The 56,954-nt window shown below is 41.3% G+C and overlaps 6 protein-coding genes across 11 annotated transcripts; 1 reads left to right on the forward strand and 5 right to left on the reverse strand.

The window, feature by feature from the left end:
* Positions 1-674: 674 nt before the first annotated feature.
* Positions 675-3,897, reverse strand: polr2f (RNA polymerase II, I and III subunit F). Its single transcript, XM_006797948.3, has 5 exons — positions 3,757-3,897; positions 3,494-3,563; positions 3,229-3,359; positions 1,387-1,458; positions 675-1,269 (listed from the first exon to the last, which is right to left on the reverse strand). The coding sequence occupies exons 1-5, from the start codon at positions 3,774-3,776 to the stop codon at positions 1,179-1,181; spliced, it is 384 nt and encodes a 127-aa protein (XP_006798011.1). The 5' UTR covers positions 3,777-3,897; the 3' UTR covers positions 675-1,178.
* Positions 3,898-4,700: 803 nt separating this feature from the next.
* Positions 4,701-12,937, reverse strand: LOC102776607 (MICAL-like protein 1). Of its 3 annotated transcripts, XM_087840246.1 has the most exons (16): positions 12,597-12,937; positions 12,321-12,369; positions 11,873-11,921; positions 11,636-11,777; positions 11,302-11,390; positions 11,075-11,217; positions 9,533-9,957; positions 9,342-9,387; positions 8,036-8,651; positions 7,787-7,909; positions 7,429-7,555; positions 7,235-7,325; positions 7,076-7,149; positions 5,200-5,314; positions 5,080-5,123; positions 4,701-4,961 (listed from the first exon to the last, which is right to left on the reverse strand). In XM_087840246.1, exons 4-16 carry the CDS (start codon positions 11,718-11,720, stop codon positions 4,837-4,839), a joined length of 2,103 nt encoding a protein of 700 aa, XP_087696372.1. In that variant the 5' UTR covers positions 11,721-11,777; positions 11,873-11,921; positions 12,321-12,369; positions 12,597-12,937; the 3' UTR covers positions 4,701-4,836. The 3 variants fall into 3 exon arrangements, with proteins under 3 accessions (XP_087696372.1, XP_087696373.1, XP_087696371.1); XM_087840247.1 differs by lacking the exon at positions 12,597-12,937 and having other exon boundaries at positions 9,860-9,957; positions 12,321-12,588; XM_087840245.1 differs by lacking the exon at positions 12,597-12,937 and having other exon boundaries at positions 12,321-12,588.
* Positions 12,938-13,775: 838 nt separating this feature from the next.
* LOC102777093 (ADP-ribosylation factor-binding protein GGA1-like) lies at positions 13,776-21,963 on the forward strand. Of its 2 annotated transcripts, none has more exons than XM_006797950.2 (17): positions 13,776-13,837; positions 14,699-14,783; positions 15,131-15,206; positions 15,308-15,406; positions 15,520-15,643; positions 15,879-15,979; positions 16,082-16,162; positions 16,571-16,708; positions 16,816-16,897; positions 17,645-17,758; positions 17,871-18,026; positions 18,148-18,221; positions 18,319-18,506; positions 18,721-18,950; positions 19,059-19,228; positions 19,387-19,497; positions 20,674-21,963. In XM_006797950.2, the coding sequence occupies exons 1-17, from the start codon at positions 13,795-13,797 to the stop codon at positions 20,782-20,784; spliced, it is 1,983 nt and encodes a 660-aa protein (XP_006798013.1). In that variant the 5' UTR covers positions 13,776-13,794; the 3' UTR covers positions 20,785-21,963. The 2 variants fall into 2 exon arrangements, with proteins under 2 accessions (XP_006798013.1, XP_006798014.1); XM_006797951.2 differs by having other exon boundaries at positions 21,180-21,963.
* A 38-nt stretch (positions 21,964-22,001) lies between these two features.
* On the reverse strand, positions 22,002-29,340 carry LOC102777580 (putative ATP-dependent RNA helicase DDX17). Of its 2 annotated transcripts, none has more exons than XM_006797952.3 (13): positions 28,995-29,340; positions 28,712-28,871; positions 28,519-28,615; positions 28,282-28,415; positions 28,123-28,188; positions 27,840-27,981; positions 27,545-27,705; positions 27,223-27,395; positions 26,982-27,092; positions 26,585-26,646; positions 26,362-26,421; positions 23,367-23,597; positions 22,002-23,146 (listed from the first exon to the last, which is right to left on the reverse strand). In XM_006797952.3, the coding sequence occupies exons 1-13, from the start codon at positions 29,042-29,044 to the stop codon at positions 22,716-22,718; spliced, it is 1,878 nt and encodes a 625-aa protein (XP_006798015.1). In that variant the 5' UTR covers positions 29,045-29,340; the 3' UTR covers positions 22,002-22,715. The 2 variants fall into 2 exon arrangements, with proteins under 2 accessions (XP_006798015.1, XP_035766719.1); XM_035910826.2 differs by having other exon boundaries at positions 28,712-28,889.
* A 544-nt stretch (positions 29,341-29,884) lies between these two features.
* LOC102777864 (transmembrane protein 184B-like) lies at positions 29,885-44,358 on the reverse strand. Of its 2 annotated transcripts, XM_006797953.3 has the most exons (10): positions 43,883-44,358; positions 41,301-41,534; positions 37,476-37,641; positions 34,902-34,992; positions 34,719-34,794; positions 34,405-34,496; positions 34,123-34,292; positions 33,103-33,297; positions 32,758-32,784; positions 29,885-32,244 (listed from the first exon to the last, which is right to left on the reverse strand). In XM_006797953.3, exons 2-10 carry the CDS (start codon positions 41,532-41,534, stop codon positions 32,015-32,017), a joined length of 1,281 nt encoding a protein of 426 aa, XP_006798016.1. In that variant the 5' UTR covers positions 43,883-44,358; the 3' UTR covers positions 29,885-32,014. The 2 variants fall into 2 exon arrangements, with proteins under 2 accessions (XP_006798016.1, XP_006798017.1); XM_006797954.3 differs by lacking the exon at positions 32,758-32,784.
* A 121-nt stretch (positions 44,359-44,479) lies between these two features.
* On the reverse strand, positions 44,480-54,882 carry LOC102778522 (casein kinase I). Its single transcript, XM_006797956.3, has 11 exons — positions 54,675-54,882; positions 52,139-52,229; positions 51,754-51,864; positions 51,403-51,551; positions 50,397-50,625; positions 48,436-48,606; positions 48,113-48,261; positions 47,806-48,001; positions 47,539-47,678; positions 46,799-46,866; positions 44,480-46,713 (listed from the first exon to the last, which is right to left on the reverse strand). Exons 2-10 carry the CDS (start codon positions 52,212-52,214, stop codon positions 46,834-46,836), a joined length of 1,254 nt encoding a protein of 417 aa, XP_006798019.1. The 5' UTR covers positions 52,215-52,229; positions 54,675-54,882; the 3' UTR covers positions 44,480-46,713; positions 46,799-46,833.
* Between the last annotated feature and the right edge of the window lie 2,072 nt (positions 54,883-56,954).

A 56,954-nucleotide genomic window follows, 5' to 3' on the forward strand; every position in this document is an offset into this window, starting at 1 on the left:
TAAAGCAGTTTTTCACACATTTTACACATAATTACTAATGCCAGCGCCATCTGGCTCCTGCCTGCTGATGCTCAGAGGTCACAGTGACCGACACGCCTTTGCTATAAGTCGACTACAGAAAAAAAAAGACGAGTTTCTTCATCAGTTTTGTTACCAGCTGCATTTTTTTTCTTTTAAATCAGTTGTTTTTACATACATGTCACGGAGTTCCCACAAACACACACACAAGCAACATATAATCCACTCGCCTATTTACTAGAGTATCATCACACACCATCTCCTACAAGAAATCCTTTAATCTGCTTTCTCACAAACTTTCTCACTCTGTCTTCCCGCATTCACTCGCCGCCTCTCTGCCCAGGCAACAACCCATTTCTCCTAAAACAATACACTGACTGTTTGGCTGCTTTCTGTTTATGGAGTGGGGCGGGGGGAGCCACACACACCATGCATCATGACTGTGACAATACTTCTCCGTGCAAACATCAACATCCACTGTCGGAAGTGAGGATTCTTTCTGTTATCTATCGATCTACTACAGTAATGTGTGCATTTAGTGCGTGTTGCACTAGGATTCCTAAGTCTTTATGACTTATGAACCCAGAGAGTAACTTCACCCTCATTGTAAACCTCTGTTTACATTTCATAGTGTAAGTAACATAAATCAGAAACTCTTTATACAAAAATCTTTATTTATAACAATAAAACTGTAATTTCACTACAATCGCCTCTTTTCAAAAACACAAATACTTCATAATACAGGATTCCTTTATAAAACTTAAAGTGTTTGACTGGGATATATCTCCCCCTTGTGGCTCTTAGAAGCATTGCAGCTGCTAAAACAATTGAGTTCAGTAGGTACGAGATAAAAGAAAGAAGAAATGAGCTGGGTTGTGATGAAAACTAAACAAATCATTAGCGGGGAAAACAATAAGTAAGTTTACAGGATTATGAACTATGAACAGCATACTAAATTGTTTTGCATTATTTTGAGTCTTTAAGTAGTCTTATGCAGTACACCTCATGTTTACAGTCACCGGAGAATTACGGCGACTAGATCTGGGAGTGGGCGTGAAGGAGACTCCTCCACTGGGTTTGTGTAGCTGTAAAACCAGTTAGGTTGGTGGCTGTGAAGCAGCTTAAGCTGATCTGTCAGCATAGACTGCTTCATAAGATGTTTAATCAGTTATGATGAGCTCGTCGCAACCCCAGTCCTCGTAACTCCCATCGGGAAGGTACCTGCGGATGATGATGGGGATCTTTCTGCTCCTGTCGGTGAGGACAAAAAGACAGAGATACTGTTACAGTCACCTGCTCTTTAAATAATGTCACTCACACATGAAAAAGAGAAATGACAAAATGTCATCAAAGAAAGTTATGGCTTACTTTAGTTCTTTCATAGCTATCTGCAGCGGGTCTGTTTCTCCCTCCAGCTCCACCATAACTGGAGCACACATCCTATTGGAGACAAGTCAGCAGGTAAACCACATCAGTACAGTGTTAGAGCCTTTTTTCAATGCTCAGTCTACAAACACCATGTCTTCTTCTTTTAGATAATTGAGGGTTAGTATTTAAGGAAGTCTGGGTTAATCACTGACAGGTGGAAGTGCCTTAAGAGGAAGAAAGTCATTTTTGATTGTGCTTTAATTTGTGCCGCAGAGTTTCCTTTCTCTTTTTTAAAAATTGAAATGGTTTGTAGAAGGTAAATGAGAGGCATATACTACAAATGAAGTTCAACATAGCTACGTTTTCCCTACACTATCTGGCTTGACAAAACCTAAAACCCCAGTCAAAGATGACAGGTGTCATCACAGAACTGTTTTTGTTAACTCGGGCTCTTTGTGTGTTCACATATAAGAAAGGGGGCGTCTGACACGATGTTTGACTCTCCTTTAGCGCAGAATTGGTCGAGTGAGCATTAGAGACATTTGTAAGTTCTACAGGTAGCATTTACAAAACATCTCACTTCAGCAGAGAATCTATATCACATTTACAGGCTACTGGAAATAAAAATAAAAATCACGTGAAAATGTGGCACTTCTGAATGATTTTAAACTAAAACTTTAACCACAACATGTTGCTGACCAGGCTGTGTATTTAGCATAAGTTACTGTGGTGATCTGGCCAGGTCAAAGGAAAGCCATCTTTGTGACACTGAAAACGCTGGCTTTAGCCTCGTCTCACCTTGCTAACCCATTAATCTCACTTTGTAGTGCACACCTAAGGTTAAAATCAGAAGGTGCTCATGTGAATCCAACTATCATCTGTAAAACATAAACTCTAATCACAGGTAAACTGATATTTCTGGTGCTAATTAACTTTATATTAACATGACATTAAATGCACCAGCTTCACTCAAGTATTCATGGTCCTTAACTTTGCTCCTACAAAAGACAAAGTAACACAATGTACCATACCAGAAAGTCAGATGCACTCAAATACTGCAGTACTCTTTTACATTACTCTTCAGCATAGTTCTATATTCAATGACAAAACTTGACAAAAGTACCAAAGAAGTGTGGACGAATATTTTCAACATCTCACTCTCACCGACTGTGGTGCCTTACGACTCATTCTGATAGTTATGAAATGCTTTGCTCTCATAAACACAAAAGTGGAAACTCCTATGTCAGGTTTTCAGGAATAGCGGCAGACTGGTGTGGGAAACATAACCTCTGTATCAGTTGGACGTGGAACATTAACACCTCCAGCATGATTAACCTTAAACCTAACCGTGAGGCAGCCCTGCCTTAACACCTCAGTGCCGGCAGCAGGTGTGTGGTGGAGAGTACAATTACTTTCTTTATCACCACCTTGTACAGCAACTGCTCTACTGCTGACAGGAAGTTACTGAAGAAAGTAATGAAAGCTGTGCAGCTACCTCCTCTCCTTCCCCTTCCATTGAGGACATTTATCTCAGCAGGTGGGAGTAGTAGTGCCTTGGATCATGAGGGAACCCACCAACCCAGCAGAGTACCAAGGCCATAAGTCACAAGGCTCAAAGGCAGCTTCTTCCCAGAGGCTGGAGGACTGGTGAACTCCATATGTCAGTGGTTGCACTTGCACTGTTTTGTCCTGCTCAGTTATTAATATGTCTTGTTTTGATCATATTCTCTATTAATTATTTTTAAGACTTATTCTTAATGATAGGTTTTTGTCTTGTATGTTGAGGGAGGACAAATTTCATTTTCATGTGGAAGCCGTAAATGACGATGAAGAAACACTCACGCTATCTGGAGGGCTCGTGTCCCCAGCACTCTGGCCCTCTCGTATTTGGTCATGTACGGAGTTGTGATCCTTTTCTGGTTTGCCTGCTGGCCCTCCCCCGCGGGCAGGATCTGCACGTTCTCCTGGTCATCCTGTTCACCAGAAAACAACCGACAATAAACACGATACAAAGGCAGCGATCAGTAGTGCTAAAAATAAAACTGACGACAAACAACAAAAGCAAAGCAGTGTCTGTGCTGTCCAGTTAAGAGAGTCATCAACTTACGTCTTCCACGTTTTCGAGATCATCTAATCCCTCATCCTCCTCGGCATCATCAAAATCTCCATCATCGAAGCTGCAAATATGACACAAAGTTTTGTTTTTAAAGACAATAAATAGATTCTAAAGACAGCAAATTGTCAATAAGTTTATACAGAGCACTTAGCAGTGTGGCTAACCGTGTTAGCTATAATGCTTGTTCGCGGCAAGTTATAATAAAGAAACAAGCATTTTAATATGAATTTAATCAAAGTGGCATCATTACTTACTTATCTTCGTTGTCGGACATGTTTTAACCTAAAGTTTACGTACAATATTACTCAAACAGTAGAAGAAAGTCAACACACTTTGTTGTTAACACGGACCCACATGAACGCTACGAAGCTTAAACTTCCGGTGGTTTGGTGCGCTGGAAAATATTCCGGATGAAAAACAGGAAAAGGAACTTTCTTTCCACTTGTACTCCAGTACAATTACATTTATTTATTGTTTTTAAATCCCAAAAAACAAACAACAACAAAACGTTGATTGTTGTAATTAAAATAAATAAATACAATTCGCCATTTGTCGTACGAGCGGTATTTCTGTCTTTTTCTCTCTTTATTTTTTACAGCCCTGTCAATGAGCCTGTAGCTTTTTATGACCCCTAATTTTACTGCAAAATAAAATACAACAGTATTAATACAGGAAAACATTCTTTTTGAAACTATGAGAAATAGATAATTTTCTTTGTTAACATAAATGCAGCTGCTTAAATGCAATTTAGCCTGGGTTTCGTTTAGACTTGACATCCAACACGTTTTTCTCCCTTTTTCATTAATGTTCAGATGTCAAACAAACTTTCAGAATAAGATCTTCTAGAACCGCAAATTAAGACTCATATTTTGAGTCACCAAGTATTTTCAGCCTCTGCTCTTTATTATTTTCCTTTTACTTAAAATCATATTGGAAAAAAACACTGCAAAATTGAGAATGAACATAATCCTACATTACTGGTGTGTTAACAGGTACATTGTGCGTGTATATTAAATATTTTTTTGTCTGTTGTTTTGAATTCAAATGCACTACAGACAGTACTTAACATATGAGAAGATTTACTGCACACTTTAAAAAAAAAAAAAACCACAAGCATGTAATACAATACCATAAAAAATAAGATATTGATAATTTTAGAGTAAAAAAAGCACATTAATAATAATGTATACATCGTATGACATGTACTGAGAACAATACATTTTGTTTGGTGATGTTACTGAGCTGGGCTTTAACACATAATTAGTAAGCATGTACTTAATAAGTGCATATTTCATACTGTTCACACATGAACAATGAGAGCTTCTGACACTTCTTCAACTCTTTTTGTCCACAGAGTTCTTCGTGCTTTCTTCTTTGTGGTTCAGGATTTTTAGTACTTTTGTAGGCTTGAAATCTTTTTTGGGCTTCCTTAGCTCTTTTAATCCTTCTTTCTGGAAGTCTGAGAAGAGATGAAGGAGCAGCAAAACAAACATTAAGCAGTAAGCAAACATTGACATAGAGCATTATTTGTGAGATACAAAACAGTACCAAAGAGCTTTTATTGCTCATTATCTTACCTTTGTTCATTACATCTTCCCAAAGCACGTTATTTTCTCTCTCCCTAATCAGAAAAACAAAGTTACACTCAGATAAAATGTACAAATGTAAAAGCACAATTTATTTTTTTCCTTAAGTACCTCTGTCTGTCCTGATCCAGGCAGCTGATGATGTGGTTCCTCTGTTCAATGATGGTGACCAGCTCATCCATCAGCTTCTTCTCTTTATCTCGATCCTCCTGATTCCAGTTCTTGTCTGTGTGTGCAGATGATGACAATGAAAGTTCAACACAATAAGATTTCATTTAACAAATCAGCGATCTCCATTGGATTCCACTGATAGGATAGCAACAATATTCTTATAGAAAAATTAATTCATCTCAGTGCCTTTTAAGAGCCAACTCAGAGCCTTCTTGTAGTGTTTCTTGTTCTTGTTGCACTATTTAGCCTCAAAATGTCAGGATCCAGTATTACTTACCCGTCTGTGAATGGCAAAAGTATGTGACCCTCTAAGATTAACTGGTAATTCAAATATGTGATTAGAAACAAGTGTTTTCAGTGACAGACGTAACAATCAAGTGTGAGCTGGTGTTTCTGTTTCTCATCAGGCTTGAAAAGTTCACAAAACCAGCTCTAAACTGTTTGGACTTCCACCAGTCTAGACTTACAGTAGCAAGTTTTCAAATGGAGGAAATGCTGGAGCATTGTTACCCTGCACAGCAGTGGGTGTGTTGTAGCGCAGGAGGCCACAGAGGAACAAAGGTTAGTGAAATCTCAGACTCTGTCCCTTCACAGTGGCCAAAATTAGATCACTTTCCCAAACAAATAAATGACCAAGTCTATTACTATGTCACATTTGTTTAACTGGGTCTTCTTTCCTTCTTTTAGGATCATCATCTATTCTTCTTTCCAGCTGCTCCCTTTAGCACCACAGTGTCTCATCTGCCTCATTAACACTCTGCATTTCTTCCTTCACTACACCCATGAATTTTGTCTGTGGTCTTCTTCTTAGACCATCAGTCTTTGTCCTCTCTGTGGAAAAACAAAGTGCTCCTCAACACCACAAAAACTAAGGAAATAATGGACTTCTGGAGAAACAGACCCTTAGCCTATCACACCAGCAGGGCCTGTGTAGTGACTGAAGTTTCTGCGCCTGCATCTGGATGATGATTTAACCTGGAAAACCTACACAACTGTGCTGATCAAGACGGCACAGTGGCGACTTCACTCCCTGAGGTTTCCTGAAAAACAATTCCCTAGCCAAGGAGCTCAAAGTGTACAGGTGGAACTGTTTCCCAGTGTGGTTTGTAAGCTGCGCTGCTCAGGAAACACTCCAGAGGGTCATCAGCGCAGCACGGAAAATCATCGACTGTGCTCCTCTCTCTTTAGAGGACCTCTACAGGTCCTGGTGCCACAGTAAAGCCCACAGTATCCTGATGGGCACATCACACATCCCAGCTGTTACCCTCAGGGAGGCGGTGCAGTTGGAACAAGACAAACAAACTGGAAAAACAGCACATCTCCCAGAACTAATAAATGAACACTGAAGAGTTTGCCTCCTTTCACTAACCCGTGCAACCAGTATTCACAGCTGTGAACAACAGTGCAATAATAATGACACACATACACATTCACACACACACTGATTAAGATCGTTAGATTGCCTTCTGTGCACTAAATAGGACTGCATACATGTTCACTGTACTTTTCTTACATGATCATAAAGATTCTACACGTCTAACCCCTCTAACTATGTCTCTGAACCATGTCACGGCAGGTCTCGGCTTGTAAACATTCCTTGTCACCCTTTCAGCCATGCTGTCACAAATCACCCCTGACACGCAAAAATCTGATGGCAGTTATGTCAACTTTCTGCTAAAGACTTTTCAACCCGCCTACAGAACCTTGGATAAAAGAATATTGATCCCTGAATTATTTACAGATCAGTAATTCCCATTAATGTCAAATACAGTGGGTGATAAAAGTGACTGAACAATGCACAGAGCGACATACTAACCAGGTTTATTAAAGAGACACCGGAGGTCGTACTCCACGTCGGTCTGCCTGTCCTCCAGCTTTTTCTGCTTTGTCCTGAGAAATAAAAATTACACACGTGTTTACGATGCTCAGGAAACACGAAAAAAAAGAAAAGCCGCACAAGTGAAAAAACGCTTACAGATAAACCAGCTCCGTGTCGTGGCACATCAGAACATGCCGCTCGTGGATAAGACAGAACCACTCCATTAGCATTTGTTCCTCCTGTTTATCTGAAATAAAAAAGCAGGGAGCCTCAATGTAATGGTATTTACACAAAGCGGCTTCACAATATTGAGAATTTTGTGCCAATAAATTATTTTATTTAGTACGAACCATTTTTGCAGCCTCTCAGGTTCCTCTCCAGTTCCACTCCTTTTCCCTCCAGTGTCTCCAGATGTTGATCCACTTCTCTCATCTGCACCTGCAGCTCTTCTGGGGAAGCGCACTGATCTGTCTGCACCTGTCAAGCAACAAATATCACCAAAACTCAAGACTTCAAAAAAATAAATAATTTCTTAAATAAATCACACACAAAAAAAGTGACTTGTTATTCTGGGTAAACTACTCAGTTTGCTCAAAACGTCTCGTCTTAATGATGAGTCTGCATCTACATGACACAAAGGCACATCTAGAAATGACTCAGAATTAGATTTTGTGGCCTTTGAGTTTGTTTTAAATCCAGCTGCTGTACCTTTCTCTTGATGAGTGGGAATCCATGGCCGGGTGCGGGGCCCCGACAAGGCGAGAGGTCCTGAACGGTATTTGATTTGGATAATGTGGGTCTTTGAGCCTTAGGATCTTTTTCACAGGAAGGCTGAAAATAAAAAATATATATAATATGGAAAACTGTAAGAAACGCCATATGAGATGTCCTCTGGTAGAACGTGAAACGTGCATTAATGTTTGGCTTTTATTGGTTAACTCTGATCTCTTGTCGTACCTTACTTTGCCACGATGTGGCAGCTTCATCCGTCTGTGTTTCACCGACAGGTGCAGAACGAGGGTCAGACGCAATGGCTGGCACAGAAAGACTTCTGGGTAAAATGCGACTCTGTCTTGATGCAGGAATGGGACACGGACCTGCTGCTTCTGTCACATCTGACGGAGCAATCTGACCACCATCTCCACCTCTTTCACCACAAGGTCTCTCTGTGTTAGTATCTGCAGTCAATTCTTTTACTTGGTCAGGTTCTGCGACGTCAACACGCCCTCTGAGATCCGGGCTCTTCTGTGGGAGAGCTTTTTTTTCTTCAGCCTCCTGCGATCCCAAGGTGCTGCCCTCTGATTGGGTAGCTCCCAGAAAAGGCTTATTTTGGTCTTCAGACTCAGATTTAGCAGCCTCGCTTTGAGAGTCCTCCTCCAGCACATCTTCAAAAGGATTTGGAGCAGGAACTTTGGGTCTTTTGGACGACCCATCTAAGTTAGAAGCAGATTTGGATCGAAAAGTGGGAAGTGGAGGTGGAGCTGGAGGCAGCTGTGTCCAAGGTCCCGGATGCACGAGGGCCATCCATGGATGGCTGCTTTTCATTTTAGATCTAGCGCTGACTGGGCTGGTGCTATAGAGTATTGGAATATAAAAACACATTGAAGAAAGTCAGTTATTAAGACCTTTTCTCTTGTTCCATTTTATGAATGGGCATTTTCTTTTACTTCTTTCAATTCCACCACAGAAACTTTGCACCTATATTTCTAAACACACGATGTGCTGTTAAACCTGTTGACTTTGGCCACAAAAGGAAGAAAACATCCAATTTAAATTTGGCCCATCTCCCCTCCAAGGTCATCTGTTCAAGCCTCTCTATTGTAGTTGTTTTTAGATCGTAAGCCAAGAGTGTCTGCGATGTCAGAACATACCTCAAACCTGCATAGAGCCAGAACATCAACGTTTTTGTGAGACTGACACGTTTCAGACGGATTTGTGCATTGTGAATTTGTAACCCAGGATCAAATTCAGGTCAGTGCAAACTTTTACTAATGTGGCCACACTAACGCTCACTGCTCGCTCAATTTAGCCTCCTGGAACTTCCTCTTCTTTCCCAAAATGTTAAAGAGCTCCAAGGTAAGAACCTTGAAAAGCACCCTGGCCAATATTAAATCAGGTCTGGGTTTATATTTTTATTGGCAAATGTGATAATTCGTTTTTCAGCATTTAATAAATAATTAGATACAAATCAGAAAAGATGCATAAGAAAAGACAAGTGCGTGCCAAAAGGAAGCGATGAACAGGTTGTTTTTGTCACACTTACCCTTGAGGCGGACTGGCTGCACATTTGCTTTGACTGGATAAACTACCTGCAGAGAGAAAGAGTGAGGAAAACAAAACACATGATGATTATGTCTAAACAGAGAAACAGATGTATGACCAGAATACACGCAGAAAGCAGGAATGTAATAATTGCGACTGAACAGCTACAAGAAAACAAGTGTGCCCGTTTACCTGCAGCAGGGGAGCTATTTACAGTCTGTGAACTTCTGATCCTGGCTGCAGGAACAGGGCCTACAGAAATCCGCCTTGGTGCTGGAACAGGACAAGTCCTTCCATCTATCACTTGTACACAGTGATTTTCTCTGTTTTTGACCTCTCTGTTCTCCTCCTTCCTTTCTGTCCCGCCCGTTTCTGCTGTCTTGCAACTCAGTGTGTCCTGTGACTCTGTTTTCTTTGTGTAATTAGGGACGCTGGTGATAGGCTGTCCACCCAGAGAATAACAAACTGTCTGAAGTTTACTTTGAGATCCAGTTTGCCTGCTGACGTCGACATGAGTACCTTTACTGTTTGTCGCATGGTAAGCGCAGATCAAGGAGCCAGCGTCACTTCCCTGCGTGTAAGACTGTGCTAAAAGAGTTGCGTGGCACACTTTGCACCTGAAATACAAAAGAGAAATCTAAATCTATCAGATCTACTGAATCAAGAGTGTCGAATATGATCAGATATTACTGTATTATAGTACTTTTCAAAAGAATTGAGCCTGATCTCATTTCTTCATATTTTGCTAGGAAAGTGGGAAACAGGCAGTGAGATTTATTGAAACATGCAAACAGGAATAGTTCTCCAGGCTTTCTCAAGGACATTCAAAGTTCTTCTTTTGTTCAGTTCTCTGTCAAGATGATCCTGCACTGCTTCGATAATGTTGAGGTGCAGGCTCTGGGGAGGCCAATCCATGACTGTTAGTGTTCTATTGTTTGTTTTTCTATCCTTCCTTAAGAATGGCTTCTTGACAGCCACTCGTCCACCGAGACCATTTGTGATGAAGCTTTACGGAGCATTAGATGGAGCAACTGAAGGTCCAAAAGCATGTCTCAGATCCTGTTTCAGGTGGATGGATTTTTTCCCCATTTCTGAAGTCCATGGCTTTTAGATACTTTTCATACTGTAGATAGTTTATTGGGTCTTTAATGTCTTTTTTATGTCACCCACCTGTCCAGTTTCCTCAAACCCACTGCACACCATGCCGAGATATGTCTAGTTTTCAACTAATAACTCTTTCTAAACTGTGCAAAAATACTATTTCATGCCTGCAAACTTTTCTATCTTTGGCATTTTGTTGTTGTTGGTAGATTCAGCTAAATAAATGGGAAATAATGACGTACTTTTGCCACAGGATGCAAGTAACAAAGTGCCTAAATATACAATTTAAAACTGGTTCTTCACCAAGTAGTGTGAGATGTGCAAACACAACACTGTTTCATCCGTTAATTTGGGTGGATTTTTTATGCTGGAATGACTCATAGGCCAGTGTTGAGTGGTTTAACCAAGAAATTAAAAAATTAAAAAAGAATAACAGCTACAAGACTTTACTAAAAATGAGCGAAAAAGCAGCCAATGACCAAAGAACTTTGAAAGATTTTCAGAAACTCTGAAAAACTATTGCTTGAGACCACTTTTAAAAAGTGACAAGAAATTCTGGCTCCTTGGAAACAAAATATAAAGAAACCTAGAGGTGGCTGAACACTTTTGCACAGCATTGTGACCTTCTGTTACCTGAAACAGCTGCGGTGGTAAACTTTTCCATCTATCAAATGCCTCTGTATCAGGTGCACGGGCTTCAAACACAAACTGCACACAGTCTGCGGCCTCGCATCAGAAACATTTTCCTCTCGACTGGTTTTGCTGTCAGTCAAGCTCTGAAAACAGAAGAGAAACCAGTCGCTTAAGTGACAACCACAGAGATGACTAAATCAGAACCAAAATAGCCTGTGAACATTCACCTTAATGCTCTTTGGATGATGGTAAGTTTTGCTCTTCGAGAGGCTGTGTGAGGAAGTGCCGTGCGATGACCACAATTTGGCAGGACCTGCTGTAAAGTCAAGATAAGACACGCAAATCACCGTGCATGATCACGTGCTTTGAGGGCGGGCCAGTCTGATTTCATTCACCTGACCTGAAGAGTGAGGGATAACACTGCATCCAAAATATTAATTCAACTGTATATGTTTGAGCAGGACAGCAAACCTCAGCCTGAAAATTTATGCTAGTATCTATAAAAACAACAACAACAACATAAAATTAGGGGTTACAACAGGCAGATTATCTTAAACGCACCCGAAGACTTCCCATTGAAGAAGCAGTAGTACTGAGCAAGGTAGGAGATGACGCTTAAACGATCGGGCGCCTTGGTGGAAATCATATCCTTCGGATGCAGGAAGGCAGGGATGCCCAGCTTTGTTTCTGCTATCTCAAACGCCTGCAGGCCCACAGGCGAGAAACAGGGAATGAAAGTGAATAAACCGAAACAAAGATGCGGGATGCTTTCGTTCTGGTTTCCAATCAGAAACTCACCAGCTTATTATTTTCATAAGCATTATCTTTGGAGAGGGACCTGAAGTCTCTGGAGTAAAGTGAAGAAATTGGAGAGAGTCAATAAAAAACAAACAAACAAAACAATAAATGAGCGACAAAGTTGATGATTAGCTACATAATGAACTTTTCTAAATACAATAGAAGCAAAAAGCATTAAAAGATCAGAGATGAGATGATTCCAGAGGAGTGGTTCAGTGTCAAATAAACCAAATTAACGGATTTCAGGCCAATGAGACTGGACAAAAAAAGGGTTAAAAAGAGATGCAGATCAGCAAAATGACGGCAGATTAATCAAAGTGCACACGAGCCCCTCTGCTTCTGATTAAACAGAAACCGACAGGGGTAAACAGCAGTTAGAAAGTCAGAAGCAAGGCACACTTCACTCAGCACAGCCATGACAGCTCTGTTAACATATGGCATTACTCACATGAGGTCAGGGCGGTGTTTGTGGATGATAGCACAGAACGCAAGTCCATCTGTGAATGAGGTTGACATGTTAGTTATTTCCACGTCGGGATAAGTGGCGCATGTGACGCGGCACCACTCCAGCAAAACTCTCGGTGATGCCATTTCTCGTGCGACTTTTCACAAGTGGGCAGGGAGCAGAACATGGCACCGTATCAGAGTCGCGGAGAGATCAGATACAAGTGGTGCAGCTCTGGCTTTTTTTTTTTTCGGAGGAAACAGGAAGCAAAGCATCTACCTTTGCAACTATTTCTCTGTGGCCAGACTTGCACGTCGTGGTGGCGAAGCAGCAAGAGCAGGAAGGAAGGAAGTTTATGTTTTACCCCCCTTTCGTGTTGTTTTTGTCAAATATAAACAAAGGCAAGTAAAGCGACCGCGCATTGCTCCAGCGTTTCAAACCACGACCACAAGTCTCCTACTCGTTACAGCTCGATGCTATTTCCTCCACCGCAAAGATGCATTGAGCCCCTGAAGTGAAGCGAACTGTTAGAGAAACACTGCCAGACCTCTGGTCTTTTACACAGAGCTGATATTTTAAACTTAGTCCCATTATTAGCTCTGCAGTTGTGCTCCACAATCTATGAAATGCCTAATAGCTGCCACTGGAGGGAGACACAGAGCTGTTCTTGCTAATTAGGAAGAAAAGGTTTGTAATTATAAGTTTATTGTCCGGGTGCAAACTTGACAGACCGATTCAAAACTGGCCGTGCCTTTTTGTTTTTCTTATTTCAATCCATTTTTACTACTTTTTTTCCCAATTTTTTTATGGAAGAGAAGCTTTCCTTAGTCTTGGACCACAAATAGATACTCAGTTACATGAGTTGGTATTGTTGAAAAAAAGAAAGTAAGAGGGAAAAAGTGTGTAAACCTAACGTAAATAAATATATAAATAAACATCTAAGTGAAAGGTTAGGCTTATTTGGGTTTTTTTAATGCTTTGGTTTGAGGGAACGCAACTTCCGGTATGTTCTGCACACGAGCTCTTTGTCCTATGAAAATTACTTTACTAGAAAGGTTCGTATTCAAATCATAAAAGAATATTTTAAAACACTTTGATACAATCTATTATGCAAATAGACTTTGTAATTTCATTCATAAATAAAGTGAAAAATTTAATTTATTGTGTTTTAACGGACGTTTGGATGTGAAATAGAGCAATATTTTAATATATGAATTATTTGATATAGTCAGAATTATGTATTGCATACCACATACCAAATATTATTAATTTTACTATATATATATATCTATATATATATATATAGATATATATATAGATATATATATATAAATATAAAATAAATGTAATACAGATGAGATAGATCCTTTACTTGATGTATTACAAATATCATAGTGCTTTCTATGTAATTCAACTCTGTTTTCTACGTGTCCATCCACTTCTCGCGAGATCGAGGCACCACATAAATCTCGCAGTTATGGCTGCGCCTCCCGATGCAGAGAGTTTGGAGTCACGTATCAGTGAGTGTTTTAAACTTATTCTCCTGCGCCCGTGTTGTCCGGGGACTCAGACACTGACAAGTTACTATCCGTGAGTTGTTGTAGATGAGATGAAAGCTCGCCGTAGCTGCGCTTGTCCCGTTAGAGGGGACTCGGACCCCGCCGTAACACCTAGGATGCTAACCTAGCTGCGGAGCTCTACCTTCCAGCTGTCAACACAGCACAGACATGCTGGCTTTGGTTTTACGGCTCTATAGCTAAACCGGGATGCTGGGGCAAGGTCGTGGGACCCAGAATTTGCATTCACATAGGATAGACTGTGATTAAAGCAAACCTGTGACTTCGTGAAAAAGCTCGAGAAGACACTGTGACACGACTGTGACTGTCGACAGCAAGCTAGCTAACCTTACACTCAGTTAGCACCTGTCCCATGTAGTCTGCTTGATGACATGCTGGGATACACTTCGAGCCTGCTTAGTCCAAGTTTTGTACATTATATTTCGACAAGACAACCTTATGTTTAGTGAAAGACCTCATCCACTCCGTGGCCAGTATATTAAATACTTGTAGTTCATTTATGTACATAGCATAAACGTCCAAAAATGGACGTTGGAAAAATGGATTAATAAAGGCTGTAATGTTTACTTAAACTTCCACAGAGAAGCGTTTTAGAGGCATTTTGGCTGCTATATTTAGGCTGTATCGCTGTGCTTATATTTCATTAGTTTTATATGGGTGTAATTAACTGAAGGAAGATACTAGGACATTATAACAACTCCCAGTAACCAAATCCGAAAACATAAGCATTTAAAGATAAAAAATAATAAGATGCAGAAAAGTTAGTAACATTTATACATTTTTTTATGTGATATCCCATTTCAGACAGAGCCACAAATCCACTAAACAGAGACACAGACTGGAGTAGCATCCATGCCTTCTGTGACCAGCTCAACAATGAGTTGGAGGGGTAAGAGCTGGCCCCGGGGCCAAGACATTATTTACACATCATTACATAATTATAGTCTTACTGAGCCTTGTGATCATGTCTTCAGAGATATTTTCATCTTTTCTATAAAAGGACAGTTTTTCTTCTACAACATTGGTAACTGTAGCTATATCAACACATATATTGTGCCAATTTCTAGTTGTTTTAGAAAACGGCAAGGGTAATAGAAATTATTGAGCACAGATTTTTTTGTTGTTGTTGTTTGTTTAGGAAAGAGCTTTTGTCAGCAGTCATTTTAGAATTTTGAATAATTTTATGCATCATTTATTTTAAATAAACCACCCCCAAAAAATGTGACATGTTCATAGACCGCAGCTGGCCACCAGGCTCCTGGCCCACAAGATCCAGTCTCCACAAGAGTGGGAGGCCATGCAGGCATTACTTGTAAGTTCAGATCAGAATCAGGATCTGTTCAGTTATTTTCAGATGCTTTAGTTTCAGCTTTTGCCATTTTTAGATTTTTTTTTCTACCCTTCAATTTCAAGGTCCTGGAGACTTGTATGAAAAACTGCGGGAAAAGGTTTCACAGTGAAGTGGGCAAATTCCGTTTTCTCAATGAACTCATCAAAGTTGTTTCTCCCAAGGTAGGACTTTAGGTCTCTTTGTGTCTGTGCCTCTTTGATACATGTCTTTTTTTCCCTTCTCTCTTGTTGTTTAGCTTTTTGTGCAAATGACCTGGGTTTCATCTCCAATTTAGTACCTTGGAGCACGGTCCCCTGAGCCAGTTAAAATAAAAGTTTTGGAGTTGATCTATAGCTGGACTTTGGCGTTACCAGATGAAGCCAAGATTTCAGACGCTTATCAAATGCTGAAAAAACAAGGTAAGAGTCGATCTGTCATTTGATGAATCCTGCCAAAACCCATTTTTAAAGAGTAATTATGCTGAACTTGAAGATGAAGATGCTCTAGTAGAGTTGAACATTTGGAGCTGAAAATTAAAGTAATAGGCTCACGTGGATAAAATGCCTTACGTTGTAACAGATGAGGTAAATCAATGAAAATGATTAGACACATTTAAATAACTCAACACCTTCATGTTCTCTGCTTGTTAATCAGGTATTGTTAAACAAGATCCTGAGCTGCCACCTGACAAGCTACTCAACCTTCCTCCACCCAGACCCAAGAATGCTATTTTTGAAGATGAAGAGAAATCCAAAGTAAGGGCTTTCGTACTAAAATATATGAACGAATTATGTAGATGTGATCAACTAGCATCTGATGTTCTTCCTCATGTGAACTCTGACTTTCTACTTTGTCAGATGTTGTCTCGCCTATTGAACAGCTCGCACCCCGAAGACCTCAAAGCCGCCAACAAACTCATTAAGGAAATGGTCCAAGAGGTAAACACTCTTTCCTTTTCCTTCCTGTTTTCTTCACCACATTCATTCGGTGCAGCGATGTGTGATTTTTAGGAACAGGAGTAAAATGGTGCACTCAGAGCGGAGCAATAACTGAAAGAGGAAATTGGGAAATTGCCCTGTGGGTGTTTGCGTCTTTTGCAGAGTGATTCAGAGTAAATTTGTACTCCTTTCATGTCTAACAGGAATTAGTCTTTGCTCTCATCCGTGAACCTGAACTGATTTCTCCCTGACCTTGCTGCGCTCTTGCTTTACTGCCTCTGGCTGTGTTTGTTGTGTTACAGGTCACCACAGTTTGGTCCGTTCATGACTGTTTCCTACATGTGCACTTGCTTTTGGCCAAAACCCGGTATGTGTGCAGTTTGTGAGTTTGTGTCTCGTTGGTTTTAGGATCAGAGGCGTGCAGAGAAGGTGTCAAAGCGGGTGAATGCCATTCAGGAGGTAAAGGAGAGCGTCACTTTACTGACTCAGCTTCTGCAGGACTACGACAGCACGGCCACCGATCAGAGCAATGCTGAACTCATACAGGTGAGAAAAAGACAGATGCTTTAAATCAAAAGATCAAGCTGTGAATCAACCTGAAGCCGTCTCCATTTAAAGTATTTTTTAATGTGGTGTGTGTGCTGTGTGGTCAGGACCTGTATCAGCGCTGTGAGAAAATGAGGCCAACACTGTTCAGACTGGCAAGTGACACGGAGGACAACGACGAGGCTCTGGGTGAGCTTAGTTATTATTCATCAGCCACTGAATAGAAGATCTCTCCTTTTTTTCCACTGTCATATCACTCAAGTGATGGATGGAATGAGGAAGTGAGGGAATGGTGATCGAATGAGGAAGTAAGGGAAATTTTTCAAAGGAAGCTACCAGAGAAAAAGTGAGGAAAGTAGACACTGGGACAAAGTAAATGTTTGTAGTGAGTTGTATAAGAGGCTGGACACTGTGGAATGAAAAAAAAGGTTTGTACCGACTGACTGGACGGAGTGATCGACCTGGAAAGGGTGTGAGTCAGGTTAGGGGAAATGTACTAACAAGTGAAGAGTGTGTTGAGAAGATGGAAGGAGTACTTTGAGGAGCTGATGAATGTAGAAAGTAGGAGACAGAGAGGAGGAAGTGAGGGCAACTATGAAGAGTTGGTCCAGATTACATAACTGTGGAGGTGTAGAGATGTCTAGGAAAGAGAGAAGTGGACTTTTTGACCACACAACCCTGGACAGTGAGGTCGGATCTCAGAGGAATGGAGAAGTGTTCTTGATTTTTCAAGAACAAGGGTGACCTATAGATGGTCTAAAAAAATCTCTCTCATAGTATTTCTTTTTTTTAAAGAAATAAAGTGATGGTTTCTATTAGCGCATGAATTTATTTTTCTTTTTTGGTTCAACAGTTTATGAGCAGTCTTTCTAACAGAGCCAGTCGATTCTGATTAAATCCAGTGATAAGGATGAGCACTTTGTCATCTTTCCTCAGCGGAGATCCTGCAGGCCAACGACAGCCTGACTCAAGTCATCAACCTGTACAAGCAGCAGGTGAAGGGGGAGATTGTAAATGGAAACAACACATTAAACACACAGAAACAACCCGGTGGGTGAAGCTTTGAACACTAAAGAAGCCAAAAAGATTTTACTGTGTTACAATGAGCTGTCTAAAAGAATCTTTTAGTGAAGGATCAACAGTACTGATGGATTTCTCACAGGAGGAGGGACAGCGCTGCTAGATCTGTCAGGATTGGACACGTCACCACAGTCGCCGCCTTCCTTCCCAGAGTTTCCCACTCCCACAGACAGCCTAAACCCTCCCTCACATGGGGACATGGGGATTAGTCTCCTTGATGACGAACTCATGTCACTTGGTAATAAAACACGTCAGACAGGCGTATGTAGCATACAACTTAAATCTCAGAGTCCTGAATGGAAACTGAGGGAAAGAAAACTTTTGTTCCTAAATACTACAACACTTTGCACCTCACACAGGTTTAAGTGAAGGAACACACACCTCTAACCCCGCCTCACAGCCTGAGGACTCCACAGCATGGGACTCGTTCCAGGTGAGCGGTGGAGAAAATCTATTATTGCATCTGTGAAGCTCTCATGTTTTTTCCCTGTACTCATTTTTTCTATTTATTTATTTTTTTAAACTTTCAGTCCTCTGACAGCATAGATACAGATATCCCAACAGCGCCCAGTCTCCTTTTGAGTCCAGATCTGCCTCCCCACTCTCAGCCTCTTTCATCTGGCTCCACTCCTGGGAACTCTGCCTTGGATGAACTGGACCTGCTGGGAAAAACTCTGCTGCAGCAGTCTCTACCTCCAGAGGGCCTGCAGGTCAAATGGTACCTAACAGAATTTGAGCACAATCACATTTTTGTTGAATTCATAGGAAAAGGCTTCTAGATGGCCGTAATACTTTTGTAGTTTTGTAGTTTGGACAGCATCAACATTGAGTCAGGAGTTGGTTAAACTACCGTTTCTGGAAAAAGCAGATCAAAATCATTTAAGAGCTCAGAGCAAAAGTTGACGCAGAGTTGCTCATTCTTCTTCTCTAAGGGACAAGCAGCAGTCTAAACCGACTCTGAGAGACCTCCAGAACAAGACCGGGACAAACGTCGCTCCAAATCCAATTCCAGCTTTTACCGCTGAACCTCCTGCACCTGTTCCCAACTCCCAGCCCAGCCTTAAAGCCACACTGTTGGATGTTTCTCCCTCTCACACTGAGGCTGCTTCTGCAGAGGTTTCTCTGACTGACGTTTTTGTACCCTTAGAATCCATTAAGCCCAGTAAGTAAACTGAGATCACTTATTGTTTTATACCAAGGAAACTTGTTTGGTTTTGAGTGTTTTGGGTATATGATGAACTAATTTCCTTTCTGTCCTGTCTTTCTGCAGGTAGTCTGTTACCTGTAACTGTGTTTGACAGCCACAGTCTGCGGGTTCTCTTTCACTTCGCTCGCGACTCTCCTCCGTCTCGACCCGATGTTCTGGTGGTGATTATCTCCATGCTTTCGTCAGCCCCTGCGCCTGTCACCAACATAAACTTCCAGACTACTGCTCCAAAGGTCAGCACTGATATAGTCCAAGGCCTTTGTCCCCTCTGTTAGATAGAGTAAATGATATCCACAGCTGCTGATTTAGTGTCTCAGTTAAAAAAAAAAAAAAGAAAAAAGAGAGAGAAACAAAACAAAACCCTAATGTTGTTTTTGTTTATCAACTGCAGACGATGGCCGTGAAGCTGCAGCCCCCGTCAGGGACTGAGCTCCCGGCTTTTAACCCCATCCTCCCTCCTGCTGCTGTCACACAGATCTTGCTGCTAGCAAACCCAAACAAGGTAGGTCCAGATTTTTCACAGAATAGATAGAAATGTCCTTGTGATGTCTGGTTGAGCAAAGGCCAGAAAAAAAGAGCCTTTAAACTGTTCAGCAATAGATAAGTGCAGCATATTTTCAGTGCTGATTATCTTGGCCAAGGTTGGAAAAAAGAATTGCAGATCTAGAAAAATGAAGCCCCAACTTAATTTAATGAGGAAGCAAAATTAAACACAAGCTTGAAAGCAACTCTGCACTGGGCTGTACCCCATTTTAAACCGAGCCCCTTGCAGTACAACCAATCCTGCTTGCTACATTGTCTTTGAACAAGTCCTGGGAGAAGCTCCATCTCCTGTTTGTTGACACAGTATCCCTGTCTCTCCAGGAAATAACAATTAGTTACTTAGTTAACTTATTGTAGCATTAGCTATTACCTAATAGAAAGGCTTTATAGGTTGACAGGAAAAAAAAAAATCTCCTCAGCACCTTCCTTCCTCCCATACTTGGCACTTCCCCCCAGGAGCTTGATCCTAAAAGTAGACTAAATGGTTGTTGGTTTTGGGCAGATTAAGGTCAGTTTTAGTCTCGAGGAGCAGTGGCTGGAAAACTGCAACATTTTGTCACATTTTTTAAGATATCGCCTGATTTCAGTAAAAACCCTCCTACAATAGACCTAAAGGGGACCTGGTGTGTGCATTATCACCTCCATTGGCAAAACAGATGTGTCTGTGTGTGCAGCTTGTTATAATTCACAGAAGTAATGCATAAGTATCTTATCAGGTTTGATTTGTTAATCCTTTTAACTCCTTTCCTCCTCCATTTAACACTCAACTAGTGTAACACTATACAATTGTCGTCAAAGGTTTACCTGCACTCATCATGGGGATGAATGTCATGGTAATTATAGCCATTTAATTATTTCTTTGGACTGTTCTTTTTGTACAGCATTCCACTTTTTAGCCTTTAAAAACAAGAAGTTAAAAGAAATCACTATCCCAAAATTATTTTGACATTCATGCCCATGATTAGTGGATTTTAACGAAAACTACAGATGTGACAGAAAATAAGGAAAAGCATAATGGGTCCATTTGAATCCCGTCATCTGATGGCAAGGTCAAGCAGCCTGTCATTCCTCTTGTCCCAAAGCATTAATTCAAGTTGTCATACTTAGCCTCTCTCTGCATGTGTTTGTGTCTCAGGAGAAAGTGAAGCTACAGTACAGATTAACCTTCACCATGGGAGAGCAGGAGCACAGCGAGAGCGGCAGTCTAGAACAGTTTCCGCCTCCGGAGAAATGGGGGAACCTATAGCATTTAAACACAACCACAACCTGACAGACTTTCTGCTCTCAGACTCGCCCCCACCCCCTAAACTGACTCCTGAGCTGGAGGCCTGCTGAAACCTTTTTCCTTTGCAGTCATGTTGTACTTTCTTTGACTGGTATTGATTGTGTTCCTCTGATTACACTCATGCGCAGTCAGTGTAATGTGTGTACGCTTTGCTATAACAAGTCACGTGTCTAGGTCTAGTCTGCTGTATGTGGCTGCTTAAACTAACCTGCAACAGCCTCTTCATAGTTGTTGCAGTTGTTTTTTTGTTTTTTTTCCTCCTTTCTTTTTTTTTTAAACACAGTGCTACAAAGGAAGTAAACTACAATGACTGTGTGCATATTAGGTTATTTGGTGTACTTTATTTTTCACCTCAGGCAGTCGAAATCCATTATCAGCTGTTTACCTTCACATCAGCATGCTACGGTCGGTGAAAAATGGGACACAGTGCTTGCAAAAACCAACGTCAACACAAAGCGACTCTTAAGTTTGCAAAACGAGGCTGAACTGAATCAACTTGTTGTGGTGTCTGTTTACGTTGATTGCTTTTCTTTCACATTGACTGAGTGCACTTTGTGATCACAGAGAATGATTGTTTTAACACTTTTGTTTTTCTCGCTGACCCCTCGAATCTTGTGTAATGAACAAAATTTACTGTTAACATCAAAGCTGTGTATTTTCTGCCATATGTGCCTATTTTGCAGTTCTAATATTATTTAAAGTTCAGTTTTCTTTTTCTCATCTGTTACATGTTTGTCATGTGAGGCGTGCAGATTCAGATACGTATTAATATAGTCATCTTTAATACGCTATGAGTTCAATTTTGAGATTAGTTTGACATTTGAGTTGTTGTGTAAGCATTTATCTGGAAAAATTAAAAATGGAAAACTTGAGCATATGCAAACTGAGCTGCACTCCGGTGCTCTGAGCGCGGTGTCCGTCTCAGACGTGTTCAGATCGTTTCTACAATCTGCGATGCATGACAGCCATGCTGAACACTTCCTCCCACAGGATCCCGATCACATTCCACTGCACTAATTTCCAGTAAGACTGCTTTGTTAAATGCCAGATATAGCAGTTCTGTTATGTACATTTGACATGTGTGAGAGCATAACACTGGTAAAATGGGGAAATAAAATTTATTCTTGGTGATCAAAAGAAGTGTTAAAGTGTTTACAGAAACACACAAACATGTCCTGTACACCAAAGAACTTTATTAAACATGAAAAACAAATTTAAAAAGGGGACTTACTGTTTGCTAGGAAATCTCATTCATCACTGCTGCAAAGACCAGACCACACTGGTGATCCTCTAAACAGGTAAGCCTCAGGAGATTTGTTAGTAAATACAAACTTAGAAATCACTAGTTGGTAAGGCCTCAATTTGCACCTACATAACGAGATCGAGGTAAAGCTCAAAGAAAAACACTCCAATGTGGTAAAAGTTTTTAACCCACGTTTTTTTTAAAATCACATCAGGATCTGTTTTTAATATTTCAGAAGGATTTTTTTTGGCTTCCAACAATGATCTGAAACAGAAAAAACAAAATTAACTTCAACACCTACCTTTGCCATACCTAAACAGAAAATAACACCATCAACCTCTTGGAAGTAGCTCACAAAGAGATTCACAATACAAAAAAGCAGCTTTGCTTTTTTCCATCCAATACAGCTGCAACAAACTAAGCTAAACGAACACAGAATTGCTTTAAACCAACTTTAAGCTGAAAATAAGTTTTCCACGCAAACACCTGAAGCCAGTCGAAAACTAATGTTGAAGAAATGAAGATCTCTCAGTCAACTAAAACATGCTTTTAACTGGAATGTTGGAAGAGCGATAAAATAAAAAATTCAACACAAATCTGCCCGGGTGTAGTTTGTGTTGTGCTGTGTAACACTGATGCACATACTACATCATTTCCTCCCAGACAGAGATGCCGGAGGAGGTGCAAACTGGAATGGCGAGTGCCCCATCAAACCCATCATAGGCTGCGGAGGGTTGAACTGCTGGGCCATTAGAGGCTGAGGGCCTGATGAAGGAGGTGGGGCATTCCCCGCAGCGCTGCCTGCTGAGCCGGAGCCACCTCTGGAGCTGCTGTTATTCTGGTACTGGTCATAGGAACCGGAGCTGTAACTGCGTCCTCCATCCCTGCTGCTGCGATCTCTGTAAGAAGAGGATTGATCCCCATCCCGGTTGTTTCCGCTGCGGCTGTAGCTGCTGCCGCTGCCACGGCCATCCTTTGAGCTGCTGCCCCCACCAGCAGAACGCATCCGGCGATCACACTCATCCTGGTACATCATGTTGGGATTGTTCGAATTGGAGTTGCGGAAACGGGAACGGCCACCTGGGAATTAAGAGTTGCAATGAAACTGCTAGCTCATTCATTTACTCAAGCATTTGTTTATGTGATCAACCACTTGCTCCCTTAAATACAGTCAATCTATCCTTCACATACTACCAAAGCTCATCCCCATTTAGGTAAATCAATAAAGACTCTTCTGTGGTGCAGAGAAATCAGCAGTTAAACTGTTTAAGCAACACATGATGCTTAAACCGTTCCTCACCTCCTCCGCCGCGTCCACTGTCGACCAGCTGCAGCAGTTTGGGATTGATCGCCTGCCGGGCTTCCTCCAGGACCCGGATCAGCTCTCGGGCCTGCCGGAGGTTCCCCGGAGTGAAAAAGGTGTAAGCGGTGCCTTTGTTAGTGCTGCGAGCTGTACGCCCGATGCGGTGGATATAATCCTCGGATGAGTTAGGGTAGTCATAGTTGATGACAAACTTGACATCCTCCACATCTTTGGCAGCAGGGGCGGTGCGAGAGGAGAAGAGGTCAGTAACAGGGAGGGAAAAGATGCAAACAGAAGTCAGATCAAAACTAACGCTAATGGACTTTTACATTATTTTGCAGTGTTCATTAATTTTGTCTTTTAAAATGGGAACAGTCAGACAATAACTGCAAGACACCCATCGTCCTCTGAAAGCATCACTTACCAGTCAAATCATCGGCTATTTGTACTCTGCACGCATTTAGAAAATGACCTAACGTGCCAATTAGAAAAACAAATAATGTAGCAGAGAAATAAAGTATGTGCACACATGAAAACGGGTTACATGCAATCAAATATAAGCTGCAAAAATAAGGAAAAAGTTGCAGTACGAGAATTTGGATAAACATTTAAAAACAAACAAATTTTCAAAGGCAGTGACCCTAAAATTAAATATATAATGTAGAGAAATTTCTGACAGAAAAGATTAACTCAAAGTTAAGAGGTCTGTTTCTCATTACAGTTGATGAAGGGCTCAGAAAACACTGCTGATTAGAGGAAATGGACGTCTTGTTTTGGAAGCATAATGACAAAGACTGGCGGAGGAGGAAAAAGAGGGAAGGGGGAAGGGTTAGGTACAGTACTTACCCTGTAATCAGAGATTTAGGGATTTCCCTCTCTGTCCCCCCACCCATCACCAGTCCTGGGAGGTCTGCAGGGGTAGGAGGAGAGCGCACCGGACAAATGCAGTCCCTTCTCCAACCTCGCCACTCCTCCACAACCCTCCCAAAGCTGGAAGCTGTCTGGGCCAGAGCTCCAGCTGGACTGTGCTGGGTTGCGGTCCTACCCTACTCCTAACTGTGCTTCTTCGTGTGTCCCAGCCGTGATCGGCCTGGAACCATTACTGCTGGGCTTATGTATGTTTCTAGAGGAAGAGGTCAGTGGAGAGGCCTTCTAGATTCTTTTATGTCAACTTCAAGGATCTCATATCCTTGCCATTTTTTAGATTACCAAGAAGTGGTGATACTAACTTCTAATTAAGAGATTGGTTAGTAAAATAAGTAGATTTTTTTTGAACGGGCTTTGACTGGTGCTGCTTGCTCCAAATGCCTCCTAGGTCACGTCAAAGGGCAGTGGTATTACCGAGCCCAGCTTTTCAATTTTCGTAACAAGAAACAGACACTAAAGGAGGGAGGACGTTCTCTTTAAGAGAGATTTGGGAGTGAGCTCTGCCAGGGAATGTGCTCTAGTTCTTATGATGGTATTTAGAAAGTCTGACCTGGTGATCTGGTGTGATGTATACAAAGACAACAGGCCAAGGAGTTCAAGACAAAGGGGAAAGTGAAAGCTGTGGATTCAGGGACAGAGGTGAAAGGGACAAAACGGACAAGTCAGAAATGTTTAAAGGCAAACAAATAGATAAATAAGAGACCAAAATGAGGTGGAGGGTGGGGGGGAAAGGTAGTGAAAAAAGAAGAAGAGAAGGAGGGATGAAAGAGAAACAGGCAGACAAATTAAGAAAGACAGAATAAAAAGGAAGGGGAGTGAAAAGGAGGGAGACTGATCACAGTGAGGTGGCTCCTCCAGGCCAGGACTCCTGCCAGCCAGGACCAGACATGACGTCCTCAGAGGGAGAGGTTGCCCTGGACAGCCAGTGGTGGGGGGGTGGTGTTGGGGGCTGGCATCAGGGGGCAGTTCAGAGGGAAAGTCTCCAGAATAGCCGCCCGTGCCCGGCTCGGCTGCTTTCCACCCTCATTTCCTGGCAGGTGTTTCTGTCTTTATCGTCTTGTGACACACCACTGCAGCTCATCTTCACAAAACTGTTTTCTATTTAAGTGCATTAGCTGAAAGTTCAAATTTAGGCACAATTTTATGAGTTTGTTATTGAATGGACTTGAATCTCCTCGAGGACTTTACGGGAAAGTTTTCTTAATCCGTTACAGCCGTTAGATTGAATACCGGCTGTGAATATGAGTGAATCTTATCAGCAAGTGCTTTGGGTTCATCCTCTGTTGATGGCATGCCAAATAAGAGTCCAGCCTCCTCCACGCCCCCTTCTTCGCCCTCTCACCTGACAGCTGCCCTCGAGCATACGATCAAATTTTGGAAGCCCAGCGGCACCCTGCGCTTGCCACTCCCTCCCCGCCCGTCATCACCCAGGCTGCCAGTGTCCTGGAAGGCGGGGGGAGAGCTTCATTAGCGGGCTCTTTGTTAAGTTTTCAGCAGAGATGGCCGTGTCTGGGAATCAGATTAATCAGGCTGTCTTTCTCCCCAAGACAGCTTTCGATTGTCATGCCTAGGTCCGGCTGCAGGCTCCCGAGAGCCTGTGTGCTTCTAGTTGCCAGAAGAGAGACTTGAAACAAAAACAACACAAATAAACAAAATGAAAAGAAAACAAATGAACACAGAATTAGGTTCAAAGTTGGACTGTTGTGCTGTAAGGGGCTGCTTGGCTAGCCTCTCCCCTTACATCGTCACACTTCATTCAACATCAATCCTTCGTTCGGCTTTCTTAGTGTTTCTTTAATAAAGCAAAGAGACTTCAGTGTCTGGAGGAAAGCCTGCTTCAAATGACATACTTCTTAGATACACACTTTATCTGAGAAGCAGCGCATGTGTTTGTGGTTGGCCTTTGCTAAATTTACTGTGAATAAAAATGCAGACAACAGCCAGATCAATATATACTGATCATTATCATTTTATAGTCTAAATACTGAAGAGGGAAATATATTGCATGTATGTGGGGCTATACTTAGGAAATTACTTGCTTTATACTTGAGCACACATGACATACCAAGCCCACGTGAGGCGACGTCAGTAGCAATGAGGATGGGTGCTTTGCCACTCCGAAACTCTGCAACATGAGATGAATAAAAGGTGATTAGGATCAGCTATTTAATTTAATTCAGTTCAGTTTGTATAATTATGCAAGCAGAGCCAACACATTCAGGACAGCACAACATAACAGTACAAAGAACTGTCGTACAATGAAATGTCAGCGAGTGTGTTTATTGTACCTGATAATACCCAGTCTCTCTCTGGCTGACTCTTGTCACCGTGAATGCACATCGCTGGCCACCTAGAAAACAAATCAGCAACTTTAACAGTGCGTCTGTGTGTCTCTGCTCTTTTGATTTTCTCTACAACCACTCATCTGATGTACTACAAACCTGTGATGGGCAATTCAAGCAAAAGTACAATTCAATATTTACAGTGGACCAATTTGACAAGTCTTCAATTATTGCTCCTAAATGACTGTGCTTAGCTAAGGCTGGGAATAGCTTAAAAAGCTCCAGTAGCTCCAGTCCATATACACACTCCAGTGTTAAACTGCCCAACTTCAGCATAGACCATACCACTGGGTGACATCATGGTGTCCATTCTTTATTACAGTCTATGAGTTGGAATACTCACCCGTCACGTCTCATCCTACGTGTCAGGTCATCACACCGTTTCTTGGTCTCAACAAAGATGATGGTCTTGTTTTCCTTCTCAGCCATAATCTCTTCCATCAGCTGGATAAGCCTGAGAAAAGCAAAAAAAAGCAAATGCATTATAATTAAAGGGATGTAAACGCACACACCAAACACAGCAGATGCTGTTATTATTAGCGTGAGAAATTAATTCCTATGTGACCAGACCACCAAACTCTTACTTTTGGTCCTTTTCGCTCTCCACGCAAACGTCAACAATTTGAAGGATGTTATGGTTAGCGCTGAGCTCCAGAGCTCCAACATTGATCTGGACATAGTCCTTCAGGAAGTCCTCTGCCAGTTGGCGAACTTCTTTAGGCCAGGTAGCACTCCACATCAGAGTCTGTCTGTCCGGCTGGGGAAGAGAACCCACCAAATAAAACACTATACACTAAAACAGCTTTGACTTAAAACATAAGAGTAAGCAGCAAAAAACAGAAAAAAAAAAAAAAAAAAAAAAAAACCAAAAAGACAGAGATACAGCCTTTGAGTATTAGCTTTTACCCTGATCTGATCCACAATTTTGCGTATCTGTGGTTCGAAACCCATGTCCAGCATGCGGTCAGCCTCATCAAGAACTAGGTATGTGCAGCGCCGCAGGTTGGTCTTTCCAGCTTCTAGGAAGTCAATGAGACGACCCGGAGTGGCGATGCAGATCTCAACGCCTGGACGAGACAAAGTTAGCATGTTTCAGTGTGTAATATAATCAGTTAAACTGAAAATAAACAAGTTACAGACTAATCGAAAGTGGTTCGCAAAAGGACACAACTGTATGGTTGCATGCTCTAGTAGTCTTCACCTCTCTCCAAGTCTCGTATTTGAGGTCCCTTGGGAGCACCGCCGTACACACAAGTGCTTTTGATGCGTGATGACTTTCCATAGTCATATGCCACCTGCTGGACCTGCTGAGCTAGTTCTCTCGTGGGGGCCAACACCAAGCACTGCACAGCACATATATAAAGCCACATCAATCCTCTCTTTAGTGTTTTAGTTTTATGTTGTGCTTTGAGGTCTTTAATATAATTGGGTTATTCCAAGGCAGACTACTCAGTGATTAGTGCTCTCCTTTTCTCTTCACGTACAATGGGTCCATCTCCACGCTCCAAGTAGGGCTGATGATTGATGTGCACGATTGCAGGCAGGAGATACTGAAAGAAGAAAAATATGGAAGACTGGTTAATCTTTCACCTGTGAAATTCATCTGTGTGGTGCATACAGGTGAAGAGGAAGACGCATCTCACCGATAAAGTCTTCCCAGAGCCCGTCTGAGCAATGCCCACCATGTCTCTCCCACTGAGTGCCAGAGGGAAACCTTGAGCCTGAATGGCTGTTGGTTCCTTGAAGTTTTGCTGCATCAGTACATCCATTACATATTCTAGTAGGAAGAAGCAAAAATAAGGGACGACAAAGTTTCTGGTTATGTATGTCTGCAAACTGTCCACAGTGCTGCAGCTGTATCCATGAGTGCATGTGCTTACGAGGAAACTGTGCATGATGGAAGCTGGTGACAGGTTTTGGACAGCCTGAGCCTCGGACTGTGATTTCTTTCTTTCTGCGATACTCCTCAACATCATACTGAGAGCAAAGAGAAGAAAAGCAACAAGTGAAGACAGACTAAACAACACAACAGGTGCAGCTGAAGGTCAGACTGTGACATGACGGACATAATACCTGGCTCATTCGCTGCACTTCGGAATTTTCATTATAGAAGTTTTTCTCAAATTTAGGAAGCTCATTCAGGTCCCATCTCTTCTTTCGTAAGCGTTCCCCAGGATTCCGAAACTTCTTACCCGGGGGTGGTCCTCCTCTGCTTGATCCGAATCGGGGATTGCTGGAATATGACAACGAACTGTAAGGTCAAAGCAACAGCTGCTAGTCACAATAAAAACATATAATAGGGTTTTATGATAACTAACTAGCATTAGCTGACAAGCTAACTTAGCAGTCCTCTTACCCTCTGTCACGACCACGGTCTCGGTCTCTGTCTCCGTAAGAACCTCTCATTTTGAGGGCTCTTATTAAGTTTTGCTAATGGACCTTTATCTTCAACAGGTTGTACGGCTGTTGCTTACAGATACTTTTTCTGGCCTTGCTTGAAAACTCCAGAAGCTTCACTCGGCGAGACCGTGAATTAGCTTGGAAAACTGACTAAATCAAAAATAAATTAAAATGTCGTCTTCGTAAATGCCTGCTGAAATGTTAAGTAGCACAACCCGCCATATTTCCGTTGTGACAAGCGTCGTTAGGGTTGCAATAGTAATAAGACGCAGGAGATGGTTGTGTTGTTGTTAGCTTAACACAGAACCGGAAGCTGCTGTGACTGGCTGGCGGCTGGATAAGCCCCGCCCCATACTGTGAGTGACATACTCATGGCACGCGTACGTCTGTTTACTTACTTGGCCATTTATTAAACAGCTTTGGAAACTTAATGCAATACACTCACTGGCCAGAACACCGGTTCACGTGGTCAGCTGCTCCTTAAAACAAACAGGCCATCAGGATGACCCGCTGAACTACAAACCGAGCTTTAGAATTGAAGGCGATTTAAGTGACTTTGAAGATGACATGGTTGTTGGTTCCAGTCGGGCTAATCTGAGTATATCAGAAAATAGTGAAATATTAAGTTTTTCCCCACATCACCGTCTCTAGGGTTTACAGAGAATGGTCTGAGAAAGAGAGGGAGGGGGGATAACTACTAAATACCAAAAGTTGAGTAAAAAACAAAAACTGTCCAAAACATTACTTGAACCATAGTCTTTCTGTCAATGGTGTTTGCAGGGGTTCTAATATTTTGCTAATGACAATGATGGAGTCTACAAGCCTGCAAAAACTGCCAGAAATGTCTTTTTATTTTACTATTCATCTTTTATTTCTTTTTGAAACATCAACAGAAATCGATATAGCATCAAAACATGTAATATTACCAATATACAAACAAAAAAATATCATACAACAAAAAATTACAAATAAAACAGGAGTATATATGAAATGAAACCATTAAAACACAAATATATTCAAACAGAGCACTATACCAAGCAATGGCGTCCCAGTCGTCGTCATAAAGGTTTTGCAGCACTAAGTTTGACTTTATTTACAGCGTTCCTTCCATTTGGATATAGTATTTTCTGGATTAAAATACAATAAGCTTTGCAAAACTATGATCTGACAGTGTTTTGAAGAAAATGCTCAAGTATGAAACGCTCAGAACAAACACACTCAACCTTGATTTTAACTGAAGCAATGCAGGTTTAGTAGAAAGATACACAAGTGATGCGGTCACTGCGGCAGGATGGGATGTGGGTCACAGATGGAATCCAAACATTTTCACCCACCTTCTCTTGACCGAATATGATTTTCTCATTAGGACAAACTGAAAACGCACACATCACTTTAGCTGGTTTGACTCCTTTTCTCACAAAAGGTTGGGCTGTGATGTACTGTGTGTCGACCCGCAGTCACTAACTCCAGTCTGTTAAATCGATATACACTCAACATAAACAGAATCTCAGCTTTTATACAGCTGTGCTCTGCCATTCAAACATTTAGAACCACAAACCACATGCGAGTTTTATACCAGCCACTGTGTAAACGCATATTAAACATAATTGGATAAAATATGAATGCATAACTTAAACAGTTCCAGCCATCTTTTGGAAAAAGAAAACATAATGCCAACCAGAGGATTTCTGGCCAGCCCGAAGGTGTTTAGTCACTTTCCATGTCCCTGTAAATGTACTGACCACCAATTTTAAAATGCTCAATATATTCAAGTACAAATGTGATTTCAATCTGATTTAAAGCCTTGTTTTCACCAACACATCTTCGCATTCTCTATCTGTAGCGGCTAACAACGTGACTTATTTGCCGCTGCTGTCATAGTGTTGCCATTACAAATGACACCAGCAGAGGCAGGGCCGATCTGTGCAGCACGTAATGCCATTAATTATGAGATCACAATCCAGGGCGCATCACAGCTGGGCCGACTGTGCAGGAAAGTGCTGCTCCATCAGTAATCTGTAATCTGTGTGGGCGTTGTCCTTCCGTCAGTCCTCCTGCCTACGCTAAAAATCTCTCCTACAGCTGTTACCGTGCTTCTCCGCAAACAATATAGAGTCTGGCCAACAGCTGGAATGCCATTACATAATGATGACATCCACAGTAAACTCAGAAAATTTCTAGGATAACAATAAGATACACCTTCGAGCTGAAACAACATTTAGATAAAATATTTATTTGTCATTGAAGTCATATATTAAAAATAACCCCTGCAATTCAAAGGCCACTTGAAAAAAAAACAACAAACCTAAACTTTAAGACAGTGTCTTGTTATTTGGAGCAAAGGGTGCTATTTGGCAATATATAATTACAAAGAGCGAGAGCGCTAGCAGAGAGGTGAGGAGGAATATTGATATTGATTATGAATCAGTGTAAAGAGTAAAGAATAAAGAGGCCATGTGTCTCAGAAGAAGATGGCACTTATTTTCTCCAGCTCATATCTAACTTTTTTAATGCCATAGTGTCATTAGTGCAGGATTAAGATGGTATAATGCAGGCACGGTTATCTGTACGAATCCATTTTCCACGGGTGAATACAAAAATCGCATTTCTTTCAGCGATGGCCTAAAATCACAACTAAAACAACACAAATAATAGCTTGGACAGTTAAAGAATCAACCTCACTCCTCCCTCACTTTATTTGTAACATCTACATTCTTTTCATGCTCCTCATTTCCGTGCTGTAGCAATCATTTCCTTTTTCCTTAGAAAGGGCTCTGCCCTGCCTCGGTTTCATCGATCCGGCAACCATGACATAAATCTGATCTTTCACTGTTATCTAAATGTGAAATAACCAGAACCACAGCCTGAACTTCCATGTTGAGGTTGGGAAAAAAAAGATCTGATTCTTCCGTGGCTGCTAAAAACTTGAGAAGGGCTACAGGAGTAAGGGTTAGCCTCTGAGTGTGTGTTTGAGTCTCAGAACTCATCATCAGAGCTGAGTAGAAGGGTCTTTTCGTTGTCCCCGCGGGTGCTGATGTTACTGTGGCTGCGGGAGAGCGGTGGCCCTCCACTTCGCTCTAACGTGGACTGCTGGGTGTACTGCTGATAAGCTGGGGAGAAGTTATGGATGGCGTCCTGGACCATGTCTCCTGGATTCATCGTCTCCTTCAGGCTGCTGGAAATGCTCTTCATTGGGGCACAGCGACCTGGAGGTGTGATGGGAAGGTGGTAAATATTAAGAACGAGACACTGAATGGAAGCGATACATGAGCGAAAAAGGAAAGAAACTAAGTTTCCATCCCAACTGCCAGCTGGATTGTCCAAATAAACCTAAGCATTGTTGCAAAGAATATAAAATATATTAAGATAAATATTATCCCGCCATCTGGCATATTTATTATCAAGGCAAGGGTTTACGACAAGGGTAGGACCACAGACTGAACAAAGTGGGAAGGTGGAATTAGCTGACTGCAAAATAAATGAAAGAACACAAAACATCACAGCGAAATATCCCTCATTTCAAAATCTAATGGAAACATAAATATCTGTATTTTCTATACAATGCTACAAATGAAACACTGAACTGAAACACATAACACCAGCGATGGAAATGCAATATTTTTTAAACCACAATCAAAGAGAAAAAAAGACATCAAATTCCATTTTAACATAAACAACTGAGTCACATACAGACAAAACATAGCTAACATCAGACGTACCGTACTGTCCATAGATAGGAAATGAGCCTTGAGTGCCGCAGAGTGAAGGAGGAGGAAAAGGAGAGAAAGAGATAAGAAACACAAGAAGGTCAAGATGAAAATAAAAGAATAGAAAAGAGGGCAGATGAAAAGAGAACAACTCAAAAATAAACAGATTGTTGAAGATAGGAATCAAAGTAAAGAGGAAGGGACAAAGAGTGAGGTCAGATTAGCTTTGAAAGACTTCATCAAGAACCCTCTGTTAATCACATAATTACAATACTATAATACTGTTAGTTGCTCTTTGAATATTTCACTCTCTACTACAACCAGACATCAACGCACACACATAAATATGCCTCTTACCATATGAATCCAGCCTTTTGTCCATGTAGACCTTGTAAGTAAAAGCATGGCGCAAAGCAATAGCAGCAAAGAACATCTCAATGCAGATGATGAAGTTTTGGTAGCCAGCAGCAACTGTTCCTTCCCCCACAGAAAAATCAGCAGAGTTGATCTGGGGGATAGCGCCACACTTCTCCAGGATGGCCAGCAACATCCCTGAAATATACAAAGATAAGATATGAAAACATAAATCAAAACACTGCTCCATGAGAGTTCAGCAACATTTGAATCTGTGCATGGAAATGCCCAAAACTGGCACTAAAATAAACATATTTGGACCTGGCACAAAAAACCTTTTTGGTCTGTAAAGCTAACAGACAGGTTGCTTTAAACAGTAAAAACTCGTTCAATGTTAGGGCCAGAGCCACACTGATTAGTGAATACTGAGACACAAAATGAGCAGCTGTCTACTAGGGTTCTTTTCCATTAAATAAAGTCACTATGTTTGAGGTTGCAGTTCCTTATATGACATATATTATAGTTTCCTCTGTGATTAATTCTTCAAACAACCCATCAAAGAATTCTGTGCTCCAGTTTTGGTGGGTTGTTTTTAGCACAAAATAGCAGGTATCTGTGTTGGTATGAACCCTTCATGGAGTCTAACCAAGCTTGGTAGGGTTAGATGAAAAATTTGCACACCACATCATCCAAAATTGTCCATTCTGGCAAAAGCACAGCGGCAACAGCAATGATGCAAGAATCAAGGCTTCAAAATGTAAGAGAACCAGTGGCTATATCCATCTGTTATATACAGCCTAGGCTAGGGAGCCAGGGACTGAAGAGATCACCTCTCACTGGGACTGTTTCTACAGTATCTACAGTATAGTGACTAGAATGAGCAGTCTTCCTTGTTCCAACTTGCAACTCTTCAACTCTGAGTTTACATTGGTCACCTTTTCTAGGTTTCCAGTTGTGTATAACAAGCTACTTCCAAGGTGAATTAAGAGAGGATGTATAAAGTTAATTCACACACACACTTACCCTGCCAGAAGGAGAGAAAGATGACTGACTTGACCATGAAGAACTTGAGCACTGGGTTATACGGGACGAGCAGCTCACGTGTGGCAAAGTAGAAGAGGAAGAGAGCGTAGAGGGACAGACTCACAGAGATGTTGTAGATAATAGTGACATACAAGTAGCCACTAGCCACACTGGAGGAGACAGTAAAAAAAGATTATATAAATGCAAAATCAAACAGTCATTTCAACTTAAGCTAAACACTAAGATGCTGATGCTCTGGTTGACAGTGCTGTGGAAACATACTTGAAGTCTCCATCTCTGTATTTCCCAAAGGCCTGAAGGATGACAGTGATCACTGCCATCAGTGGTTTTACCACACAGAACTGGAGAGTTGCCTGCACAGAAGTGAAAGACATAACAGTTGGTGATGTGTGATACCTACAGTCATTCAAGCTTAAAATATTTGCAAGTAGATATTTTGGGTATGCTTACGGACACGTTAAATTTTTTGTAAATGGAGAAAACATGTATTAATACTTGTCCGTCACAGTGGACACCACAACACTCAAACAGAGTCAGTACAACCTAAACCTCCGCCCAAACTAAAACACTCATACCTGTTTGCAAAACCTGAGGAAGCCAATGGAGTAGGTCCTGCCCCACAGACAGCATGTTCCATACATACAGCTTGACCTAAAGTGACATACAGGTTAAAAAATACACACACACACACTTAACATGAAACAACTGAAGTAACCAATTATACGGGCAATTATACTATGAAAAGGAATCAGACTTACTCGATGGGTTTCCCTCTGATTTCGGCCATTATGGCGCTCTCTCCTCCCAGATACTCGTAACACAAACTCAGGAAGTTGTAGATGACAAAAGCTGGAAAGGATGACACAGAGAAAAGGTTACAGTTTTCCAAAGTGGCTGTCTGCATCTGGAAAACAATTGCTAGATTAAAAAAAAAAAAAAATTTTTAACTGGAGTTAAGCTGCATCAGAAAGCACAAATGAGGAACTGCGTCATCAAACTAAGGAACTGCATATCAGTGATATGACAGGAAGAGAAACCGCAACCTTCATAATCTTGCAGGATTTAGAACACCAAAAACTAAGCAAACAAGCTAAAAAAAAATACACTGAAATGACAGATATACAATGTGATCAACACACAGTGGTAGAGCTCAGGCGGTAGAGCAGCTCACCTACTAATCAGAAGGTTGGTGGTTGCTGCTCCAGTCTGCACATACTAACCCCAATTTGTTATCCATCAGAGTATAACTGTGTGTGAATGTTAGGTAGAAAACACTTACACAGGAAAGGCATAGAAAAAAAGTACTTGTGTGAATGGGTGAACGAGGCAAGTTGTAAAGCACTCTGAGTGCTCATTTAGTGCGATATAAGAATCAGTCCATCGATCACACTAGTAAAGGAATTACTATGCTTTAATAACTTGGTGTAACTCTAATAGTAATAGTTAGATTTTGCTGACTCTATTTCAGAACTGCTGAGACTGCCATTTCTAGACAGGAAGTGAAACTTATCAGTAGTCTTATGAATGACTAGCGAACACAGAACGAGCCTTTGACTGTGCATCCAGGCACAGTAATTCTTCTGTGCAGCAAAAAACACCCTGCAACAGTAAAAGCTTGTGACAGTAAAAGCTTACTGAGAGCAGTGTTGGTCAAGTTACTTGAAAAAAGTAATCAGTTACCAATTACTGATTACTTCCCCAAAAAGTAATCCCGTTACTTTACTGATTACTTATTTTCAAAAGTAATTAATTACTTAGTTACTTTTTAAAAACACGATTTACAACCTGAATAGGCGATAAAGCGATAGATCTTTCAGCCCAATTCTACTTTTTCTACATAATCCATCATACAAAATGTAATCAAATGGAAAACTCCTTTTTTAAAACTTGTTTTATTAGTCTTAATCTTTTAACTTTATGGATCAAGCAAAAATTTAATTATATGCAACATTCTCTGACTGGAAGAAATTTGTTTAATATTTAAACCTATTTTCTGCACATTCCAGCACAAAAAAAAAAATCACGGTTTTAGTAACGCAGTAACGCAGCGTTCCTACGTGAAAGTAACAGTAATCTAATTACCGTTTTTGCAATAGTAGTCCCTTACTTTACTCGTTACTTGAAAAAAGTAATCGGATTACAGTAACGCGTTACTGCCCATCTCTGACTGAGAGAGAACATTTTTTTGCCAGAAATTTTAAAAAAACAAACAAAAAAACAATTTACAGTTATATATGTAGACCATTGTGTAATTCATCATTATCTGATATCAAAAATTTAAAAACATTCTCCTGGATTTAATATCCATTATTCTTTAAAAATCTAAATATTTTTTAGAAAAATCTTAACAAAGCATATAGGGCAGTTGCATCATATTCTGTGCGGTGGTCAGTGGTTTACTTTCTATTTTGCTGAGGAGTAACACGCAATTTAAAAAAAACTGACTGGGCTGCACAGTGATCGCAGTTTTCCTGCTGGCCCAGGTGTTCGTCAGCTAATCTAAGGGTAATCCACAGACCCAGGCTCCCTGCTGCCTCAGCTTTCTTTACAGTTGAAAGCTGCTGAGCTTAAAAGTAAGCCTGTGATTGCAGCACATGGACGACAATTGGGTCCTGGGTTTTTCAGTACTGCATAATTACAGATACAGTATGTTTTAACTCTGAAACAAGAACATACGAAGAAGCTAACATTCTTTTGAATGGCTTCTCCACGTAAACCTAAGGTTTGAACAGTAGGTGGGTGGGGCTTCTGTGCCTAGATCACAATGTCATCATACAGAGCCAAGGGTACAAAAAAAAACAAAACAAAAAAAAAAACTGACATGGAGTCGTTAGAGCAGTTTGAAATCTGAGCTTCTGTCTCACTGGGGTTACGTGTACGTACACCGACATCCTAACCTAAAACTCTGTTCATGTTTATAATAAGCATCCACTACTAGTTACCAACAATATACTATAAATGACAGAAAATACCAAAAAGCACAGCGGGCCCACTTTGAATAATGGTGGGTACATCATGATTTATCTGCTTAGAAGTGAGATGCCTTCTCAAGCATTTGCTCTTTTTCCACTCAGTTGCTAGGATACCTGTCCCCCCTCCCTGCAATCCCAACAGGCCATGGAGACATGAGAACAAAGATGGCAACCTTTGTAAATGAACACACTGTAAAGGCCCTCTGTTAGTGGGCACAGCACATAAATTTTTACACCCTCACACTTACTCTCATCGTTGTGTTAAATACTGTGATGGTACATGTGGCAGCGTATATTCCTGCGTGCAACATAATAGGCTAGTGTACCATTTTATTTGACTCTGTTCCTTTGTCCACTAACCTTCATAGCAGTCTCGGACTGTGTCGAAGTACACGTAATACTCCTCGTTGGTGAAGAAAAGCAGGCTGAGCCAGGAGTCAAAGGCATAGATGGGAACTATGAAGAGGATCCTAACTATGTGCCGCTGCTCGTTTGGAGAGCTGTAGTAACGTAGGTGCATGTAGATCTGAAAAAGGAAAAGAGGTTAGAGAAACATAAGTTCATCTAAACATATAAAGTCATTTATTTAGAAATCTAAGATTAAACTGCTCCTATAAAAAGACACCATCATCTGACAAGGAGCTCCTTATGCTGGAAAAAGTTAAACGAGCAAGTAAATATTGTGCAGCACTGGCAAAGGTGTATCTACACTCACCACCCATTTGATTAGTTACTGAAGTTAGTTAGTTGCTGAAGTTCGAATTGAGCATGAGAACGAAGAAGAAATGTAAATTATGTGACTTTAAACTTAGCATGGTTGTTAAGGCCAGATGGCTGAGTATTTTACAAACTGCTGATCTATTGGGATTTTCCCACACAACCATCTGTAGGGTTTACAGAGAATGGTCTGAAAAAGAGAAAACATCCTGTGAAAATGCCCTGTTAATGTTAGAGAAGCCAAGGTATGCAGAAGAGCATCTGTGAACACACAATATGGTTGACCTTGATGAGCTAGAGCAAATTGGAAAAACAATGCTTGATCTGATGCCTTGACTTCTGATGCAACATTCAGATAGTAGGTCCACACAACATGGATGGACCTATCCTGCCTTGTATCAAAGTTTAAGGCTGGTGGTGGTGTAAAGGTATTCAGGGTTATTTTCATGACATACTTTGGACCACCAACTGCGCATCATTTAAAGGTGAAAGCCTACAGTGTATCGATCTTCTGATGACTGCTTCCAGCAGGATAACGCACCGTTATCCTGCCGTTGCAAAGCTCAAATCATCTCAAAATGGTTTCGTGAACATGATAAGATCACCGTACTGAAATGGTCGCCACAGTCACCAGATTTCAATCAAATAGAGCTCCTTTGGGATGTGGTGAAATGGAAAATTCACATCATGGATGTGGAGCTGACAAATCTGCACCAATTGTGTGATGTCATGTCAATGTCGACCAAAATCTCTGCCAAAAATCAATGCCGTGAAGAATTCAGGCAATTCTGACGGCAAAAGCAGGTCCAACCAGGTATTAGCAACGTGTACCGAACAAAATGGTCAGTAAATTGAAACCTGCTCATGAGAGCATCAACACCTATAAAAAAAGAGATAATGAAAAACCCTGTTGACATGCTATGTATGGGCTGCATGAACAACGAAGGAAAATGGTATCAGGTTTCCACCAACAACCTAATGTACCACGTAATATTTCTAATTTTTAAAACGCAAAAATACTGTATTTAAACTTGCCTATATAATGATTACATTTCCTAAACTTTAAATAAAGTTTAGTTTAAAAAAAAAATAGGACCTAAACTAAAACATGGCAAAGTCTGGCAGGGAGTGTTTTTGGGGCCTGCACATAGAGTGAGACAAAAGCTATCAGTGTCATGGAAAAGGGCGTGCTGGTACTGACCAAATAAAAGCATCAATGCAAAAATGAAATGTGACCCAATAATTGTTTTATCTTGATTTTCTTGTTTTTATAATAATTGAAGCCAAAAATTGTAACTGAAAAAAATGGGTTAGTAGTTGTCACATTAAAAAACAACAACAAAGAAACAAAAAACAACTAAAAACACAACATGAGCTCAACATGGATCAGTTTTCTCACTGCAAAACCACAGTTTAAAATGTGCTAGGTAATCAGGGTGGCCCAAAGTAATGGCTACCTCATGAAACCTGCATGTGTGCAGTCAGTATACACTTGCCAGAGTCTGATACTGGAATAGAGCGAGTTTGCAGGGTGTGTGTTGTGAGTGTGTGCTTGATGGGGGTAACTGATACTGAGCTTTTATCACTCCTTTTCAGAGAAGCAGATGGCAGGAAGGACAGGGTGGGCTGCTGTCACCAGCACCTCTGTCTGCGCCCTGTGGCTCTTTTCCACTTACACAATGTCCACACCTATCACCTTTCCTGGCCTGTAAACAGACACACCTCTGGTAAAATAACAAACATTGAAAAAGGGGGGGGAGACAACACACCAGGCCAGACAGTGCACTCACAGGCAATCGTTGCTAGGTGACCCTACTTTCAGCTCACACATCTCCTGCTCCTGTACGGTGTTATACTCAAGCCAGGGGCACCTGTTGCCAGAGCGACACAAGGCTATTCTTTAACCGAGTGTGTGAAGAGCATCGGCAAACAATGGAAGAGAAATCATTAAACTATGCCTCGAGGTACAATAGATCCCCCTTACATAAAAGGGATGTTACCTGAATGCTTCAGTGTAACATGAGGGCTGACAAACAAAGAAACCTGACAAGGTAAACTGCTCTTATTCCATGAATTGCAGTTCTCTGCAGTGCTCGCACACAGCACTCCAAAGGCTTTTAGTACTGCTGAGGTCTTGCCATACAGCCATCGTAAATTGTCCCAAGCTGGATAAATTTAAGAGGGCCGAATTAAATTCAGTCAAACTTGGAACCCTTGTGTGTTTGCGCTCAAGGTTGCCACAAACTAGAATATTCCAAGTTTTTACAGCCTGCAAGGAAAATTTATTGCATGTTGTTTGCCCATCTCTGTTTCACTGCACTTATGTAATCGTACTACTGCCAGCCACAAAGAAAACACAAAGACATGTATTCGTATTACTTGTTTCTAATGTTTAATGCTTGCAGCCATCTTAAACCTGGCTCCTAAATGGTGCTTTAAAGATTTAAATGTGGCTCGGTGACTAAAGACACTAAACTAAGACAAAACTCAGTGTCAGCAATTTAGGATGACTGTCTCCCTGCTCCCTGCAAGTCAGTGGAATTAAAGCCATAAAGAAGTAAATCTGATATCTGAGCTGTGGCAATGGAAGCTTTTTTTCGTATGACGTCTCCTGCAGCTAACACAACTGGGCATGGTAACAAACAGCAGAGTAGGTTTAGCTGTCTGTGTCAGTCCACATTTCAGCAGGAATTGTCAGTATACAGCCTAGATGCATCAAACTTGTTTGATGCATCTAGGCAACAACAAATTAGATCCACGTGGCACAATTTGGCTTGCCATGAACCTGTAAGGTTGCTGAAATCTCACCATGTGTAGGAGCCTTTAGAAAGCAGATTGTAGATGAGAATAAGTACTTATTTAACTTCTTTACAAACACAGTGTAGCCAATTCATGGGAATGGGATGTTATTTATCACCTTCACATCAAAAACAAAACAAATTTGCAGACAGAAAATTCCATAATATTTGAAAGAAGAATATTTCCTCATATGAAGCACATAAAACTACATGTGCTTGGTGTGTGAACATCCACATAAAGAGTCAACCAGCCTTTAATTAAGTCTAAATAAAACCAAACAATCATGATCATGATTCAAATTTGGGTTTTGAGTCACTTACCCAAAACACTGACATTGAGATCAATGTTTTGGGTAAGTGCTATGGGCAAAGACGGGAAAACAGATGTAACCACATTGAATGAAACCAATAACAACATGTTAGCAAAGAGTGCGCTTGAGTTTTGCCTAGTGACATATTTTGACCAAATAAAAAGCATAACCTGGTTATTCCTTTAGTGAAACCACCACATAGTCAACAGGTTCCCAAATACCCTTGGACTGTAGAAAGAACTCTCAAAACCCTGTAATTATTATTATTTAACCTCTTAGATCACAGTTTACCCTCTCACAGGTAGCTGTTAGTGGAACATTTCATTTAAACCTGCTGACCATTTAACCACTCTGCTTACCTGGTGGCATGTGATCAGAAGAGCTGTCCAAACAAAAAACCCTGATATAGTTTGGGCAGTGGAGGTCATGAGGAAAATTGGCTCATCTGGTGTTACCACTGGGGTTTTAGGCACCCATGATGTGTTGGATCCTTGTGGGGCTGTAGTGGCTGGGGACCCCAGGGTGAGGCCGCTAGGAGAGTCATTCTCCAACCTCTCTGACAGCCGCTTGACTCTCCACCAAAGCTGACTCATCTGAATGAAGAAAGGACAGTTCATCAACAAATTTGCTTCTTGTAACACACTTAATTTACCCTCGGCATTTTTAATAGCATGCATCAATCAACAGAACATCATGTTCCAGTTTGTAAAGCCTGAATAAAACACTCTTGATGTGTAAAAGCATCTCAGTGGGCTCGTGCGGCCAACGACCTAAATCTCATGCCAATATCTGCCGAAGCTGGAACGAGAAAACAGCAAAAGATAAAGAGCAGAGCAAAGTAGGACACTGCACAAAAAAGTGCAAATGACACTGCACGGCTGGCAGACGGATGAAGCCAGATCAAATGGAAGGAGTGAAAAGAGGAAGCACAAGGTAGGCGGGTGAGGAGGCACTGGTGAAAATGGGCAAAAACCACACACAACAAGACATGGAGCAGAGGGCTGAAAAAATCCCTAAATCACACAGTGACAGATCCGTAAGATCTGGTGACCCAGTTTCTCCTCTTCTTGTTCCCGGTGCTCTGCTCTGGGCAGAATGAAGTGGAGTGCAGCTAGAAATAGCACTATGAACAAGCATATCTCATGAGAGTAGTGAAACACCTTTGCACAAATTAGTCAAAAAAAAAAAAGCAGAACTAACACGATCATGCCTGTGGCTGCATGTGGTTGGTGAAAGCTGAAAGCAGTAGAAATTGAGGAAACAACTGCTCGCAAATGCACATTAGGAAAATGGATAAAGGTGTTCTGAAGTTTCTATTCCACAAGACTAATGGAACAGCCTCAGAATCTTGGGGGCTGGAGGGTATCCAGGCTGTGCATCCTGAACAGGCCCATCACATGGCCAGACACACCCATGCTCTCATTCACACCTATAACCGATTTAGGCACAGAGGGAGCACACAAACTCCCCACAGCTGCCTGACTACACCACTTCTGCAGCTCATAATGACATAATTATGAGCTGCAGAAGTGGCATTCATCTCATAATTACACAGGACTGATGAGGACAAGTGAAAACTAGACAGGCGACTGGCCAAACCGGCACTCACAACATCACACACATCGAGACAGATGCTCTGCTACACTCCCCCGCCCCCAATCATCAAATTACATCTCCCTGCAACCGTCATCTCTCCACCTACGTCAATGTCTTGGCACAGATTTTCAGGAAGGCAATAATCTAATAGTTTGCAGTGAAAACTAATTTCACAATTACTTTCAAAGCCTCCTGAAACACCAGCTAAATATAGGGTGATTGCACAGTGTTGTCATGGATGACTCATGCCACTTTGCCAAAGCCTAAATCAGCTTGTGGCAATGCAGCAACTGGGAATGAGCCAGTGTGTGTCTCTTTCACTCTCTCGCTTTCACACACACACATACCCCAGAATATGTTTTAGTTGAAAACAAAACAAAACAAAAAAAAACAGAAATAAATTTAGAACCCTACAGACAATTCAGTCTAAATGATTTGCCTGTTTTTAATACCACCACAAAGACACAAGTAGAATATTGTTATTAGTATTATTATTATTGATTTTAGTTGTACTAGTAAATATTATTATGTGAGTAATTAAAGAAGCTGACAGGTCCATATTTCAGTGTGATCAGGATCACGCTGAATTAACAGCTGAATTTCTATGTCCAAAATGATAATGTTATGTTTGGTTTTGCCATGTTTTGGTAAGTCAATAGTTAGAAAATGAGTTTATTTATAGTCAATGTAAATTAGTTTAAACATGCCATGTTAAAATAAACACATACAAATTATCTGCATATCATCCATATTAAAGTCTGTGCTCACTGCTGTGCATACGCAATGGAGATGATCAGCACCTTGCACTTACAATAACACCTCGCTGGTTCCCAGTGGGCCACAGACAAGACAGAAAGGCAGATCATCAGTCCTGCTGACTGCACCCGGGGAAAGATTTCAAAACATGCATTGTACTTCGACATCAATCGAATTGGCAGTCTTTGTGACAAGAATTAAGACTTCAGGCCAGGAAAGCTGTCTGAAACATACTGTAACACACCAGGGCACCGAGGCTGTGTTCAGCCAGATGAAGTGAACACAACAGGACTCAGCAGTGGTTACAAGTCATTTTTATAGTGTTAAGAGCAGATTTAAAAAAAAATACACAAAGGACGAGAAGTCAAGCTTCCCAGCTTTCAACCTTCGTATCAGTGCACACCGCCGTGCTATACATGCAATATCAGACAGGTGAAAAATTCAGGCGGGATAACAGTTAGCACACAAATGCTGATTTATGACAAGGTGTTCGAGCCATTCCGTTATGAGTATTAGGAAAGACACAATAAAAGCGGAAAATTACAGCCGCTGATCGGCGCTCCTGACTCCGTGCTGCCGCTTTGCTTACCTCCTCTGCAGTTGTTTGATGTGCGCCGATTTGAATCCAGGCATCAACTTAGCTCATCGTCTCGAATCCAATCTCGAGCCTTTCGGGAGTATAAAAAGTTACCGAGCCAAGCTATTACATTCAAACGAGGGAAATTCGCGTATGTAATCACTGCATCTTTCTTTCAATTCCGGAAACTGGCTTCTTCTGCGGGAAGAGTCGACAGCTGAGCTTTAATGACGCCGACCTCAGCTGCTAACCAGTGTTAGCAAGCCCTTTTCTAGCCTAACACAAACTTAGCAGTTACTTCTTCCAGTAGAGACAAACCAAAGACTTATAACACGGTTTTAGAAAGCTTTACATAAAACACGACGCTGAGGTGTAAACTGAGAAAATAACTGGTATTAGCTTGCCATTTCCAATCCAATGCTAATGGGCTACTAACACCGTTATTTCACCCACATCAGCAGCAGCAGCAGTTCTCTGTATCAACAGCAGCAACTCCGCTCAGCGCATGCGCAGTCACGCCTTTGTCGTTCTCCGTGCTTGGCCATTGAACATAATGCAACTTTATATCCACACCCAGCACCCGCTAACAAAATGATGAAAAGTCAGAAATTGTGAGCAACGTTATTAATTTTTATTACTTCATAAAATATACACAAATACTGTAAATAAAGAGTGTTTAAGAACTGTACATGATATCAGTACACAATACATAAAGTGAAATCCCCCCCAAATAGGCTCATTCTCCATACCATCCCCAACCCAACAGTTACAATGCCACTGGGTCATGGTGGCCTGTACAAAGGTAATTACACACAGTACACTGCTATTTACAAATCCCTGCAAATTGCATCAGTTAAGCTTTCTTCTTAATGACATCGTCAAGGTTTCTGGAGGTTTAAAAAATAAAAATAAAAAAAAAAATCCAAAAGGTGACATCACACTATTGGCAATTTATTTTTGCAGGATACTGAAAGCCCTAAGTATTGAATAACGATGAAGGTGGACAGGCTTTGAACAACTGAGAAACAAAGGCATTCAAAAAACATAGAAGGTACATCCAATAAATTACAGGATGATGAGTGACAGTTTAACATAAATACAGTTATTTAAAAAAAAAAACTGCATAAAAACTAAGACAAAGGGAATTTATTATTCTTTGCAGGGATTCACTGTATCACGCTTCCTTTCACACATACACAAAATGTTGGATGACCCAGCTGGCACAGCAACAGTAATCCATCCCACAATTTAGCATTTTAAATACCCAAACTCCAAATGCCTATTTCTGTTGTTAGTTTCCATTTTTCTACTTTACACTTTAAAACAAAAATGACCACATTTGGCTTTACATTGAAATAAAAAAATATTTACAGTGGAGTAAACAAACTTGGGTGTGGGAAAAAAAAAAAAAAGTATAGTTATAGTATATTACTGGATGCCCCCCCTCCCAAACCGCACCCTGAAATGTGATCCCAAATGTTGAAAGAGCCTGCCCAGTACCCCCTATTACCTTCAATAATAAAAGAATAAAAAAAGGTAATGTTAAGAACTATCATAAAAATTGCAGCCACTTTTTGTTAGCCAAAGTGGGCAGCTGTGGTCTCTGGTCGAATATAATCGGTTTGCTGAAAATTTCCTGAGGAGCTTCCCTCAAGACTTCAGAGTTCTGTCTTTGCGTCATCTACCGTCATTCTTTACCATTTCCACTAACATTTTTTTTTAAAAAAAAAAAAAGAAAAAAAAGATTCAAAACAGGCAAGTAAGGGGTGGCGAAGACTTCCATGGCTACGTTTTGAGGGGCAGCAAGTAATCACAAAAGGGATGAAGGACAAGCAATCACCAAATGCTACTTCACCAGAAACATTACAGCAGCTAAAAACATCACTTACTATTCCTTTTTCAAAGTTACTCTTCATTTTGCCTTCTATCACCTGACCTACATGTCTCCATTTATTTATATTTAAGAGGTTATTAAAAACAAACAGTAAAGGGGACCCATTATGCTTCATTTTCTTCCATAGTCTGTATGTAGTTTCCCAGTATAAGTAATCCATGAGCTAAATGTTTTGGCTTCAGACTGCTCTGAATCCCCAATTTCAGACAGTTTCTCTCTAGTCTTGGCTCTTTGTGATGTCATAGAGAGGGGATATCCTAATGAAGTTGTTATGTTTGGGAGAAACAGAAAAGTTGACTTAGAGGGGGAAGCCGTTCCAGGAAGAGATGAGTAAAGAGGCTGCAAGACCCAGTGTAAGACAAACATGGATTATTATAAACTGTGAATCATGCAAAGCTACTTCTATTAGTAGGCTCAAAGAATTCAAATATGGAGCAGGAAACGAGCATAAGAGGCCCCCTTTAAGAACAGGAAAGTACTCCAATGTCATTAAGAAAATCAAAAGATGTTTTTGCTGTGTCTAAATTGAAAAATACATTTTTGGGGGGAAAATAATGTCAGCTTATAATCAACCTTTGATTAAACACATGCATGTCCCGGATACTCTTCTGCTCCTTTGATGCCAACAGTTCTTCACATTTTTCAGAATGCTGAGGGAATGTTTTGAGGAAGAGGAGGGCAGGTATGAGCAACTGTCAAGGTGCAGCTTTGTCATTTGTATTGTGGTAGTGATGATCCAAGGTTCAGTAAAGAGGGTTCATGGAGAAGGAAGGAAGAAGCAGGAAAAAAAAAAAAAAAAAATTGCTGGATACCATCGTGTATTTTCCTGGATCCTGAAAGAGTTACTGTCCTTTTCCAAAGACCCATGTGTCCATTTGCAATCATCTTTTCTTAGAACAAAGTAAGAATGAAGGAAAATAAACTGTAGCAACAACTATACCTTGAAGCCCTGAAACAAGAGCAAATATTTAAATTAAACAAGCGATTAAAAAAACTAAACAAAACAAAAAAACAAAAACCACGCTAGACCTCACCTGTCAGTTTTACTTGCATGCAGAGCTGGAAAATTCTATTTTCCCATGTGCTCAAATGGCACGCTGACCTGCAGAGGACAGTACAGATTCAAGATAAAGAGTCAGCAATTACATCTCTCTTTCTCTCTCTCTCTCTCTCTCTCTCTCACACACACACACTCACACTAAAGCAGGACAAAATTATACCACAACGAATCATGTCCTAACCCCATTAGATACAGTTCAAACAACAACACTGATAACTTTGCAAGCTAATTACATTGTTAATGCTTTCACATTTTTTTTTTAAATCTCGTTCTCTCCTTGCTGTTCTTCTTCGTTAGTATTGAGTGCAGTCTTGGCAGACAGAATAGGCGATACTACACCATAGCGTCCTGTAGTGTATTGCAGTTACAAAAACATATATGCGGGCGAATCGTTGCAGCCCTACATACCATGTATTAATTTATCCTCTCCCAATTACATCAGTCATCTATCTGCCTGTCCTACCCCCAAAGTCTAACCTTCTGTCACCCTATGATGCCAGAGCTAAGCCTAAAAGAAGAAATCTTTAACGGAACGGAACTAAAATGGCTAATTACAGACTGTGGATGAACACAGATGTGGCAAAAAGTCCCAGTATAAGAATCAAACAAAGCTACTTTAGCAGGGTTCAAGAATAAAAATGTAGAGGTAAAAAACAAATGATTATCATCACCAGCCTTGTGGGTTACCTGATCAACCCCAGAGCCTTTTCTCACCTGTGACGTAGAAATTCTCGATTGGTCGTGGCGGGCTGTGAGGTCAGAGGATGATACGTTGGCAGGAGCACCACGGTGGAGCCGCATGCTCACCTTCCTCTCTCGCTCTGCACGAGAAATTGCACGTGGTGACGTGTTACCTAAAACACAATAAAAACGCCTAGATTAGATAAAAATATTCAAGAAAAAAGAAAAATACTCTGGTGCCCTGTCTTATTCTGTTTCCTCTTTTTTTTCTCGTAATGCAGCAGTTAGCTGAAAACTCACCAGACTGCTGGACCCGAGAGGCAGGGTTAGAAATGGCTTGCTCAGGGCCGTTCCTGACTCTGTTGGGAGCTCCAGGATTTGGACCTGGAGGGAGGCCTCGCGATGCAGACCCCCTGGGGACTCCTCCGATCCGCTCATCTCTCTCATCCGCAGTCCTCCTCTCCCTATCCCCATCCTCAGCTGTCCGACTGGCACCCTTTTAGATGAGATAAGCCATCTTAAGCCTAACTACTGACAGGTAGCCGTATTATAATGTGGTGAAAATACAAATCAAAGCTCAAGTTAGAAACTGTAGATATAAACTTACAAATTTGAGCATGTTCCAGTCAAAGACATAATCGTAAGAGAAGCCCTGTCGGTGGAACAGATTCCTGAAGAGCTGTCGAAGGTAGGAGTAGTCTGGTTTGTCATCAAAACGGAGTGAGCGGCAAAAGTTCAGGTATGTGGAGAACTCCGCTGTAAGAGGGTAAATAAAAATAATGAGAGTAGAACAGAAAGTTCACTGTAGCTGTAAACTTTGTGCGATTAGATCATTGTTAGCATTCAATTTCATACTGAGAAAATACAACATCTTAAAATAATTTCAGAGGTATGTGTAATATGCAGAGGCGCCCTGTGAGCCTCACTTACATGGGTATCCTTTGCAAAGAACTTCAATGGGTGTGGACATTTTCTTCTCGCTGATCCGTTCATATTTCTGTCTCTTTGTGGCAGCCTTGAGGCCCTGCCACGGGAGTGACCCCAGGTTGAAGTACATGAGGACGTAGCCAAGAGACTCCAGGTCATCACGTCTGGACTGCTCTGTAGACAGAACGCATGAGAGAGAGGGGGAAAGATCATTAGTCATCATAACAATCATTAAAAAAAAAAAGTGCCCTGTAAATTTGTTTAAAGAGCATCAGAATGAAATTACAAAGCAACGTGAACCCACCCCCCCACCCCCCATCCCCACAATCCCAGATAACTCTTCCTTCTTTACAGCCTGTATATATATCAGATACAGTGATGATAAAACGATGCCGCAGCGAAGAGGCACATCCTAAATTAAATGGCTGAATAAGAGGGACTTTTCACTAAACAGAAAACAGAGCTAGAGTCAGTAAATTTCAACACAGAAGAAATATTTAGCACAAGGAAGAACTTCAAACACCATAAATTTTTTTGGGTGCTTTAACTCAATCATGTTACGATTTGGTGAAAGGCAAAAGATTATAGTAATTTGTAAGATTCCAGGTATTCCACAAATCCAGGTAAGTGCTAGAGGGTTTAAAAAGAGATGAGTGCCATAGAGTGGCTCTAAAGAATCACATTTAAAGTAATGTTTAGATGAAATCTCTACATCTGCTGTGGAGCTGATGAGATTTCTTTGAGTCACAAGTCTAAGGCTACTGAGATCACATCTTCATTAACACAGTCACAGCAGTTCAATGAAATGTAAAGCTTATGACACAGAGAGTGCATTTGCTGTCAGCTCCACTGTGGAGCCTGCCCACCTGCCTGCTGTGGTCAGATGGAGGCAGTGTACACACACACACACACACACACACACACACACACACACACACACACACACACACACACACACACACACACACACACACACACACACACACACACACACACACACACACACACACACACAAACAAAAACAGTCTGTGGGCCACTCTTGCTCATGTTGTTGTTGGTTCGTTAGCCGGCCACGGAGAAGAGCGTTCATTCGGTAGTCGCATACATCCTCTGCTTTAAGCGACACGCAGTTAGGATCTTGGAGTGGTGCATGGCAGCACATCTCACATGGGTGAGAACCTCTCTCCCCTCTGTCTGACCAACAAGTGTACGCAGATGAATATATTTACAAGGATAAACCCCGTTTTAAGGTATATTGTCTCCATTGGTCATGATCACACAGTTATTTCTATTTGCCCTCCATTAGGGTACGGGGAGCTGTTGAACAATAGGTATTGCCACTCAGACGATAGCACCAGATAGCTGAATAGCATAAGAGGAGAAGTTGTTAAACTGCAAACAAAGACTTTGTTGAAAACTTTGCAATGAACACTCTCCAAAGTCTCAAGTTTTCAAACTATTGCACAGCTCCTTCTGTGTATCTATGCATCTCTGAGCTTCTGTACTTGAGTATCATTAAAATAGCAGTGAAAATCAACAGGATCATACTACAGCGGCTGCAGTGCAACATGCCAGGTTACAAAACTCGAGAGGTGCACGACCACAAACATTGTGGGGCCACAGCGAGCATAAGAACAACATTACAGAGAGACTGTATCAGTTTAAATCACTTGACTGATTATTTTACAAGGAAAGATCTGGTGCATCAGAAAATCTCTAAAGTTGAACTAACATATGGCACCTTAATACAGTTCTTTCTGCTTAAGGGAAGCTCTCTCTACTATATCAGTAAGAAACATTAATCACAATACAGAGCTGTAAGATAAATGCTTCAGATTATGTCTAAATAACTTAATAACAGCAGTACTCTGCAAAATTTAACACCATGGTTTCATATCCAACACACCAAAGCCTTCATTAAAATGCAGGCAAATTAGGCTCAGGTGTCTCCTCCAAGTCTTACCGATCCCAAGATGTGTGTTGATGGAGGCGTAGCGCGCTGTGCCCGTCAGGTTCTTGTTCTCCCGGTAAGGAATGTGCTGGTGTGTGCGGGCATCACGGTACTTCTTGGCCAGCCCAAAGTCAATGATGTACACCAAGTTGCCTTTCTTGCCGAGTCCCATCAGGAAGTTGTCAGGCTTTACATCTCGATGGATGAAGTTCTTGGAATGGATGTACTCAATGCGACTTATCTGGAGAGGAAAGGTGGGAGAGTGGTGAAACAATGTTAGCAGCACAAAAAGCCTCTAGGTAAAAACAAAGGTTACAATGGGACATGACAGGTCATCTTATATTTTACATCCCATGAGTTCAGCACTGCCCCTGTGGCATTTTCCAACTTAGAAAAACAGTTATTGTCACATGACCATTTCTTTTCTGAGTATATACTATCAAAACACTATATAAACATGCAAAAACAAAGAGTTCTGGAATCCAAAAATGTCACAATTTGTGTATGACTGTTTCTGAATGTGTCATAACAACCAGCATGAGACTGCAAGTCACCTTCCGGCTGTCCTTTACACTTCTTGACTTCCTGCCCAGCATATGCAATTAATATCTATTAACTGAAGCTACTGGTGTAAATGATCTCCACAACAGACTGAGCGTCACCACTTCCTGTAGAGTTTGTTTTTTGTTTTTTTTGCTTTTTTAAAATCCCTGCAACCAGCAATGAAAGCTATGTACACAAAATGTGTTCTCATCCCATCTAAAAAGCCAGCCATACCCTTAGTGCCCTCAATACATCTTGGCTTTCTCATTCCATTGATATGAAAATAAGGCAAAATGTGCCTGAGGATGTATAAAGAGAAGCTTCATCTGGAACAAAAGGTGAGATCAGCTGTGCTTGAGAGAGCCACCAATGAAATCGAACATCTAGGCCAGCACAGTCTACAAAAAGGCCAATATTACAAAACACACAAATCACAAAATTATCCCTGACTTTAACTGAGAGGTTCGTAGCATACCATCTGGTCAGCCAAAAGCAGGACAGTCTTTAGGCTGAATTTGCGGGAGCAAAAATTGAAGAGGTCCTCCAGACTAGGGCCGAGCAGCTCCATCACCATCACGTTGTAGTCTCCCTCTGCGCCACACCACTTTATAGATGGAATGCCCACTAGTGAAGACACACATCAAATCAGAACAAAGCCCCCGAATCGTGGCACACACACTGCTGGTTGGACATTTATCGTCATCTTCACTTTACACATTTAGCAGATTTCATAGGATTTGCATCTCCTATGCCGTCTTGGCCAATAAATTCAAGAAGGAATGTGTTGAAAAATCTTGACAAGCATGTCCAAGCTCTAATTTCTTACCTCCTCCTTGCATCATCTTGTAGAACTTGCTTTCAATGTGCAGCTGTGGGTGTTTGGTCTTCACACATTCCAGCTTGATGGCTACCTCCTCACCAGTGGCGATGTTGGCACCTGAAGAGACACGTGCAGAAATACCCACAGCAGTCAAGACAATTGCACCTTTACATGTACGAGGACCAAAGACGAATGAGCATAAAGGAAAATCTGAGTTCAGTGCCTGGATAAAGGAGGGGGAAAAAAAAAAAAAGAGAGAGAATGGTACAGTTTGAAAAGACAGGCTCTCCACACACTAATGTGGAAAGAACCTCACCGGGCAGAAAGCTGGGTAAAGCGTTTAAGAACTGAAGAAAAAAAAAGAAAAAAGAAAGTGGATGCTTCAACTTACCGAGGTAAATGTCTCCAAAAGAACCACTCCCTATCTTTCGCCCGAGCCGGTACTTGTTCCCAACTCTCAGCTCCATGCTGCCAACTTGTCACTGTCACAGTGGGAAAACGCAGATATTAAAAATAAAGCAACAAACATACAAACCGAGCATCATCGCTCCTCTTTCACCACTTCAGCTATAACCATGACCATTTCCTGAACTTTCCTCTAAGGGCAGAAAGAGGGAATTTATCCTCGAGGGTCAGTCAACTGCTCACATGATGTGTACCAATCCCTCAGCACTCAAGTGTTCACATGTTTTTGAGACAGAATGTGGCCCAAACAGGGCCAGTTGTTTAGCAAACAGCTGTCTGGTGCCCAGAAATACAAGATCAGATTTGTAGGGCAGCTAGGGGTGAGAGAGAGGCAGCTGCAATGAGATCAGCAAAAACATGGAAGGGAGGAGAAAGAAAAACAGGGAAAAAAAACAGAGAGGTCATGCACAAATGCCAGTTTCCACTTGGAAGTGGAGTGAACCAGAATCAACGGACTTGGCACACACGAGGAAATGAAACAGCTTTTTTTGGGGGGTTTGTGTGCGTGTGTGTCGAGCTGATTTGCACGTGATGCCGGAGCAGGATCATCACTTATTTAGTGCTCGCTCCACCACGCCACATTGTGCAGCCATTGCAAAAGCAAGACTAAGCTCTCTGCCGCTCTGCGCTGGCACTGCCAAGCGAGTGAAGGCATGAGCAGCCAGGGAGCACTGACTGGCTTTATCTATGTCAAACTCCACAAAGCGCTGCACAGACTTTATCAGCATGGACATTTCTACTGTCGCCACCCTTTAACACTACTCCAACAAAACGTCATATTACGGTGACGCTTGTTTATAAAATGCTGTCGCTTTTGAGTTTTAACCCTCAACTTTCCAACCGAACGTTTGCAAAGCACAGAACGCCCTGCATCTTCTTCACAATCCCTGTGTTGCATCTGCCAACTCAAGAACCATTATAAAATCCCAACTTTAAATGACTCCACATATTAGTTTTGCTGGAACGCAGACACAAGCTCTAAAAAACACCCAGGAATCACCATCATGGATCAGCGGAACCTTGCTTTTCATCAGCAGCAACTGCATCACAAAGGCCGTATGATCCTGATGAACTCTACCTGATGAGGACAGCCTGCTAGGAGATGTGATAGAGGCAGATGGATCTGGGTCATTAAAGAGTGAGAGTTCATGTCTCATGTGCTGCAGCCAGGTCTCCCAATTTAGGGAGGAACACTAACACAAGGTTACACCTAAAGGGTACAACGAAAGTGCCAATGGTTAATTACTTCATATAGGAACAGTGGCACAAGACGCTAAATACAAGACTCTACCCATATTATTTGAGATATTTTCTCATGAGATACTAAAAGACTAAGACAGACTTTAGTACAGCAAATGCAGTTATTGCAGTAACGTGAAGAGTCTGTGATTTGAGGTTTCAAAGGTGCCTTGTGTGAAGTGAAGCAAGTGGAATTAGCCTGTCACACTGCACTGGAAAAACACCATGTGCTATTACGGTAGTAATCGTCTACACGAGAGTGGATTGGTTAAGATGGTACAGTACACATCTGCTGGATGGGGGGAGTCTTAGTGGTGACTGCTGAGACAGGATGTCCTGAGGATGTTGTACACTGTGGTTGAAAAATCACACACACAGACAATATATCACTAAAATGACCTCAATCTGAAGTTAAATTATCGTGCGTTTTCCAGACATGTAATCGTTTAGATGGATGTTTAAAAAAGTGCTATACTTGGAAATTATTATCGCTCTTTTAAAACAAACAAGTACTGTAACAGAGAGCCAAAAGATTTCACAATCACACGAAGAAAAGAACAGAGCTAACGTTATGCCTCTCGCACACGGACAGCTGTCACTACTACACAAACAACTCGCGTGTTACAGACTCCACGCTGAATGCGTGTGTTAATATCGCCTAAAGTTGCAACACAAATGTATGTTGTTGTTGTTTTTTTATAACGGCAACGCTACATTTCTCTTTCCTGTTTGCAATTTGACAAGTAGCAAGCCAGTGGCGAATAGGCAAGAGCAACAAATCTGCCGTAGTTTCAGTTACGGTTTTTTTTTTTTAATTGCTAAGATTTACTGAGTATTTACTGAGTGTTTATTGAGTGTTTCTGTATAATTTGAGGACGTTTCGAGTAACGTTAGTGAAAAACATCAGCGCTAGGCTGCAACATTAGTTAAGAGTTAGCTGCTAAGAGTAAGCTAGGATAAATACGTTAACGGAACCGTGATACGCGTAGCCCCGTTAATACTGTAAAAAAAATAGAATAAAGAAAGCTAATAATATTTAATATTATACTTCGTCACATTTTATATTATAACCGCACCCATGTATGTCACTGGACAAGCCTGTGCAGATCCCTACTACGCGCCCCCTCCCCCTCTCTTGGAAGCCGTGAATAGGAGCGTCTGATTCGGCCGAATCTGGCCCCTTTTCCCCCTTGGTTTCTCCGGTTCCCTGACCCAGCACTCACCCGATATTAGGTTCGTCCGAGAGCTGGGTTGGTGGAGGTTCTGATCCGATGGTTGTCAGTCGGACAAGAGCCCGGGTAGTGGAGGATGGAAGCGGATTCTGGTGGCTCTCATACCCCCAGCTCTTAGCTCAGTCGTCGACTGCACTCCCTGTTAATAGTCCCTGAGATGCTCCGGCAGTACGACGGCCGTTCTCCGCTCGAGTCTGTCTCCCCCTCTCGTTACTTAACGACGTGCGTGTTCACAGCGCAATGATGTCATTCCCTGAATGTCAGTGCACTGCCATTAAAGGAAAACGCCACATATAACGACTCCTATATCTGCAAATTTACCATTCACGAATAACTATCCAATACCATTATTACTGTCATTCGTTTTTAGTGTAAATAGTCAAGTGTGTGCATACTCCTGCATTAATAATGAGATAATTATGTAGTACTACTACTAAGTATGCAAGAGTTTTTTTGTTTTTTTTAATCCCTGGATAAACTATGTCCCTGCACAGTTTTTCACTTTGCCATTATTCTTGTTCCTACCTTCCATGTGTTAAAATCTGATGCCAAAGGTCGTTTCTTGAATCCAATCATTTTCAATTCAGTTTTATTTATATAGCACCAAATCACCAGTTGCCTCAAGGAACCTTGTATTGTAAGGTAAAGAACCTAAAATAATACAGAGAAAACTCAAGTCAGACTTTAGCCCAAGCGCTTGGTGACAATTTTAACAGGAAGAAACCTCCAGCAGAACCAGGCTCAGGGAGGGGTCAGCTAGGACCAGTTGGGAAAGAGAGAGAGAGAGAGAGAGCTCATCCTACATACAGTCCTAATCAAAAGTTTAAGACCACTTGAAAAATGGCCAAAAGAAAAACCTGTTTTGCATAGTGGGATCTTAAAAAGCTTCCAAGTAGAGCTTCAACATGCAACAAGAAGAATTGGAGATGAGACAAAAAAAAAATTTGAGCATGCAATTTATTGAAAACAACCCTTAAATGGAAACAGGCTGCTTTACAGCTGATCTTTAGGACCACACCACCAAAAAAAAACAAAACTCTAAACCCTCCCAAAACAGAAATCAAGTTAGTAGTAGTAGTAGTTAGTAGCTCCACTGTTACTGTTGATCACTTCAAAAATTTGTTGCAGCATGCTTGATGCAAGCATTTCCATGAAGTGAGTGGGAACATTTCTGCAAGTGGTGAAGATGGTCTGGAACTGTTGTCCACTTTTGTAAACTTCCCTTGCCATTGATCTGAAAAGGTTCTCAATTGAATTTAGATCAGGGGAACATGCAGGATGGTCCAAAAGAGTGATGTTATTCTCCTGGAAAAAGTCCCTCGTCCTGCAAGCATTGTATACTGTAGCATTGTCCTGTTGAAAAACCCAGTCATTACCACGCAGACGAGGGCCCTTAGTCATGAGGGATGCTCTCTGCAACATCTGGACATAGCCAGTGGCTGTTTGACATAGTAGGCCGTTTTGAGTAGTGGGATCTACTTGTCATGCCAGTAACGTTGGAAACAATCGGGGCCATCAAGGTTACATTTTTTCTCATCAGAGAATAAAGCCTTCTTCCACCTTTCAATGTCCCATGTTTGGTGCTCTCTTGGAAAGTCCAAACAGTCAGTTCTGTGGCGTTCAAGGAGACAAGGCCATTGAAGACGTTTTTTGTTTTTGAAGCCCTTCAGTGTCAGATGCCATCCGATGGTTAAGGGGCTGCAGTCGGCACCAGTAACGGTCTTAACTTGGGTAGAAGATCGGCCTATGTCTTCACGGACAGCCAATTGGATTCTCCAGCTCAGTGATGGTGAAATTTTTGGGGGTCTTCCACTTGAGTTTTTTGTTGCGAGAGACCCCGTTTATGAGGTTCAACAACCCAACCACGTTTAAAAAGGGAAATATTTTGCCTTTGCTGTCAGATTGTCATGACAGTGTGACTACCTGACAGAAAATGACAATGAAGCCACATTTTTGCACAGATTTGGCTCTTTAAAGGCATGTGGTCTTAAACTTTTGATCAGCTGTAAAACAGCCTGTTTCGGTTTCAGTGTTGTTTTCAATAAATTGCATGCTCAAAACGATGTTTTGTCTCACTCCCAATTCTTCTTGTTGCATGTTGAAGCTCTACTTGGAACCTTGTTAAGATCCAACCATGCAAAATATGCTTTTTTTTGCCATTTTTGCAAGTGGTCTTAAACTTTTGATCGGGACTATATGCAAGGGCACTTGAAAATTATATCAATCCATAAAATTTAAGGTGTATAATAAAGGTTACATGGACAACCTCAT

The sequence above is a fragment of the Neolamprologus brichardi genome, chromosome 4 (assembly GCF_056152115.1).
Source record: "Neolamprologus brichardi isolate AB-2024 chromosome 4, ASM5615211v1, whole genome shotgun sequence".
Taxonomy (NCBI): Eukaryota; Metazoa; Chordata; class Actinopteri; order Cichliformes; family Cichlidae; genus Neolamprologus; species Neolamprologus brichardi.

What these genes read in the sequence shown, in the direction of transcription:
- polr2f (XM_006797948.3), bottom strand. Translation starts at nt 3,776, where the DNA reads ATGTCCGACAACGAAGATAA. An exon ending in ATCTCGAAAACGTGGAAGAC is followed by an intron (nt 3,360 to 3,493) that starts GTAAGTTGATGA and finishes TCTGGTGAACAG; the next exon opens with GATGACCAGGAGAACGTGCA. An exon ending in ACACGAGCCCTCCAGATAGC is followed by an intron (nt 1,459 to 3,228) that starts GTGAGTGTTTCT and finishes TGTCTCCAATAG; the next exon opens with GATGTGTGCTCCAGTTATGG.
- LOC102776607 (XM_087840245.1), bottom strand. Translation starts at nt 12,463, where the DNA reads ATGGCATCACCGAGAGTTTTGCTGGAGTGGTGCCGCGTCACATGCGCC. An exon ending in CTTCAATGGGAAGTCTTCGG is followed by an intron (nt 11,391 to 11,635) that starts GTGCGTTTAAGA and finishes TTGACTTTACAG; the next exon opens with CAGGTCCTGCCAAATTGTGG. An exon ending in AAATAGCTCCCCTGCTGCAG is followed by an intron (nt 9,388 to 9,532) that starts GTAAACGGGCAC and finishes TTCTCTCTGCAG; the next exon opens with GTAGTTTATCCAGTCAAAGC.
- LOC102777093 (XM_006797950.2), top strand. Translation starts at nt 13,795, where the DNA reads ATGGCTGCGCCTCCCGATGCAGAGAGTTTGGAGTCACGTATCA. An exon ending in AGGCCATGCAGGCATTACTT is followed by an intron (nt 15,207 to 15,307) that starts GTAAGTTCAGAT and finishes TTCAATTTCAAG; the next exon opens with GTCCTGGAGACTTGTATGAA. An exon ending in TCCAGACTACTGCTCCAAAG is followed by an intron (nt 19,229 to 19,386) that starts GTCAGCACTGAT and finishes TATCAACTGCAG; the next exon opens with ACGATGGCCGTGAAGCTGCA.
- LOC102777580 (XM_035910826.2), bottom strand. Translation starts at nt 29,044, where the DNA reads ATGAGAGGTTCTTACGGAGACAGAGACCGAGACCGTGGTCGTGACAGA. An exon ending in AAATTGTGGATCAGATCAGG is followed by an intron (nt 27,396 to 27,544) that starts GTAAAAGCTAAT and finishes TCTCTTCCCCAG; the next exon opens with CCGGACAGACAGACTCTGAT. An exon ending in CAGTGGACGCGGCGGAGGAG is followed by an intron (nt 23,147 to 23,366) that starts GTGAGGAACGGT and finishes CTTAATTCCCAG; the next exon opens with GTGGCCGTTCCCGTTTCCGC.
- LOC102777864 (XM_006797953.3), bottom strand. Translation starts at nt 41,534, where the DNA reads ATGAGTCAGCTTTGGTGGAGAGTCAAGCGGCTGTCAGAGAGGTTGGAG. An exon ending in TTCTGATCACATGCCACCAG is followed by an intron (nt 37,642 to 41,300) that starts GTAAGCAGAGTG and finishes TTCCTTTTTCAG; the next exon opens with ATCTACATGCACCTACGTTA. An exon ending in TCCTCAGGTTTTGCAAACAG is followed by an intron (nt 34,497 to 34,718) that starts GTATGAGTGTTT and finishes ACTTCTGTGCAG; the next exon opens with GCAACTCTCCAGTTCTGTGT.
- LOC102778522 (XM_006797956.3), bottom strand. Translation starts at nt 52,214, where the DNA reads ATGGAGCTGAGAGTTGGGAACAAGTACCGGCTCGGGCGAAAGATAGGG. An exon ending in TTTTGGAGACATTTACCTCG is followed by an intron (nt 51,865 to 52,138) that starts GTAAGTTGAAGC and finishes GTGTCTCTTCAG; the next exon opens with GTGCCAACATCGCCACTGGT. An exon ending in ACTGGAACATGCTCAAATTT is followed by an intron (nt 48,002 to 48,112) that starts GTAAGTTTATAT and finishes CTCATCTAAAAG; the next exon opens with GGTGCCAGTCGGACAGCTGA.